Raw genomic sequence first — 72,089 nt, 5'->3', positions numbered from 1 at the left:
GGTTTATTTGTTGGCTGATTTGAATGTTAAGCATCCTCAACCAGCACTGCTATATACTGACAGCGAACCTACTTCAGAAATAGCTTCCAACCTAGTATACCATGAAAGAACAAAACATATACAGCTTGATTGCCATCTAGTTAGAGAGAAATTGCAAGAGGGTTTGATCAAAATAATCCACATTCCTTCCAAGCATCAACTGGAGAATATATTGACCAAACCTCTCGGATGTCTTAATTTTCATCATTTTATCAGCAAGATGGGAATGATAAATATTCATTCTCATCTTGAGGGGGGGTGTTGGAATATCCAAAATCTGATAGATGAATTAGAGTTAAAATCACAAGTAGCCAAACATAATTCATCTAACTAATGTCAGTTAAATTAGTTATGCCAGTTGTCAATACTTAACAGCTTTATTGATCCATTTCAAGTGTATAAATAGACCTCACCTGTACACTTTTATTTCATCTGAATGTAAGGAGAATTTCTGTTTCAATACACGTTTAAGTGTTCCTCTGTTTTCCTTTACAATTCTGCATATCTTCACACCTTTGGTGTGTAATTCCTTATAGAGATGGGCAGTGAAGTTATTGCGGGTGTCTTCTCCTCTAAAGCTTAGGAACACATCATAGCCCCGTTGGAGAGAAGAAGAAGAAGAAAAAGAAAAAGAAGAAGAAGAAGAAGAAATAGCCATTACGAAGCAGTGGAGAGGTGAAGTCTGAGAAACGAGTTGTGAATTCAAAGTTATCCCTTCATGAACAAATGAAACGAATACAGTTGGGAGGTTGCAATTAAAAAACAAAGCTATGAGAAATGTGAGGAAGAGAATGGCGAATAACAGTGACAAGAAAGATGCAAACCGCCTGATATAGGATGGTGTTCCATCGTTGATTTCACCCACAAAGCAAGCCGCGTTACCTCGGTCTAATTATAAATTTACAAATGAAAAAGATGTCTCCACTCAATTGTCTCTCTCCTTTATCTTGTTTAACATTGATTTTCAATAATAATGGTTTATTATTATTATTATTATTATTATTATTATTATTATTATTATTATTATTGAAAGGGATTAAATAATCCTCGTATTTGTGATTTTAATCTCTTCTATATCTTTTCTTAAAGAGTAACCTATTTTTTATAATTTTTAACTATTTCAAGTATTTACATATAAGTTTTAAAAGAAATTATTATTTTTACAAGAAAAAAAATGAGGACATTTTAGTCAAAATGTGGTCAAAAAATGATAGAGGATTAAATTTCTAAAATTGAGTTTTCAAAACCCTTTTAATCAAATAACCCTTTAATTAAAATGGATAATAACACCACCAATTTGTAAATTTAACTCCATTTTTTCAACCTAAAAAAAATGTATTTTTTGCAAAAAAAAAAATACCTTAACTTTTTTCTTATAAAAATAACTTTCTCTTTAAAATTTGTATGTAAATAATCAAAATGTTGAAGGATATTTATATAAAACAATTAATTTCTTTTCAAGTTCAAAAGCAAAAGAGGTTAGTTTTATTTTTTTCATATTTTTTAATAAATTAATTCTTTAAAATTTACATGTAAATAATTAAAATATTGAAGAATATTTATGTAAAAAATATACTACTTCTTTAAGTTCAAAAATGAGAAATGTCAAATTTATAAATTTGAGATCATTTTCTCTTTTAATCAATTTGATAATAATTAATATCCAAATGAAATAGCCTAATGTTTTGGGTGGATAGAGAAAGTAAAATGGATACAATCCATTCAATGATCATATCAAAATGGTTTGATACAGTACACATCTCATTTATTATAGGGATAAAATGATACAACTTGTTTAATAAATGAGTTAAATTGGATTGTATGTTAATTGATATGAATAACTTGTTAATACTCTTCTAGCTAATCCATTAAACCTATTAATGTAGTTATAACATTGTAAACATCAAAAATTTTTAATGAATTAAATTATCACTAAATTGGTCTTTACAATGCTCATACATTAATGCTTCGACTCATAAACTTAAACACATAATACTAATTCAGATATTAACATTAAGATAAACAACAAATGCACATTGAAGTTCTTCTATGGGTGATCCAACAATGTACAATAATAAACATAATTGATGCTTAATTTCTTTTTTATGATTGACAATTATATATACTCTAACATGACATGTTTGCTAGGGATATATTAAACATTTTAAATAAAGTATATTAATTAACCACAATCATATTCACTATTATAAAATTCACTAATCAACCTTTGAGTGATCCTTAAATAATTTTTAATCAATGAACTTCAATATAATCATGACAAAACAAAATATATATGTATTATTATATCATCTCATATATACCATCACATAATCATGAGGAATTGAATTTTATTTAATTTAACATCTATGAAAACTTTCTAATTTGACCATTTGGGTAACTAACAAATCATTCACTCTCTCTCTCTCTCTCTCTCTCTCTCTCTCTCTCTCTATATATATATATATATATATATATATATATATATATATACATCACTAAAAACTTCTTGTATGTGTTATATACCTATCATAGTAAAAATAGCACTACAATAAAATAAAATAAAAACTTTACAAGTAAAACAAAGCTTTATGACAAAAAAAAAAAAAAAAAAAAAAAACCCATTCACATAATATATTGACATATTATATATCAATCAATTCTCTTAAGGATTTTATCGACAAATATGCATAAGGAAACCACAAGGAGGATATGAAACGAACTTCAAAAATGATAAATAATAATATATAAAAAAATCACGCCAACAATAATTATTGAATAGTCAATTATTCGAAAGACAAAACATGCAACCAATTTGTAAAGGTACGCCAACACAATTGTAGTGGAAAATGTTAATAAATTTAATTCTCTTATTAAAAGATTTGATATCATAAGAGAGAAACATAAAATAATATTTAGGAAAAAAAATCACAAGTTTGTAAACCATATGCTTTGATGTCATATGTTAAGGTTTTTTTAATTTATGCAAAACAATCATAACTCTAATTCCCAAATTTTAAAACTTTGTGATTTTTCACAGATAAAATAAACAATAAAAAAAATATACTATGATCTATAAGATTGATCTTGAAGAAAAATTCTTTGCAAAGAAGAATAAATCAGTGAAAACTTGATTTCTCTCTCTTGACTCCTTTAGTTTGATGTACATTTCTTAATGAAAAGAAAATTGTATCAATATTGAGTAGAGAGAGGATGAAATCTAATTAGGCTTTTCTCTCCTCTGCTTGTGCTCCTTCACTAGAGTTGTAGAGCAGCACCTCCACTAGAATAATCCCCCTCATCAATTTGCATTACAGGGATGGAGAGAGATGGAGATCATTCTGACTTCAATTCACAACATATTATACCAGGTCTCCCACTGCAAAAACAACACAAATGGAAACCCCAAGAAGTTAGTATTAAATCAATGTGGAGGCATTAACATATCCAATGAAGATGATCAACCCAGAAAGAGACCTAGGGACTCTGTTTAGTAATTGAGAATGCATAAATACAAATGATTCTAGTGATATGCAACCATGTGTAGATTTGAGCAACTTTGGAGAAGGCGAATGAAATTAACCTATTTTTGAAAATGCAGATTGGAGTGAGGGTTTTTTTTTTTTTTTTCATTATGCATTTGATTGTGTACATCTTCATTATTTCTATTATGCCATGATTGATTTTGATTTTATACATATTTTTAATTACTTTCCTTAATAACATAGAATGAGCAAGACCAATATTTTGAAAGGTACCTAGAACAGCCAGTTAGTTTGGACTTTTTCAACTTGGGTATATATATATATAGTAAGGTTGGTAAAAAATAGTGATAGTAAATATGAGGACATGAGGAATTGAGTTGAACAATATCAAATTTGTTTTCTGAAGGCCATAGATGGTTAAAACAAGGACCCAAGCATTCCCTAACCAACCTTGGGTTAAAGTAGAATTTGTGCTTGTTCCAATTTTTTAGATTTCATACTAGGCTAACCTTAGGCTAGCTCGATCAATTCCAAGGTTTGAGAAAATGCTTCATCATTAAAAAGAAATCCTAAAACAACAAATATATCGTCCACACACAAGTCTTTTGGTAGGTTCCATTCATGAGCAACAATATTAAAGAAAGATAGTTCTAATAATCTTCTAACAAGAGCTTGAAACAACTAAAACAAGATGAGAGGAGGGTGCCCAATAGGTGAGAAGCAACTTCGTGGAGGATTTTTTTTATTTTAAGAATCTTCTAACAAGGGGAGAGGATCTTTTAGGTCAAAAAAACTACTTTTCCTCGTGAAGGATCTTTTGAAATAAGCTACTTCTATTTTAACCGTTTTTTATAGGGTTGAGTGTGGACAACTTACTCACATATGCATCTTCTAGGAAAATACAAGCTACTTAATTTTACTCATGAAAGCATATTTAGAAATAGACTATTTTTCTTAAACGACTTTTATTTTAACCATTTTTTATAAGGTTTGGTGGACAACTTGCTCACATGAATCCTTTAGGAAAATACAAACTACTTTTCCTTTCTTCTCCACTATTGTGAAAACATGCATTTCTTTTAATATGCAACATAATTATGTTTGTTCTAATATGCATAGATATATTTTCCCTTAGAACCACAAACTCATGTAAAGTGCGGTTAATAGTATTTTTATCTGAAGCGCTTTTAGTGAAAATATTTGTCAGAGAATCATATGTCAAGTGCTTTTTTAGGAAGTTCGCAAATGATTTTTCAAGACATGGGAGAACAATGTGACTTTCATTATACTAATAAAACTATGAAGTGGATCTTTTCAATCTTATGAATATTAATATGTGATCATGAATAAACGAATAAAGTAGTACTTAAGTGAATATTATCGTAAATAAAAGAAGCTAATTACACAATAAAACAATATTCAAGTTTTTAACATTGATTAGAACCGTGCAGATGAAATCAAAATAGAGCATGTAAATCAATCCAAGAACATACTATTATATTACAAGAAAATGCCTTTTAATTCAAATGCTTCAGCTCCTTGGCAGGCAGTGGGAGTCAGTCCTTATCTATCACCTCCTATCTTCAAAATCTTCCATTCTTAGGGTTTTTCCCTTTCCTACTTCTGTCTCCTACAATTTCCGCTAGAACGACCTCCCTCACCACTCCATCACCCCAGTTAAGTGGATTGCCAAAGCGGCCAACCTCACAGGAACGAAGATCACTCAACTTCGATTCACAAAATATAGTAACAGGGCTGCCATGGAACACACCCTCACAGGACTGCAAAAACAACACATACAGGAGATTCCAAGAATCTAGTACTAAAATCAATATGGAGGCATTGGCATAGTTGCTGACTACTGAATCGTTCACGTAGTGAAGAACAATAAGGACTTGTTTGGCACGAAGTCTTGCCTTTATCGTAGTGCTCCGTGTTAAACCCAGAAAGCCTGCCCTTATAGGAATTTCAAACCTCGATTTTTACACCCTGATACTTTTGAAAGAAGTTTTCCTTGTCTCTTCAAATCTTCTCCAACTTGGTCAAAAGAAATGGAACGCACTTCCTCCATGCGCCTTTGAAGCCTTTTGTCTGCTCGCGAAGGTACCTGAGGAGTTTCACCTACAAAACGTCTCACGATACCATTATCATTGGGAATAATTGATACTATACGAGCCTCCACTTCACTAGCTAATCGTATCAAATCCCTCACGACAGCATCATCATCAATTGATTTTCTCAAAGGCTCATCCGTGCCTTTTCCAAAATGCTCTGGACAATTTTCTCAATAAGCTTAGCCTCATTCCTGCCATGATTGCAGAACAGAGAATAATAGGCATGATCCGTTGGTTTACATAGTGACTGCTACTATTGCAATTTTCTTTAGTAATTTTTTCTTTTCCTTATTTTTCAGGAAGGAAACAAGTTTAGAAATTTACTAATCACTGTTTAAATAAAACATTTAAAAAAGAGTTTGACTTATGCCAACTCTAAGAGAGTGTTTGTTTTTTTAACTTTTTGCTAAAAATAATTTTCTTTTGAATTTTAAGTTATTTCTTTTTCTATTTTTTTTATAACTTATTATAAACATTTTGTTAAATAAAAAAACCAAAATATTTAATTTTTTTTAAATAGAAAAAGTATTATATTGATTTATCTTTACTTTTTAATATTTAATAAAAATAAAATATTACAAAAATAAATAATCTAATATTTAACATTATTAAGAGTGTATTTGATAGTGATTTTAAGAAATGCTTTTAGCCTTTTTGATACTTGAAAGATAAAAAATTTTAAGTGTTAAAAAAAGTAAAAACACTTCCTAAAATTACTACAAAATGTGCACTCTAAGTATTAAAGTTCTATTTAGAGTTGAGTAAAAAAACAAACACGACCAAAGTATCTAAATCTTTATATTCTATTTTAAATTTTAGATTGGACTTAAAGATAAAAGGTTTCACATAATAGATGTAATTCTACAATTATGAAAGTCTATATTTAAGTCTAAGTGGACAATCATAATACATTCATAATATTTCCTTAACCAATTTTCATTTTAATAATAATGATAATAACAATAATAATAATAATAATAATAATAATAATAGAAACATATTAAAAATACAGGGTTTAAAAACTTACCAATTCCTTGAATCCCAACCAGATAAATTGGTAACTTGTTTTGCCAAGTGTCGCAACCCCAAGAGACCACATGACGTCTTTTAGTTGGCAACTATGGAATCAGATAGTGCTTTTGGAGGAGCCATTGGAGTGGAGACACCTGTTGGAGAATATGCAGAGAGGTTTTTTTTTTTTTGTGTTAAGGGGAGCGTCTCCTGGCAGGGGTGGTGGTGCTTTTTGGGGCTGTTTTGGAAGATATTGGATAAGGCTGCAGGTAGTTAGTAAGGGGAGGAGGATTTTGTTGCTGCACAGGAGGTGTGTGAGAAAGGAGAGGTTTTGTGAGGAGATATTTTGGGGAGAGTTTCCAGGCTGGTGACAAGGAGAAAAACACGGGAGAGAAAAGAGGGAAAGATCAGAAGAAGAGAGAGGGAGGTTCATTGGGGTTTAGGAAGAAAGAAAGACAGGGGGAGAAGCGGATGAGGGATAGAGACATTTTTGAGGGGTTGTCATTTTGAGAGATATTTTGTAGTGAGGTTGTTTTGGGCTGGAGAAGAAGCAAGCTGAAGAAAGACAGAGAAGACAGAGAGCTTGAGGGAGAAGAAAAGAGAGGTATGACTGCCCTGTATCCTTCGATTTTCTTTATCACACTATAGCCTCATTCCCTTTTTCTTGATATTTTCTGTCACGACCCAAATTCCGGGCGACCCAAAATTTGACCCGTGACCCCAGGTCAAAGGTTTGACCCTAAGGGTTCCTCCTATTCCATGTTGGCAGTCAACCAAAACACTCTGGATTTTTTTTTTTTTTTTCATACATCTCACTAGAATTCTCATAAATTACAATATCCCAAAACTACTCAAAACAACAAGATTAAATAAATATTCATTATAGTCCAAAATAAAAGTTCACAATTAACAACTTAATCAAATAAAGCTTCATAGCAAATCCATGAGTCATAATTGCTAAAACAAATCCCCAAAATCCAAAAAGGAACACAATAACAAATAAATGCCACGCTCCACTAGGCCGCTCCAGGAGCATCCTGAAGTCCTCCCTGTCCCACCTGTGGATCCTCAGGAGAGATATCTGCATCTAAAAAGGTGTAACAAGGAAGGGGTGAGCATTTCCACATTGCTCAGTAGGGTGCCTAGCACCCAAGGGGTTAAGGGGATTACTAAGTTTCAAAGAATACGGAAAGGACACTTCAACACAAAAGGAACAATTCAACAATATCAATCAATCACATAGTTTAATATATGATATTATACACAATTTCACAATATTCAACAATTACATGAATGCACATGAACGTGTGACACACAGTCATACAATGCACTATTGTTCTCGGGCTTTCACCGAAGGATACGCGTCCGCACCCAAATACACTCCCCATTCGGAGTCTTCCCGAGGTAACTTTTGGGTCTTTCACCCTAGGGATCTCTCTCCCTTCTTAATTCGCCCCACACGGGCTTCCACTTCTCATCTCTATTTCATTCATTTATTTATTTATTTATTTTCACATAACCGATGCAAATGAATGCCACAATTCCAATGTTCCTCAATAATTCAACAATCTCAACATTTCCCAATAATCCAATAAAATAATTTCACACATTACAATTTTCGATAATATCCCAAATAAATATTCAAAAAAACAATGCATATCAAAATCTTGAGATTTTACCACACTTACAAAATTTTTCAACCATTATAATAATTTCTAATATCCAAAATTAACTAACTATTTACCCTAAAATTTTCGAAAATATTCTAACCAATGCCTAAAAATTCACAAATCATTATATTTGCAATCTAACCCAAATTTTGGAATTTTCCAACCCATCTAATAATTTTTTAACATTTCAAAACAATTAATTATCAATCAAAATCAATTTCCCGAAATTCCAAAAATTCCAAACAAATCCCAAATATTCTAGAAAAATTCATACAACACTTATAATTCCTAATTAACTCAAAATGACAATATCTATAATTTTTCTTTTCAAGGGAAAAACATAAAAATTTAAGTTTTAGGGTTAGGGTCCCCTACCACAGATCTAAGAAGTTAGTCGCTAACAATACGATTGGCCACCGTAGGATTATTCCCCTCGTCGAGTAGAACACCCCCTCCAAATCTGAGCCGAAACGGAGGTCGTTTGACCACCCAAACGGCCGGTCAAAGCTCCGGCGAGGTGAGATTTGCTACAATGCCGCCGCCCCCTTTCTTCCAGATCTACTACTGTTCCCTCTTCTCCACTTAAGCCCATTTCTTTTTATTTTAATCCACTTACCAAACAGCCCACTCAAGCCCATTTCGTTTCCTCTTAAACAGCCCACTTCTTTTCCTTTTAATCAGCCCACTCAAGCCCATCTCTCTTCCTTTTAATCAGCCCACTCAAGCCCAACCCAAGTTCAAAATAAACCCAATAACTAACTACTATTTTTCTTTTAAAACCCTATTTCATCCAAGCCCAAATTACTCCATTTTCATTTCTTTTTCTTTTTTTTTTATAAAACACACAATTTAATATTTTTTTCTCAATTTTATTATTCCTCAATTTAATTTAATTTATTTATTTTTTTTATTATTATTTTAATTCTAATTAATTTTAATTAATTAACTTTTCATTTTTGTTTTCGTTTTTCTTTCCCGGAAATTCCCAATTACTCAAATCCTAAGAAATTTCCACCCTAAGGCTGACATGGCATAAAATTTTCAACTCGTTTAATTGACCGACACAATAAAACGAAATTCGCCAATCCGAAATTGACACGTGTTCTCCAAACGCTTTTCTTTTTGACTTTTCAACCACCACATAAAATAAGACTTTTCAAACTAAAATTGCTAACATGGCATAAAATACCCGGTCATTACATCCTACCCCCCTAAAAGAAATTTCGTCCCGAAATTTAAACTAGCTTACCTTAAAATTCGTAGAAGAGTTGCAGATAGTGTCGTCTCATTTCTTCCTCAGGTTCCCAAGTGGCTTCTTCTATCCCATGGTGTTGCCACCACACTTTGACTGCAGGAATCACCTTGTTCCTGAACCTATGCTCTCCAACTTCCAGAATTCGTAAAGGTTCCTCCACATAAGATGTATCTTCACTAATCTGAACATCTTGCATGTCCACTACCCAAGTTGGATCTGGAGTACACTTCCTTAGCATTGACACATGGAAAACATCATGCACAAGGGACAACTGTTGAGGCAAAATTAACTTGTATGCCACTGGGCCAACTCTCTTATCAATCTGAAATGGTCCCACAAACCTAGGGGTTAACTTCCCCTTCTTCCCAAATCGAAATATGCCTCTTCGAGGGGACACTTTTACAAACACCCAATCCCCTTCCTCAAACTCCAAGGGCCTTCTCCTTTTGTCTGCATAACTTTTCTGTCTATCTTGGGCAGTCTTAAGTTTTTCCTTGATGAGTTGTATCTTCTCTGTAGTCTCTTGGACAATCTCAGGTCCCAACAAATGACTCTCACCCATCTCTATCCAACATAAGGGCGATCTACAAGGTCTCCCATAGAGTGCTTCATAAGGTTCCATGCCAATACTAGATTGGTAACTGTTGTTATAAGCAAACTCTGCCAAAGGTAAGTAATCTGCCCAATTTCCTCCAAAATCCAAAACACAAGCCCTTAACATGTCTTCTAAGATCTGGATCACTCTCTCTGATTGACCATCTGTCTGAGGGTGAAAAGCGGTGCTAAAATTCAGTTGGGTGCCCAAAGCCCTTTGTAAACTCTGCCAAAACTGAGAAGTAAACTTAGGGTCCCTGTCAGACACTATAGACACAGGTATCCCATGCAATCTCACAATCTCCTGTATATACAACTTAGCCAAAGAGTTCATGGAATCAGTAGTTTTCATGGCTAGAAAATGAGCTGACTTAGTAAGACGGTCCACAATCACCCAAACTCCATTTTTCTTGCTTCTAGTTCTTGGCAACCCTATCACAAAGTCCATAGTGATATTATCCCACTTCCACTCATGTATAAGTAAAGGTTGCAACAACCCTGCAGGCCTCTGGTGTTCAGCCTTCACTTGCTGACAAATCTGACAATTAGCTACAAACTGAGCAATATCTCTCTTCATCCCACTCCACCAAAACTGTCTCTTTAAGTCTTGATACATCTTGGTATTCCCAGAGTGGATGGTATACTTCGCCCTATGAGCATCTGCTAGAAGTTCATTTCTCAACTCCATATCTTTTGGCACACACAATCTCCCTTTGAACCTCACACTCCCATCTTCATACATAGACCAATTTTCATCTATTTCACCTGCTACCAACTGGGCTTTAACCTTTTCTAAAAACTCATCATGAACTTGGGCCTCCACTATTCTCTGGATAACCATTGGTCTAGCTGATATACTGTACAAACATGGACCATGCCCTTCCAAACCAAGACATAATTCAAAATCCTCAATAACTGTATCTAAAAAGGTGTAACAAGGAAGGGGTGAGCATTTCCACATTGCTCAGTAGGGTGCCTAGCACCCAAGGGGTTAAGGGGATTACTAAGTTTCAAAGAATACGGAAATGACACTTCAACACAAAAGGAACAATTCAACAATATCAATCAATCACATAGTTTAATATATGATATTATACACAATTTCACAATATTCAACAATTACATGAATGCACATGAACGTGTGACACACAGTCATACAATGCACTATTGTTCTCGGGCTTTCACCGAAGGATACGCGTCCGCACCCAAATACACTCCCCATTCGGAGTCTTCCCGAGGTAACTTTTGGGTCTTTCACCCTAGGGATCTCTCTCCCTTCTTAATTCGCCCCACACGGGCTTCCACTTCTCATCTCTATTTCATTCATTTATTTATTTATTTATTTTCACATAACCATGATGCAAATGAATGCCACAATTCCAATGTTCCTCAATAATTCAACAATCTCAACATTTCCCAATAATCCAATAAAATAATTTCACACATTACAATTTTCGATAATATCCCAAATAAATATTCAAAAAAACAATGCATATCAAAATCTTGAGATTTTACCACACTTACAAAATTTTTCAACCATTATAATAATTTCTAATATCCAAAATTAACTAACTATTTACCCTAAAATTTTCGAAAATATTCTAACCAATGCCTAAAAATTCACAAATCATTATATTTGCAATTTAACCCAAATTTTGGAATTTTCCAACCCATCTAATAATTTTTTAACATTTCAAAACAATTAATTATCAATCAAAATCAATTTCCCGAAATTCCAAAAATTCCAAACAAATCCCAAATATTCTAGAAAAATTCATACAACACTTATAATTCCTAATTAACTCAAAATGACAATATCTATAATTTTTCTTTTCAAGGGAAAAACATAAAAATTTAAGTTTTAGGGTTAGGGTCCCCTACCACAGATCTAAGAATTTAGCCGCTAACAATACGATTGGCCACCGTAGGATTATTCCCCTCGTCGAGTAGAACACCCCCTCCAAATCTGAGCCGAAACGGAGGTCGTTTGACCACCCAAACGGCCGGTCAAAGCTCCGGCGAGGTGAGATTTGCTACAGTGTCGCCGCCCCCTTTCTTCCAGATCTGCTACTGTTCCCTCTTCTCCACTTAAGCCCATTTCTTTTTATTTTAATCCACTTACCAAACAGCCCACTCAAGCCCATTTCGTTTCCTCTTAAACAACCCACTTCTTTTCCTTTTAATCAGCCCACTCAAGCCCATCTCTCTTCCTTTTAATCAGCCCACTCAAGCCCAATCCAAGTTCAAAATAAACCCAATAACTAACTACTATTTTTCTTTTAAAACCCTATTTCATCCAAGCCCAAATTACTCCATTTTCATTTCATTTTTTTTTATTTTTATAAAACACACAATTTAATATTTTTTCTCAATTTTATTATTCCTCAATTTAATTTAATTTATTTTTTATTATTATTATTATTATTTTAATTCTAATTAATTTTAATTAATTAACTTTTCATTTTTGTTTTCGTTTTTCTTTCCCGGAAATTCCCAATTACTCAAATCCTAAGAAATTTCCACCCTAAGGCTGACATGGCATAAAATTTTCAACTCGTTTAATTGACCGACACAATAAAACGAAATTCGCCAATCCGAAATTGACACGTGTTCTCCAAACGCTTTTCTTTTTGACTTTTCAACCATCACATAAAATAAGACTTTTCAAACTAAAATTGCTAACGTGGCATAAAATACCCGGTCATTACATTTTCTATGGATTTGTTCGATTATACGCTCAGTTTTATGATCCCTGTTTGGTCCATGGATTTTTATTGTGGCTATTTCATCTATTTTCCTTGGGGTGATTTGAGAATGATACGACTTTGTTTTAGTTTTCACTATGCATCATATAGGAGTCTTATTTTGTTCTTATCTCCATGGAACGTATTCTAGATCACTCACCTACAGCCAAGCCTGTTGATCTAAACATGAAACATGGCTTTGGTTGTTTTATTGGTTTCATTGGTTTGTGCTCTGTTTTGTTTTGCCATTCCCCTGTTCTCGGTATCCTACCTTGTTGTACATCAGGTTGTATGTCCCTACCTGAGGGATTCAGATAAAGCTATCACAGAACTATGCTTATGAGGGTTGAGGATGAATAAAGCTCCTCCAGATGGTTTGGGTTTGCGCAAAGATCTCGGATAGGAAAGAAGCAGGGTAATGCTTGAGCTGTATCTTGTGGAAATACTACAGCCGTGGTTGATCTGGATCAGTTTGTCACTAAGAATATTATACCGATCAACGAGAAAGAAGCTGTGCTGCCATTAACTCGAGAGTTTCCTAATTTCTACAATAAGGAAGACCTTGCCTTGTCTGGTGAACTAGAGCCATTTTGAAAGAAAGCCTCCTTCATGACTGCCATTGACTATATCGTTTGTGAGAAGAGTGATATTTTCATGCCGTCTCATGGGGGAAACATGGGCCATGCAATTCAGGGACATCGGGCTTATGCAGGTCACAAGAAGTACATAACCCCAAACAAAAGACAGATGATTCCTTACTTTCTGAACTCTCCTCTCCCTGAAGCAGAGTTCAACAGAGTGCTGTCAATGGCAATCTACACCGTTCTGTTGTTGGGTTTCTCATCACTCATTCTGCAACACTTGAAGCACTAAAGAGGTGGAGAATGTAAGTAGCTGTCATGATGTTCTCACTATGTACGAATGTGACTTTGAAGAAGACCCACCTTCAAGCTATGCGCAGATATAGATGATGAGCTGCTGGAATAAACAGTTTTGTCATAATTCTGATTTGTTACCTAGTCGTCACTCTAGGTAACAAAACCTAAGCTATCCCTTGTATATTTCATGACATAAGTTTAAGTAAAGAGGTATATTTAGCAAATGATGATTCTCTTCCCCTTATTTCCATCCTGCTCACTGTCCTAAGAAAAATTTAGCATCTTCAACCTTGTACCGCGTGTGCTTTCGGGTCCTATGGCTTTGTATCTAATCCCCATTTGCAAAACGTTCAGTGTGTGAAGTATTAAAATTGATTATTGTGAAAACTTGCCTTCCTTGTTGAACAAAGAAATATGTAGAGTTTGTTAGGTTGTTACAAGTTAGTGGAATTTTTTTATTTTGTTATTTTTCATTTTCTGGATGAGTTGGACTCTTCTCGATTGTTCCAAGCCTTCCTATATATGTTGCTATTGTACAATCAGTGAAGAGGGGGAATCAATGAATTAGTTTTATTTCTCTCTCAGGCCTTTGTTTGCCTTTCTTGCCATTTACCTTTTGTTTTTCTATTATGGTATCAGAGCATATTCCTTCCGTTTTTCCTTCCTTCTGAGCATGGCTAAGGGCAAACCTCCTCAGCATCCTTTTCAGTCTCCCATGGAAGATCATAGTAGTCCCTATTTTCTTCACAATGGTGATCATCCAAGTCTCTCTCTGGTTTCTCTTTCACTTGCTGGATCTAGTTCAAACTATCATTCTTGGCGCCGATCAATGGTTACAGCTCTAAATGCTAAGAACAAACTTGGGTTTATCGATGGAACCATCTCACGTCCTGCTGCAACAGATCTCCTTGATGGTCCTTGGTCTCGCTGCAACAGCATGGTCATATCTTGGCTCTCTAACTCGGTTTGCAAAGAAATTGCAGAGAGCATCCTCTATCATGAAACAGCCATCGAAATATGGAATGATCTATACGAACGATTTCATTAGGGCAGTGGTCCTCGAATTTTTGAACTCAAGCAAAAAATTCTTGCTCACACTCAAGGATCGGCTGATGTCAATACCTACTATACTCGACTGAAATCCTTGTGGGATGAGCTTCGAGAATTCAAGGCGATACCAGTTCGCAAATGCGGTGGCATGCGTGTTTATATGGAGGATCAACAACAAGAATCTGTGATGCAATTTCTACTAGGTTTAAACGAATCCTTCGCTCCGATTCGAGCTCAGATCCTGTTGATGGAACCGACTCCTCCGCTGAACAAAGTTTTCTCCCTGGTTGTTCAAGAAGAACGACAACGATCTCTTACCACCTCCAACTCTCCGGCATTCACTGCTCCTGTTTCCTCAAGATTTCAAGCAGCATCCAGAGCTTCTTCTCCTACTAATGCCTCTCGATCAAGAAAGGATCGCCCACTCTGTACCCATTGCAACATCTTGGGTCACACAGTTGATCAGTGCTACAAAATACATGGGTATCCACCTGGATTCAGAAATAGGTCCAACTTCAGGCCCAATGGTTCTCGCCCAAATCAGATGCTACCCAATAGTCTTCACACGAATCAGTTGACTCTCACAGATGGCTCCACCGCCTCTGCATCTCCACCGCCTCTCACTCATGACCAGCACAATCAGTTATTGGCTCTCTTGAGTTTGCACAGCTCGAGTGGCTCCTCTGCCTCATTCGGTGACAACAACCCGCTTCAACAATCCATTTCCAACTTCACTGGTATCCTTTCTCTTTCTCCTTCATCATCCACTCTCAACCCTAGCATTTGGATTTTAGATTCAGGGGCAACCCACCATGTTTGCACTAATTCCTCCATGTTTCACTCTATTCATTCATTTTCTTCCAACACTGTCACTTTACCCACTGGTACAAAAATACCAATCACCGGAATAGGCACCATTCATCTGTCACCTCATCTCGTGCTTGAACATGTTCTCTACATTCCAACATTTCAATTTAATCTTATCTCCATTAGTTCCTTAACTCAAACCAATTGTTTTTCCTTTGATTTTACTGCTCGTTTTTGCTTCATTTAGGACCATTCACAAGGGAAGCTGATTGGAATGGGTAGACGTCAAGGCAACCTTTACCTCTTAGATAGCTCAGTCTTTCGTTCTATTTCCTCTGTATTCGTTGTTGATAACAACACTTCTGCTCATGTAAACAAATTGTGGCATTTCAGATTAGGCCACCCATCCAATGTCAAACTCAGTGTATTGAAACCTCATTTACAGTTGCAAAGTAATGGCAATACCAATCTTTCTTGTTCAATCTGCCCTCTGGCAAAACAGAAACGTTTGTCATTTGATTGCCATAATAATTTATCTCTTTCTCTCTTTGATCTCATACACTGTGATATTTGGGGTCCATTTCATATTCCCACACATGATGGATTTCGTTATTTTTTGACAATCGTTGATGATTGTACAAGGAATACATGGGTTCATCTTCTACGTGCTAAATCTGATGTCAATACCATTTTTCCACAATTTTTCTCCATGGTTAAAACCCAGTTTGGTCTCACAATTAAAGCAGTTAGCAGTGACAATGCCCCTGAATTAAACCTGTCCAATCTCTTTACCCAACTTGGTGTGCTCCATTTTTTCTCTTGTGTTGAAACTCCTCAACAAAACTCGGTTGTTGAGCGTAAACACCAACACATCCTAAACGTAGCTCGGGCCTTATATTTCCAATCCAACATACCTATAGGATATTGGGGGGATTGTGTGCTTACTTCGGTTTACCTTATAAATCGAATTCCATCACCATTACTGAACAACAAAACTCCTTTTGAGCTACTTCATCATAGATCACCATCTTACTCCCATCTCAAATCTTTCGGATGTCTTTGTTATAGTTCAACTCTTCCTAGCACCCGTCACAAATTCTCTCCTCGAGCCTTACCTTGTGTCTTTTTAGGATATCCTTTTGGTTACAAAGGTTACAAAATTCTAGACTTAGAGACCAACCGAATATTTGTCTTCCGGAATGTTATCTTCCAAGAATCTGTGTTTCCTTTCAAGTTATCTCAGAATAATAACTCTGTTGCTTCAGATTTCTTTTCTGAAAAGGTGCTGCCTGTTGTACCAGTTTCTACCCCTTCCCCTTCTTTTGATAATTCGACTTCACATCCTAACAGCTCTGACTCTTCCTCCAATGACACTTCACCTCATACCACCTCCCACACAACCACCGGATCTTCTAGAGTATCCCAGCCACCCAAATATCTCTCTGATTATCACTGTTATTTAGCTTCTTCTACTCCTCGTTTCGATATATCCAACTCCACTCCTTACCCCTTATCCGATGTCATCTCCTACAATAAACTTTCCCCTTTTTTTCGTGCATTTTCTATTTCCATTTCCACCATCACAAAACCAACAACATATGCTAAGACAGTCGTTGTACCCGAGTGGCAGCATGCTATGTGAGCTGAACTGCAAGCTTTAGAGTGAATAATACCTAGTCTTTGTGCACTCTACCCCCTAGAAAAATAACAGTTGGTTGCAAATGGCTTTATCGTGTTAAATATCATGCTGATGGTTCTATTGAAAGGTACAAAACACAACTTGTTGCCAAAGGGTTCACACAGTAAGAAGGTGTTGATTTTTTTGATACTTTTTCACCTGTTGCCAAGATGGTTACTGTCAAGGTATTACTCTCTCTTGCTTCTATTTACAATTGGCATTTGACTCATCTTGATGTCAATAATGCATTTTTGCATGGTGATCTATCTGAAGAAGTTTTCATGCATCTTCCTCCTGGTTATCACCGTGAGGGGGAGCCTTTATTACCTTCCAACACAGTTTGTAAGTTACACAAATCCATCTATGGCTTGAGACAAGCATCTAGGCAATGGTTTGCAAAATTCTCTGGTGTTCTAATCTCTGAAGGCTTTCAGCAATCTCATTCAAATTATTCTCTATTTATCAAGACAATAGGAAATGATTTTATTGCTTTGTTAGTGTATGTTGATGACATAATAGTTGCTAGTAACAACAAGATTGTTGCTGATAATTTGAAGAATTCTCTCAACAAAAGCTTCAAATTAAAGGATCTAGGAAATCTCAAGTATTTTCTTAGACTTGAAGCAGCTAGATCAACTAAAGGGATCCTGATAAACCAGAGAAAATATGCTCTGGAACTCCTATCTGAAACAGGCTACTTAGGATGCAAACCTACCAAAACTTCAATGCAACCGAATATGCAACTTTCTCAAGATGATGGAGAGTTGCTAACAGATCCCAGCATGTACAAAAGGCTCATAGGGAAGCTTATATACCTTACTATCACCAGGCCAGACCTAACTTACTCGGTGAACAAGTTGAGCCAATTCCTAAGTCAACCGAGGAGACCACATTTGCAAGCAGTCTACAGGATTCTTCAATATATCAAAGGATCACCAGGCAAAGGTATTTTCTTCTCAGCTTCCTCATCTCTTCAATTAAAGGCCTTCTCAGATTCTGATTGGGCAACATGCCCAGATTCTAGAAAATCAGTCACTGGATTTTGTATATTTCTTGGAGATTCTTTGATATCATGGAAATCAAAAAAGCAAAGGACAATTTCAAGATTCTTAGCTGAAACAGAGTATCGAGCAATGGCTCATGTGACTTGTGAGCTAACATGGTTGATTGTCTTACTCAAGGACTTAGGAGTTCCACACACACAACCTGCTTTGTTGTACTGTGACAACCAAGCTGCTCTACACATTGCTGCAAACCCGGTCTTCCATGAGCGTACTAAACACATAAAGATAGATTGTCATATTGTAAGAGAGAATATTCAAACAGGTATGTTCAAAACTCTGCATGTTGCTTCACAACATCAATTGGTTGATATACTTACCAAATCTCTCTTTCCTAATCAATTCAATTCTCTCATAGACAAGATGGGAATGTATAACATATACATTCCATCTTGAGGGGGAGTATTAAAATTGATTACTGTGAAAACTTGTCTTCCTTGTTGAACAAAGAAATATGCAGAGTTTGTTAGGTTGTTACAAGTTAGTGGAAGTTTTTTATTTTGTTATTTTTCATTTTCTGGATGAGCTGGACTCTTCTCGATTGTTCCAAGCCTTCCTATATATGTTGCTACTGTACAATCAATGAAGAGGGGGAATCAATGAATTAGTTTTATTTCTCTCTCATGCCTTTGTTTGCCTTTCTTGCCATTTACCTTTTGTTTTTCTATTATGAAGCGTAAGGGTCTTAACAAAAAATCATGGTATAAAATGTGAACCAACCAAAAGGCTTTGTCTAATTCTTGTGGCCATGCAAAGCCCTTGTCTTTCTCTGCCCCACTTTCCACCCACACCTCTCACTCCACCCCCTCACCTCCTCTCTCTCTCACCTCCCACTTCTCCATGGCCACCGCCGCTACCACCAAGCTCACGCCCCATCTCCTCTCTCTCTCCTCCCCCCTCCGTCGCCGGAAACCCCTGCTGCACCACCTCCCTCCGCCGCTGCCCCGGAATGACCGTTCTTCTGCCTTAACACTGGGACTCTCTAGGCGGAGAATTACTTGCAAGGCGACGGAAGTGTCGGTGGCGGAGGAGTCGTCGGCTGCGGGCGATGGCGAGAACTGGGTGCCGGTGGTGCCGCTGTCGGCATTGCCCAAGGGGGAGCGGCGCGTGATAATACAGGACACAGAGACGATTCTGTTGTTGTGGTATAAGGATCAGGTCTACGCCATTGAGAATCGGTCTCCGGCTGAAGGGGCTTATTCCGAGGGATTGCTTAATGCGAAGCTCACCCAGGTTTGATTTTCAAATGCCTTTTTATAATTGCTACTATCCATTTGTTATGAATGCAAGGAAGCAATTTCGCTATTTAATGTTATTAAGTGAAGATGCAAATTGGTATTTGAAGATTGAACATTTTCCAACTATGGAATTATTTGATTGATCCTACATCATTGTTGCAATTAATGTTAGGATTGAAAATAATTAGGAATTTGCATATAAGTGTATCCCGCAAATCAGTAATCTCACTTCTCTTCCTGTTGAAGTACTATTGCTGTTGTTGTTGTTGGTTATGGTAGTGCTAGTAAATTTAGAGGAGAAAAGTTGTGTATTGATGTGGGTATCCCGAGAAAAGACTTTGGCATCACTTATTGGAAGGGTTCCGGAATGGGTTGATGGTTAATGGTAGGAAAATCAGAAGACAACTTTTTGAGTTTTGGGTATGATTCAGGAAGTGCTAGCAATGGTTGGAATATTTTGGAATGCATTGAATAATTTGGGCTTTGATGGTTTCATGAAAATTTTATTTGGATTTGAGATTTCTGTTGATGAGTAGAGAATTTAGTTCAATTGATTGGTGTTGATATATGAGTAGAGATTTGAGTTGCAGTAATGATAAAGCACAGTGGATATGGGACTCTTACTGTGGTTGTTGTTATTACTATTTTTGTTGTTTTTATCGTTATTTGTTGTGGGAGTGCTAACAAATTTAGAAGACAAAAGGTTGGGAATTGATTTGGGTTATTATGGGAAAAGAACCCAAGCATTATTTGGTATTCGAGTGATTGCGAAGGGATTAGTGACCGATGCTAGGAAAATGAGGTGTATGTTGTTATTTCTTTAACATTGGGAGTATTTCTTGAATTCAGGAGCAATTAATGATGTTTGGGATATTCGGGAATTTATGAAGTATCATGAATAGCATAGATTTTGTTGCTTTGATGAGAAGTCTTTTAGATTCAAGATGTTTGTTAATGATTTGAAAACGTGGTCAATTGTTTAATGTTAATACATCAGTGGAGATCGGAATTGCGACAATAATAAATCAATGCATGGATATTAGATGGGTAACTAATAACTATCACATAAAAAGGTTTGGTTGATAAAGTAGAAACAAATCTGAAAAAATTTGTTGTAGTTTTTGTTGTTTAATCTTTATGAACTAAGCCTTATAAATTCAAATACTTTTTTCAGTCTAATTAAAACATAATGAAACTGTTGTGCATGACCAAACTGTTGCAGATGTCTTCTCTTCGTCTTTCTCCAAATCGGCGATACCTCCATACTTCTTATCAGTCCTTATTTAAGAATCTAAAATACGTTCTTTTTGCTTTTCTTTTTCTTTTTTTAAATGCTTGTTATTTAAAAAATAACAAAAATTACTCAGATATTAAAGATGAGCTCTAAAGAGACTTCTGTAAAACAATTCATTGTGGATGCTTTATGAGCTCTTTTTAAGATTGTTGCCAAATGGAGTTTTTCAAAGTGAATGCAATGGGTTTTCCTCAAAATTTTGACAAATTAATCAATTCATCAATAGGATTTGTCAATTTAGAAAAATATGCAGGTCCCTAGAGTCCAATTAAAATTAGACGTCAAATTGTTATATAACAATCTTGGGAACATCTACAATGTGGGAGTCACATAACAGAACCTTGCAATGGTGATCAAAGACAGAGACTGAAAAGTTACCAACCAAACAAGGAAGTGAAAAAGTTCAGGGGCTGACATCACAAACTGATGCATCCGTAGAGATGCCAACAATGTTGATCATATCGGACACAATAACAGTGTCTTTATCTTGGAGTGATTTTGAAGGTATTACGTCCTAATAAAATAAAAGATTGTTGGGTTGAAATTATACTACAACTTACATTATGAGTAGTTCTAACTAGAGAGGCACACAGGTTATGTGTAAATTTACTTATTTTGATCCTTGTATCAGATCATGTATTTTGACTAAGCCTGAAATGTGTAAAATTTTTATTTCACCCTTGCTGACAAGATTACTTTTGGAAGCACAGAAAGGGCAGATAAAGAACTCATATATACCGCTTCTTTGTATAGTGGATTAGACTGTGGTTACCCCTCATGATAGAACAGGCCTGAGAGAAGTTTCCATTCAATAGAAATGATCCAGTGAAATGCTACTATTACATGAAGAGAAATCCTAGTTAAGAGGTTCTAAATCAATTTCTAAAGAGATGGAAGAGGAAACTTTCAATTCGATATATGTAGGTTCCTTTTTTTTCCCTTTCTTTATTGATAGAATTGCCCAGACACTCACCAGTTCCAGATTTTCACATACATTGGGTTTTTATGTCAGAGGAATTGAAAATGCAAAACCAATATGGAATTTATATACCTTATTTAACCTCCAAAATCCATACAAGCAACTTGGAATTCAAGTAATAAATTGACAGCATGGTAGGATTATTCTGCAAACCTATGCTCGGTACCAGTTAGTTAGGAACTTACGATACATTTTGGTGCTGCCAAAGTATAGATTTGAAGGACACCATATCCTAACATTCATATATAAAATGCATTGCCTAGTGATATTTTTCGGGAATGATGAAAAGTAAAACCTGATGATGAATTTCTTTTTTCCAGGATGGCTGTATTGTATGCCCAACAACTGATAGCATATTTGATCTTCAGACTGGATAAATCAAGGATTGGTATCCAAAAAACCCTGTGCTCAGAGTTCTCACACCTGCCTTAAGGACGCTCTTCATTTATCCTGTGAAAACTGATGATAAAAATATTTACATCAGAATGAGTGGAGGTGTAAGTTCAGATGCATCAGCAGAGATTGTTTTCAGTGGGAAGGCTCAACCTGGTTTAACTGCAACCGATGTAAATGTGGAGGAGGTAATTTTTTCCTTTTGAAGTTTGCCAAATGATAATTCAAACCCGTCACAAACTAGGGAAAAAAAAGTCAATATTTTCCATCTTCTGGTTTTAACCTGTGGTTTCCAACTTGTGTTCCAGGTTAGAATGATTGTTGATGAGGATCAAGAGGGTTTTGGTTTCACAGGGAAGAATGAATTGATAAATGGAAAGGCAGCTGTGTTGTTATTAGATTTTGAACTCTTGACTGGTAAAGGTATTCTCAAGGGAACAGGCTTCTTGGACTTTCTTTATGCTGTTTCAAATGCATTCAAGTAGGCCTCAGCTTCCTCTTAGGGATGAAAAGAATTTTTCTGATCCACATGGAGGTAATTTCTTTGTGTAGTCGGACAATACTTATATGTTTTATCTTTTGCATTTTTTCTTGTTTTACTGTATAAATTATGTTGGCTCTATAAATCAACTCATGTCAATCATTGTTTATGTTTTGAGAAATATCATTCGTCACACAGTCCAAAGTATTGATGGTTCAAATGTTTGGAACCACCACAGGATGTGTTTAGACATTTTCACAACTTGTATTTTGTACTCTACTCTAAGTTGGATTATTTAACTTGTAACTGAGAATTCCTTACTGGCTGAAATGCTTAATTGTTCCCAGTAATCCTACTTTGTCGATATATTTCTAAGTGCCGATGACCTACATTTCTGGACTGGCAGGTGTCACTTTCTACAATGGCCATGCTGCTCTATTGTAAGCTTATTTCCCCACCATGTTGTGTTGCATTTCTAGCTGCTCCAAAGCATAGAAAAAGGTGGGCTGTGAATCTTGTGATAGGTGGTGATTTTCTAACATACAGTCACACTCCATGTTCATGAATAAAAAGGGTTCATATAAACAACCTCATTAAGTCAGGGTTAAGGCTTTATTATATTTTTGTGCCTGAAAACTTGGTGTGGATAATTTTAGGGGTAATCATTTTAATATGCTCAAAATTGTGCACTCACACAAGTAAATCAAGCTCCAAAGGAAATCTGGTTTTGAGGGTATCTTTATATGTGCTGTTCTCTGTGCACTCCACATCCTGGCGTTGCTCAGGGGTGCTTATAGTATGTATGCAAGAAATAAAATATCAATGCATTGAATACCACCCAGAGTGTTGTTCTATGAGTTTATTCTTTAATACTGCTTCCTTGCTGAAATGCACAGAAGATGTGGACCTCTAGAAATTAGTTGCCACTTTCTTGGTATGATGGAAATTTCTTGATCAGAAATGTGCATTTATGATTTATGCGCTTGTATGTGTGTGTGTTTTTTCCTTTTTCTTCCACTGTTTTATTGATTCAACAGACACTTGATGCTTAGATAAGCTGTTATCTTGATGTGTTATCTAATTCAGAAGCCCTTTGGTATATAGTTATTCTGTGAATCAAAGATGAATATGCAAATATTTGAATAGTCTTCTAGTGAGGCTTCTCTTGTCTACTGTAGAATAAATTTCTCAACTTGGAATAGGTATTTTGCCCTTGACCGCTATACCAGTATTTCAAATTTCCCAATTCCGTTAGATGCCCGTTAGTCTCTGTAGCCAGAATAACTTGGAAGAAGTCTTTTGAGGGAACAGCGATATCCGACGATTCTAAAGTTTCAAAGTTCAGAAGCCAATACACGAGTATTTGAATTCTTGATTCCATTTCTTGTTGTGACCAAATGATTAAGAAGCATAATACTGGGAGGGAAAACGATCTTTGACAAATAGAAGTTTGAATGTTCAGAATTCATCTTCTTGTGGTATGTAGTGTTTTTTCCAACGTTGTCGTTAGGAGACTAGACCTGCACCTGATGGTTGGCTCTCATTGTTGCGGTCAAAGAGCATGTGTCTGTTAACTCAAATCTTGTTTCTCTGCATCCCAGCAACCTTTGTACACCTTAAAGATGTTTTGAACATATATGTTCATGTCTCTTTCAACAGTCCTAAAGTCATGTTCTGCGACTAGTCATCCCAAGAGTCCCACTCTCCATGCATAAGCCATGGATATGAGAAAACCCATCAAGCCTCTCTACTGATGAGCTTTGAGTGCAAGCTCTGTAGTTTATGAAGACCTTGTATATAACACTGAGTGGATTTCTCAGGCTTAGGTTGATGTCTTCATTGTTGGGCACTCATTAAAGAACTTCATCACCAATTTTTTTGGGTGAGTCTCTAGTGAAAAATGGTTCATGGTTCATCAGTTGCCATCATACTATCCTGGTCTTTGTTAATATGTCATTTTTCCTTACTTGTACTAGTGTTGAAAGGAAAAGTATGGTGGTTGCATTACTTTTTTCATGATTTACAAGGCATTCTAAGACTTAGCAAATGGAAACTTTTGAGGTCATGGGAATTAGTAACCAACCTTTTTAGGTTGATTTGAAATCTTTTACTTTCAAAGGTGTTTGGGAGACCACCTTAATTGTTGAAAAGTAGGAAAAGTAGCTGTTGATTGTCAAATCTAACTTTTCATTTATGTTTGTTTCGTAAAAGACCACAAAAAAAAAATTAAAAAAAAAGAAAATAATTTTCTTCATGTTATGAAAAAATGTGAGAAATTGAAATACTAATAAAAATAAAGATTTTAATAATTAAAATTAATTAAAAATGTATATATTTTAAAATTATTTGATCTTTAGGAAAAAAAAAAGTGAAATAAGGTTGAAGAAATGTAAAATATATATATATATATATACTATTGACATTAAATTTATTTTTTCTTCTTTTTTTTCCTATTTTTTCCCTCTCATTTTCTCCCAATTTTAAATATAGCGTAAAATATTTTCCTAGAAAGAAAAATAAATATTATGACCATGTTTGGATTTTAGAAAGTTTGAAAGGGAAAAAAATAGTGAGAAGAAAAACATAAAGAAGATTTATAAAATATTTTCTTTTATTTGGATGTTAAAAGGAAAAGTTGAGGGAAAAAAATATTAGAATTATTAAAGAATACAATTTTTGGGTGAGTATTTAATTTTGTGCTAAAAAATTATTATAATTTGTATTTATTAATAACTACATTGTATTGTTTCCTAGTCAGGCATACTTCAAAAAAATGATATTTACATCGTAAGATAAGATACCAATATATGGGAATTTAAATTATTTGCAAAAATAGTATAAAAAGTTGAAACAAATATGCAAAAAAAATGTAAAATAAATTAAAAATGATTGATATTAATGTACTAAAATGTAAATTAAATCTTCATTACTTTAATTTAAAAAAGAACACATATTTCTTATACATCTAAATATTTTCATATTACAAAAATATTTATTAAATGATATATACATAGTTTTTCAAGTCAAATACATAAACATATATCCTTTGATATTGGTTTGTTAATAGTCAATCCATGATTTTTGAAATGAATATATATATATATATATATATATTTGGTAAATCTAGACCCGTATTTTCACATGCGTTTTCATTTAATAATGAGACTTAGGTGGTGTTTGTTTTTTTACTTAATTCTAAATAGAACCTTAATGTTTAATAGTATTAAATATTAAGTTGTTTGTTTTTATAGTATTTTATTTCTATTAAGTATTAAAAAGTAAAAAATAAAACTAATATGTTATTTTTTCTATTTAGAAAAAGTTACATATTTTGGCTTTTTCTATTTAGTAAAAAGTTTATAATAAGTCATGAAAAAGTAGAAAAACAAACAACCTAAATTCTAAAACTAAATTGTTTTCAGTAAAAAGCAAAAAAAAAAAAAACAAACATCATCTTAGTCTTAATAAATGAACCAATTTTAAGGGTAATAATGAAATAAAATAAATAAAATCTCGATCATATAGATGCTTATTTAAATTTAATAATAGGCTTGAACTCAAAAAATACTATTATTAAGCTTTATTGGGTTGACTAATATTTTTTTAAAATTAGAAAAAAATGGAAACCCCTCAAAAAAAAAAAACTCAGATTTGGATCATACATATTCAACATTGGTATAAAAAATAATAATTAAAAGATTGGAAAAATTTAGGATTTAAGAGAAGCATCCCCAAACCCATATCATTTTTCAACTGGTGAATTGAGTATGACCAAGATTGAGAAGCTCAACTCGTAAATTGTCAACGTGGTCCATGCATGCATGCGCCTCGTGATTCCATTTTTCCAAACTGTTTCATGGTCAAAACTCCTTTTGTATTTTTGGTAATTTCTGAAGATCATACATAGTCAAAATGTTTTTGTGCCACCAGTTTTACAAGTGGGGGGAGAAAAAAAATCTCTGACATTATTTTTATTTTTTATTTTTTCATCAGTGGATTATTGGGTTGGATTCAATGTATATTTCTTTCGCTCCCACCCACAAGTTACCTTTATATTGCTTAAAAATAAATAAATAAATAAACAAAACTAGAGGTTGAAATGCCCATTATAACCTTTGTGAGTGTTTCCTTTTTTTTTCTTTTTTTTTTGAAAAAAAAAAATTAGACAAAAAGTTATTCCCTGTGTGATGAGGATATTATTTATTTTTTTATTTTTTATTTTTTTTAAGAGAATTTCCATTGTGATTCATGACATCATGCATGACCTAATTTAGATATTTCTAATGTAAAGTTAAATTTGACCCATTACAAGATAATACAAATATATAAATTTTAGGTAAAAAAAAAAAGGTTTAAAGAATAAAAATATAAAGTTTAGGTGATAATAATAATAATAATAATAATAATAATAATAATAATAATAATAATAATTGTATTATCATTTTCAAAGATTCTTGTAGTTATAAATCAATTCTTTGTCACAATATATGTATATTTTCATAAACCAAATATGTACACAAAAATTTCAAGACAAATTCTCATATGGATCATCAGTAAGTGTGTCCAAAGAAGAAAATTGAAAAAAGGAAAAAACAAACGACAAAATTGAACTTTTTTTTTTAATGGTTGATTAGTATTTTCCAATTACAAGCATTCCAGTTTCACTATCAAACTTTTTAAGTAACCAATAAAAATAAACTAGCTTTAGGGCCACAAGCAAGCCTTCCCACGTCATCATCAATTGGTCAATTTAGAGTATAAAAAAAAGATTGAGTCCACTAAAGAAAAGGGAACAAAACTTTAAGTTTCAAGTGCAATCAATATGGTCACAATGCAACTATTGTATGGTCAACTTAGTCCATAGACCAAGTTTTATATTTTTGTTTTTTTAATATATGATAATTACAACAAAAATTGACAAGCATGTTTTTGTATGGGTTGGTTTTATTGTGGGAATGTACACCCACTTACAATTTATTATGATGCTGAAATGATTTGGAAAAGCATTTTGTTTTTCAAAAATGCTTTTTTTGGTGATGGTAGAGTTCAATGCTTTTTTAATATTAAGGAAAAAGAGAAAAAAGAAAAATAATATTAATTGTTTACATTTTTTTTAATCATTTTTCATGTCCCTCAAATGGGAAAAGATAAGAGAATAAAATGACAAAAAAAGAGGTGAAAATAAAACAAAGTCGGTATTGAGGAGAACAAAAAGAAAAAGTATATATATATATATATTTTCCTAATAAGATTATTTTGATGGATTTTATTAAAAAGAATTAATTTTACAAATTAAAATATTATTTTATCCATTTTAATCAAATAATTCTTTATGAAGTCTCAATAATAAGTACTAATAATGCTACTAATAATTAATAATTTACCTTTTATTGCACATTTTATACATCACTTATGTCTCAGTAATAAGTTCGCGAGTTTTTATCACGTTTTAAGGAAACTTCCTAATAAGTAGTTTTAAAAAATTCTCAAAACTCTTTTTTTAATTATTTGAAATTTGAAAAAAAAAAAAAAAAAAAAATCCGCGGACGCTGTTACATGTTTTTTTTTTTTCCCTTTCTTTTCCATTTCTCCGATTAATTTCGCAGCTGCAAGGAAACGAGTAAAAGTCCTTTCCGGGTAAAACGTCAAACTTGGCAGCCTGGCGTATATGTGCCACCATTGGCTTCGCATCCCTCTCTAGGTTCCGGATCGCTGACACAGAGAAAGGGAGAAATGGGCGTAGCAGTAGGCATGGATGCGCTGAGTGAGAGAGCGGCGATGATGAGAGAGTCAGTGCAGAAGAGCCAGACCATCAGCGACAGCATCGTCTCCATTCTCGGCTCCTTCGACCACCGTCTCTCTGCCCTCGAAACTGCCATGCGTCCCACTCAGGTAGGTAGCTCCCACTCTGTTTCACCAGAGGAATGCTCATGCTCATGCTCTTTCTGTTTCTCTTTCTCTCTTTCCGATGTACCAAAGCACTCTCGATCAAGTAAATTACTTGTGTTAGGCTTAAGATTCAAATTTTTGTCTCCTTTCCTTTTCCTACATTTTCTCGGCGACCAAACGGAACTTGATTTGGCTTTTCCCCCTTATCTCGTGGGATCTCTGAGTGCCAATGGGTTGGCTTTTCCTTTTCTTACGGTTGCTAAATCTGGATTTTACAGATTAGAACGCATTCTATTCGAAGAGCTCATGAGAATATTGACAAGACTTTGAAGGCTGCCGAGGTTATATTGGCTCAATTCGACCTTTATCGTCAGGTTGGATTTTCAGTAGGCACTTAATTGGTTCAATTTACCGAGATTATTATTATCTGGTGGATTCCCTGCATGAACTTCATAGTTTATTCAATGTTGTTGTAGATTTTGGTTGCATTTAGATTTTATTCTTGATTATCCAATGGGTTAGTTTTTTGGGCCCTCTGTTGAGTCTTTTCCCTATTTCAATCTTATGATTCAATTTGAAGAAAATCTGATTGAGTATATTGGTGAGAATGTCCGGAAATAGTCATGGTTGTCAGATCAAATCTGATTTGGAATGTTGTTACTCACTTACTATTTTGACTAATATTACTTGCATTGTGCTTTTGAGGTTTTGAGCTGTGCTATGGTAGACTTGTGTGTTTGCTCGGTTATTAAACTTAAATGTGAGCTTCCTTATTTCTTTTTAAGAAGGAAAAAAACTATACATTTTTAATCTCTTATGTTAATTTTTTTGTGATTTAATCACCCATCTATTTTCTCCATTGTAATGCTACTAGAAGGCCTTGGGAAATGCCCTATGGAATGATGGGGAGTGGGGTAAACCACCAAACATGTTAAACCTTCTTGAAAGAATGAATAATCCCTGTAGATTGAATTCTGAAACTGGTAGAGTACATACAAATAAATATAAGGTTGATTATGCTACAAATACTTTGACTAAATTAGAAAACCTAATTACTAGGCAGATTTCTTGGAAAGAAACAAACCAAATGACTATTCAAAATCAATCGCAATATTTATAAACAAATTATAGTTAATCAGGTTTGGACATAATTTGTCAAATCTTCAAACACTTCCCTTCAAGTAGATGCACATTGTGTCTTGGATTCCTTAACTTGTCTAAGATTGATAAAAGACCATGTTTGGTAAATCGTTAGTCAAGTTGTTTGTGAGGTGCTTAATTAAGAAGAAATATGGTGTACAAATCTGCTAGTGATCTACTTTCTTTTTGATGAAATATGGATTAAATACTACATGTTTGGCATGATCATGGTGGATTAGGCTATGAGCTATATCTATGACTCCCCCCCCTTTTTTTTATGGATAAAAAATAATATATATCGAAAAGAGGCACCAAAAGAGCGACTTAAGGTACAAAACCTATACTCCCACCGCCAAAAAGTCTCAAAACAGTAGATTGATCTACAAAACAGGAAGGGCTCCAAGAGCCTCAATAAGAGCCTAACAATCAAAGAAACTAACTAGAGTCTGAGGACAACCATCTATAGACAACTTAGCCTTCGATCATAGAAAGCAAACAAAAGCACTTTTTAGCCTTTGGATGGAAAGCATGTCAGTATTGAAGGCAATTCTGTTTCTTGCCCTCCACATTGCCCAAAAGATGCATAAGGGGCCTGCTCTCCAACTGTTTTGTGCTTTTTATCAACAAAAGACCCATGCCAACCCAGTAGAGTCTCTCTAACCGATGAGGGAAGCACCCAAGACACCCTAAAAAGAGCAAAGAGCAACTCTCATAAGACCCTTGTCTTTAAGTGTGATTTTTAAACAGATTCAACATCTTTTTTTTTTTAGTTTTTATGGATCACTTCTACTAAGAAAACCAATCTCTTGGGATTCTTCCACAATGGTGCTCTAATGTGCTTTTCTAGTTTTCATCCTTGATTTTGCCCTCTTCCATCGATTCCCTTATTCCCACATTAGGGCTTGCCGCGAAGTATCCCACTGCAATAGTCATGCCAAAGCTTGTCTTTGTTCTTAGACTTCCTTCCTTATCCCTTGAAACTTGTTGGCTAGGAATTAGGCTTAATGACTGCTGAGTTAAAACTTTCTGGGGTCTGATTGTTGAATTTACCCAATGTTACTCCTTGATGGATTTCTTCTCCTTGTGTATAGGCAAAAACCTCTCTTAAGTATGGTAAAGGTTCTTTATCTAGCACTTGAACTTTGACTTGATCAAGCTTAGGATGAAGATCAACTAGAAATTTGAAGATCCTCTCTCATTCCATCATCTCCATCAACTTCTTTGTTTCAATTATAGATTACATCTTGACTTGTAGCCACAACCCTTTTAGAGTGTTATAATACTCCATGAAAGTAGATAATCCTTGCTTGGTGGAGTTTCTTTGGTGCTCTAACTTCAATTTTTGGATTGCTAGACCTATTATTAAATAGGTTTGAGTGTCCACCTTGTAGATCTCTCTTGAAGAAGTCAATAAGATACAAGTCTTATTGATCTTTGGTTGCATAGAGTTTAACCAAGACATGACCTTGATTTTTTTTTATTTTTTATTTTTTTGCATCCTAAGCCTCAAACTTAGGAACAATTGCTTTTGAGATGGGGGTAGTTCCTAATAACATATATGATTTTTCACTTACCCTTTAAAAGTAGTTCGACTGAGAAACTTTTGACTATTTGATTTTGAGATATTGATATGAAGGGTAGGATTTCCATTATGGACGGAAATGGGATTAGGCAAAATGTTTAGATGTTGTGGGCAACTAATGAAATAGTTTAGGAGATTTTTGACATAAGGAGGAATTTCTAGGGTTTGAGAAAAAGATATGGTAGATTTAAATTAGACAGTGAAGGTCAAGCATGATAATTGGCAAAGAAGGCCAAAAGAGAAGCTGGCAATGAAGGCTTAGAAGAAGGTTAAGATGTAATACCATTTGTTAGGATCAAGGCATTAGCCATCTCATTTGAAAACCAATTGACTAACACTGTGTAGCTCCAACGGGTTGGTCTAACCTAGAGAGTTTGTTTGTTTTTACTTTGTAGCTTCTTGTTTTCGTATTCTTGTTGTTTAGTTTTTCTTTGGTGGGAGGATTCCTCATCCTTCTCTTGTACTTCTTATTTTTATCAATATATCTCTTTGTCGTTTCCTATCAAAAAACCAATTGACTATCAGTGAGTTCAAACTAAATCTCTTTATATGGTTCAACATCAGATTCATTTTAGGGCTTAACCGCCTCAAGGCTCATTATGAGGCTTAACCATCTCATAACCATCTCACAACACATTTATTTTCAGGTTTTTTTTCCTCCTCTTGAGGCTTGTACAAGCACCTATCCTAGGGTTTTTTTCCATCCTAAGGATTATAACAAGGTCTAACCATCCTAGGGCCTACAGACCCATCCTGGGGTTTTTAGGGTCTTTTCTTGAGTCGCCATTTTTGGGGAAGGACATACTTGATTGACTAAAAACCTCTCGCTAACATTCGTGACTCGAACCCATGACATGACTTTGATACAATGAAGAAGTGAATAATTTATCTTTGTATTAAATTCCAAATGTGTAGAATACTGATAAATATACACAAAGATTGACGAGGATACAAGTAATTTTGACCTAGATCATGAAACCTAATTATTAGGCTGATTTATGGGGAAGAGATATACAAAAAATAAAATAAAAAAAATGATAGCAATATTCATAGAAAAATTATAATTAATTGAATCTGGACATAATTTTTCAATTCTTTCAACACATCTAGTGCCTATTTTATGGAGGAAACCTAGCATTAATGGTGGGCTTGGTTAGCCTTTCAGAAGAATACAATAACTATTGTTGATTCTCAGAAAAAAATGCATTTTTTTTTCCATTCACTTAGTCTCATAATTACCTGGTAAAATAGAACTTTTGGGGATATTTGAAGACAAATCAACCCAATCTTTGTTGCTGAGTTTTCATTTTTTTTCCCTCCAAAACAAATGATGGAGTTTACTCAGTGGTTGTTTTGGCTTATTTTCTTCTCTCTGCTGTGTTTTTATGCTCCTTTATTTTTGTTTTGCCCCCTCTTTTTGTATCTCTGTGGCATAGGATTTTTTTCCCCTTTGAGTTGTTACTTATTTTATTTAATTTTTATTTCTTCTCAATATTTATTTTGTTGATTTTTTCTTTTTCTTCAAAAATTTATCGTCACAACTTGGATCCTGGAGATCTAAAGACTTGATGACTGAGCTGCTTAAAGGGTTCTAGGGTCAAAATGCAAGGTTAAAAGTGAGATTTACAGTGTAATTTTAGTGAAAAAGATTAGTTTTAAAAAGGTTTTGAACTTCGTGTGAATTGGATGCAAAGGGGATTAAAAGGAAGGGGAAAAGAGTTGGAGGACCTATATGGTTGATCCTCAAAAGGATGATTCCAGATGGCCCTGGTAGCCATCCCAGGATTCCCAGCCTAGTTATTGAAAGTATTTTTGGGCCTTTTACCTAGGAATATGCACAAAAACTGCAACTATGTCCCTGATTTTCAATCTTTGTGAGGACAAAATCTCTTCCTCCTTTTACAACTCCACCAGAAGATTGGTGTTCTCATAACACAGGTTGACCAACAATGGTGCAAATATTCTCATGCCTAATCCTGCATTTTATTGACACATAACTCAGCTAACTCCCGCAATTTATCAACACATAACGCAGCTTATATTCTCATTATTCACCATAAGTGTCATTGTTAACAATGAGACATATATTGACAGCATGAATATGTAGGCAATTCATCTACCAATTTAGTCATACTATCTTCATATCAATGTTCTATCAATATTTAGAGTCCAACATAATCTCATCCAAACAATCAGTATTACCCAATATTACTTTCTACATCATTTGAACAACTGCATCCATCCATGCAATTATTATAATGTAATGAATCATCAGTTGCGTGAAATTTTAACTTCTAAACACTATCATAGTAATTACACAAGCTATACGTATCTCCCTACATTCCACGATCAGTAGTCAGAGTTCTCCATTCTTTCCTGGATTTGTCAATCTAAACTAAAATGCGTTAGTAAGAATCATCCCAGATTTAACTTGTAGAAAAAATGAGATACATGGAATGTAAAAACAAACCTGAAAGTGAATGGGTTTAAAAATGATTTGGTGACTAAGGTAGAGATGCACTTTAGGCATGGACTTATCTCTATCACAATGCTAAATGACTGGCAAACTTACCCAAGCAGTCATCAGAAAATTGCAGTAGACTTGCTGGAAACCTCCTCATTCGTGACATTTTCACCTCAAGCTTCTGAAACCCAATACAAAATGAGGCCTCTGGTTTTCCATATACTTTATGTGTCAAGCACAGAAGTGTTTCCAAAAATACTCTCCACTTGATTTAGTCTACAGATTCAGACTAACAACTGTTGTTTAACTTCGTTTTAGTAATATTTTTTGCAGCTCCAACAAACACTAGGTACAAGCCAGTGGAGACAATTCACCACTGAATTTATTTACTGTTAATTTCTCCCTTGAATTCCATGAAACATTAATTGGCTCTTGTAAAAAATTTTGGACTTCAAATGTATTTTTTATTTAGTTAATGAATGATTTTTTATTTTATTTTTTATTTAATTTTTTTTATATAGTTTTCATTTCTTTAATTTATTTGGAAGATACGATTCCATCATGAGTAGAAAGTTCATACTCTGATGTATAATTATGATGAATGGGCTGAGAGTCAGCCTTATTGACTTCCAGATTCTTTTCCTATTAAGCTTTCATGGTATGGAGGTCTTTAACTTCTGGCACAGAATGTTCCTTTTGATGCAGATTTCTTTTTTATTGTTGTTGAAAATATTATTATTTCAACTTGTAGGCAGAGGGTAAAGTACTCAGAGGGCCACAGGAGGACCTAGAAAGTTACTTGGAATCTATTGATCAGCTAAGAAGCAATATTCGTTTTTTTAGCAGCAACAAAAGCTTCAAGAGTAATGATGGGGTGGTCAACCATGCAAATAATTTACTTGCCAAGGCAATTTCTAAGCTAGAAGAGGAGTTTAAGCAACTCTTATCATCTTACAGGTTTCTGTCATGCATAGCAGTGCTTTTTATTTGTGTATCTGGCAAGCATTTTTTTTTAAACTTTAATTAAAAATCTGGGTTAACTTGTTATACTTCTATACTTCCATTCTACAATGCTATCTCACATTTAAAGCCTCAATGTTCATTTTCTTTTAATTGAATTCGCTATAAGTTTTTCAGGGAGCTGAAATCAAGGACATTATTGCTTGTTTCTGCTTCCTTGTCTTGTAAAATGTGTTGGGCTTCTTTTCCTGTAGTGTAAATAATTGTGAAAAGCCTTGGTTTTGATAAGTAAGGCTAGCCTATAGCTGTTTGAGTCTTTGTCCCAAGACATTCAAGTGCCTTTGAGTTTGATCAAAAAGACTAAACTCATAAGAAGTTCTGTAGAGTAAGCGTCCACACTACACAGTATCCATATATTGGTTGCTTTCTTACGCCAATCCTGGCACTCACTGTGGACCTCCCTGCCATGTGGCTTCTCTTTGGAAACCTGGGAAGCTTGGGAATAGGACGTATTGTCAGGAATCATAGGATTGAGACAATTCTTGCCTATTTGTTTTAGGATGCTATATAGGAAGAAGATTAGAATGAATTTGGAAGGTTCAACAAAATATCTTTCCTTTATATTATTAATCTACTAACATAGAGGGAGTCTTCCATAAGGTTTCTTGGGTAAAGGAAAAGAGAGTGGATGTTGGAGTAATGCTCATCTCTTGGAAGAGGTGTTTGCTAGATTAGCTGGTGTTGAGAAAGAAAATTAACAAATTCATGTATAGGCAAAGTGAGGAACTGATTTCTTGCCCAGAAGAGAGGTGTTTACTGGTCTCAATTTTTGGTGATGCTACTCTCTTGATTTCTATTTTCCTTTCTCTTTTATTTAGAAAATTCTTGTTTCTTGATGAAAAGATTTTCCATTTTTGTGTTATTTATGCAAAGTTTTTATTTGTCATTAAATTAATTCAAAATCAAGGTCAGTATTTAAAAGCAATTTGGAGTTCATATTGTATAGCTTTTAAGTTACTGACTCTAAATGTTGGGTTGAATTCTTCTTGCATCCTCCTGTTTTGGGTATAACAAAGTTTTAAATTGCTTCCTTCCTTAATACTCTCTGAATATTGAGAGGGAAAATTTTGAGCTATGCTTTATCATTTGTATGATTTCTAATGATTTATTTCTTTTTAAATTGGCTCCTTCCTCAACACTCTTTGCATTTTACGAGGGAAAATTGAGTTTTGATCTATCATTTGTATGATTTAGAACGATTTATTTGTTTTGAAAGTTCATAACTCTTTCATTTGTGTTCTAAACTAGTTTTTTTGCCTCTAGTGGGCTCCATGAAGTTAATATCTATGATGTTCCTCGAGTAACCTAAGACAACTTGGGATTGGAGGTATTGGATAACTAATTTTTCTGAAGTTTAAGTTTCTAGGATTTGGACCCACAATGTATATCATTCTCTTCAAGACCCTCTTTCACATATGACCTCATACCTACATATAGTGAGATACACATGCCCAAAGGTAAACAAACTAGGATAACCTCCTTTGGGAATACATAACTCCCCACCAAACAAGCTTTAATGCCATATTGGACAACTAATTTTCCAAAAAGCTTAAGTTTGTAGGATTTGGGCCCATAGTGTGTGTTATGCTATCCAACAGGAGAAATGTTTAGAGATCATTGTGGTATAGTGTTGAGAGGTTTTTCTAGACTAGAGAGCTTGTTCGTAGTTTTCACTTTGTAGCGTCTTGTTCTTTTATTGTTATTGTTTAGTTTTTTCTTTGGTGGGAGGATTCCTCATCCTTTTTTTGTACTTCTTTTTTCTATCAATATATCTATTTATTGTTTCCTATCAAAAATAAAATAAAAAATATAACTCTTTTAGAAGGTTTGTTGCAAACTAAAGTTCTGTGTCTTTCTAACTTATAGGCTGAGAGTGACTTTACTACTGTCATTTCATGGATATCCAAGAAGGAAATATGTCCATCAAATCATTGATATTGCTAGTGACTTCGATTTTCTTTCAATCGGATTCTGCATGTACTAACCAATTAGAGGATCATTTAGCCAAGAAAGGGGTATCTTTTGTAAGAGACTTTTTACCCTCTGGATTTGTGCAATGTGGTTTTGGACTGTATTTAGCTTTGTTATGTTAGGGTGCAATAATGTCACTCATAAGTTTGGGAATGGGTCACTCAAATGATGACTTTTAGAAAAGGACTGTAGGCTATAAAGTTTTGATTTTATCTTTGACACCAATAATTTGTTTTCAGATCAGATGGTCAAAGTTTGATCCAATAATTAGTATCAAATCTAAGGTCATAGGTTCAAGTAACAGGAGCATCATATTCATGGAAGGATTGTTGGGGAGTAAGCTACTCTTAAACTTGGACGAGCCATCCAAATGATGACTCTTACAATAGGCTCACAAAGTATAATGTTGAGTGTCATAAAAGTTTTGACCTAATCTCATTAGAGACCAATTACTTTTAGATGCAATAGTCAAATCCCGATTCAACAATTTCCTTTATAAGATTTGCAACTTGTTTTGCTTTCTTGGAAGTGGTTTAGTCATACTTTTCCTTTTAGATCCATATTTTGTAAATCTTGGAAGGACTTTGCATCATTTTTTTGTGCTTATTGTAATCAACTCTCCTGATTAGTTTGTTTATAATATTGAAACTCTGCCCATGATCTTCACATGGGATGTTGGTTTGTGCAATGATGCAATTGGTCTAGCCACACAAGCTGCAATTATTAACTTATTTTGTTCTATTTTTGTTGTGGATATCAGCAAACCTGTGGAGCCTGACCGTCTCTTTGATGGTCTCCCCAACTCACTGCGACCCTCCTCAGGATCTCCAGGAAACCAGGCTGACTCTAGCATTAAGGCTCTGTCCAACAATCATTCTGAGCACCAGAACAGTAACTTAGAAACTGCTGTTTATACACCTCCAACTCTTATACCACCTAGGGTTCTGCCATTGCTGCATGATTTAGCCCAACAAATGGTTCAAGCGGGGCACCAACAGCAGTTACTGAAGATTTACAGGTATAGCGATCCATTCTGCTGCAGAGTAATATGATATTGGCTTACTTCGTGTAATCTACATGCCATTTGTGGGAGCAGATCAATCATTTTAAGTTTTGATATGGTACTGAGGTTGCATAAAGTTGTAAGTAGCTTATGGTTTGTTGGCTAAAATAAGACATTCCTGAGGAAATTTTAAACTATGCACAAAGATCTCAAAACAAAAGTGATAACAAAATCCAAAGCTCTGATGTGGGCTCTCCTGTTTTTCAATACTTTGATGTGGTGGGCAATTGTTCACAATTACCCTTGTCCCAGTTGTTAAAGAACATCAACATACAAGCTGATCAAAGGCCTTGGGCCATATAATATGCTGCCCATGTATCTGCAGCAGTTTGAACACAGATAATAGTTTGCCTGTAGATTATCTAAGCTTTGATTTGAACAATGCATAAATTATGCATGTTAATGGGATATATTATGAAGTTATTACCCGTTTCAATTTTTTCTTAACTAGTGTTTATCAGGCTGTGATGCCCATTGAACATGTTAGGGTTGTTATAGGATGCCCAATGTATATTAGTTGGCTTATAAACTACAACTTTTATGGTTGTTCCACAGATATGAACACATGCAAGCAAGCATGCAAGTAAGCATTTTTATGTACAACGTGCAGACAGAAGCATAGGTTTCACTTTTGAACAGAAAATCCATAAATATCTATAGATCATAGATCAGAAGCCATAAAACTTTAGCTTGATAATGGAAGTTAACAGAATGCCATTCTTCAAATATTCTTGAAAAATGATGTCTAAAAATCTTAAAAATTGGAAATGATGCAGAAAGTTACTTTTCTCTAGAAATTATAGATACAGTCTACTTCCATCCCACTCTTTTACCAACAGAGTGAATGCAGGGCTGCAGTAACCTTTCCCTCATATGTCCAGCACCATGTTGTTGAACTTTGTGCAGAAGAATATAAAGATTTTATGTTTTTTAAGTGAGCATGCTGAAGTTATTACTATTGTTTTTCTCTTTTAATTTTTTTATAATTTGGAAATTGATGCCTGATAAACATGTTGGATTGGATAACTATGCAATGGCTAATGCAGTTTTATTTGCCTAACTGGAGAACTTCTAATGCTTGTACCACACATCTGCATGTGTAGTTGTGATCCTTTATCTAGATTTGGGATTTATCATCTTTGATACTTTTTCTCCGGCCTTTTTTTGTTGGAGCAGAAACCCATGTTTTCTGTAGCCTACTCCAATGTGGAACTAACAGGTGTCAAACATGAGTAATCTCCAAAATCTAGAGAAAGGGACAGAATTATGTGCATGTATGCCTGCACATGGATATGTGATGTACTATATTTAAACATATGTGTGTATTTGAGTGCATGTTTGTGTTTTGTGTGTGGTTGGGAGAGGGAGGTTGTGGGGGAACTGATACAAGAGGTTACACTTGAAAGGTTGGGTAAAGAATAAAGTGGCCATTACATAGCCAATCTAACAGGTTATTTTACCTCATTTATCTCCTCTTATATCAAAAAATTTGCAAAAATTATGTTGCTCTTTTATTGTATTTAGGGACACCCGTTCTTCAGTTTTTGAAGAAAGCCTCCGCAAATTGGGTGTGGAAAAGCTTAGCAAAGATGATGTTCAGAAGATGCAATGGGAGGTTTTGGAGGCTAAGATTGGGAATTGGATTCATTTCATGCGGATTGCTGTAAGAATATATGTCAAATTTGCGGGAATTTAGGTGTATTAAATTTGCATGCATTTATGTATATCTGCTCTTCCAATTCTGTTATTTTACATAAACAGGTTAAACTATTGTTTGCTGGGGAACGAAAAGTTTGTGATCAAATATTTCAAGGCTTTGATTCACTCAGTGATCAGTGTTTTGCTGAAGTTACTGCAAGTAGTGTTTCGGTGCTACTTAGTTTTGGTGAGGCTATTGCTAGAAGCAAGAGATCCCCAGAAAAATTATTTGTGCTTCTAGACATGTATGAGATAATGCGGGAACTTCACTCAGAGGTATGATTAATGCCACATATCCATAAACCATGCACTGGGTTCATGACTGGTTGGCATAACATTAATGGGACCTAGGGAGAAGAGCCAGGCACAAACATCTTTATCCTGTTTAATTTTATTTTGCATGAATTTTTAAGATGTTTAAAAGGATTTTTCTGGGCCAAAATGAACAAGCTCATTGATGCCACTTAGGTGAGGCTGAAACTACATATTTGTCAATCTGTTTTAGGCAAAATGTATTAAAATATTAGAACTCATAAAGATTTTTATAAATTTCATAATATGAGCATCAAAATGAAAACCTTATATATCCTGACAATTTGGGATTGGTTTCTTCTAAATCATCAAAGAGGGGAAAAAATTTGCCAAACTGATGGGCTTTGTTTCCTTGACTTGCTGTACATTATGACTGAGATGTGATCCAGATGGCTTTTGGTCATGGTGCATCTATATCTCATCTATTAGATCCAACTTTGTTGCTATTATTCAAATCATATGGATTGGATATTACATCAAATAACTATGAGAAGGAAGGAAAGAAGTATTAGGATTTTTTAGCTGTAGGAAATAGAGATAGGTAGGAAGAGATATGGTTAGTGATGCACATCCATAAATCACACACTTGGTTCACTAATTGGCACAATGGGACCCAGGTAGATGGAAAAACTAGGTGAAACCATTTTATCAAGTTTCATTTTGTTTGTTTTGGATAACTTTCTAAAATATTAAAGGATTTTTCTGGGCTGAAACAAACAAACCAAGGATCATATGCCCTCAGATTGGGCAGTAAGGGTTAGTCTACAGAATCCACCATTTAAATTTCTAATGTCTTTTCTTGGAGTTAGAGGAAATGCATTTAGGTGCACTGACATGCAGGTCTGAGAATATTAATTTTGGATCCCTAAGGCAATGTTTTAAATGGCTATCCTCAAGGTGAGTCTATGCAAATTAGCCTTGAGGCTGTAGCCTCAATATAGGGTAATCGAAGCTTAAGTCTCACCTTGTTAAGGCTTATAGCCTCCAGCCCATTGAGGCTTAAGGCTCAAATAATCTAAATGTTTTAATGGGTTTAGGGCCTTCATGACATTTTGTATACATTTTACAAAAAGATTTAAGCTTCAATGTTTTTAATGAGTTGTATTTCACAGGAATTTGATATAGATTTATAAGTTTTATCTTATGTCCAAAATGGGGGTTAAACTTTTGTAAAAAAGGGCTTTGTTGATCACAAATTAATCCTTTAAATGAAAAAGAAACAAAGATATTGAAAAGGAGAATAAAAGAATTATTAGCTTATCATTGAGCTTATTATTGCAATTAATGGATGAAAAAGAAGAATGTTTTGACATTAACACTGATGGAGAGGATAGAGGATAATAAGGCCATTGGAAATAATTATAATTCATTGGATGACTCTACTAGTGATAGTCATTATAATGTCATAAGACAACTGGATTTTAGAAGAGAGAAAGAGGAACTAAATTGGAAACTATTGATAATGACATAATTAATTTGGTTATTATGAATTGTATGATTTTATGATTTTTTGATCTTTTCTTTTCTTTTTATTATTTATTATTATTTTTATTTGTTTAAATTGAGGCTTACACCTTGTTTTGCCTTAGGGTTTACACTTGACCTCATTTAGGCAAAGTGCCTCAAGACAGTCCTTAGCCTTTTAAAACATTGCCCTAAGGACAAATAATTGATTATACATTAAAGCAATTTATGCAAATGGCTCCCTTGAAACAAATTATTTTATACACACACAAACACAAACATGCATACATATGTCTGTGTGTGTGTGTTTAAATCAGTTATAATATAAACAGCAACAATAACAAAGCCTAAAGTCCAACTATGGAGTTTTGGTTATGTGAATTTTGTCAAATAAATAATTAAAACAACGAGCATCTGTTTTCAATGAATTGATGAACATTATGATTGGCATGTAAGCTAGATGGCTTTTGGTCATAGTATCATGTGTCTATATCCGTTCTATTAGATCCATTCTCCCTCCTGTTCTCCAATCATACAGATTGGATGTTAACAGCTAACAACTTCAAGAAAGAAAGAAAGAAATAGTAGGATTTTTAAGCTATTGGAAATGTAGGAGTGGGTCATGAATAACCAACCTATTTGCTTAAATTCTATTTATTTATTTTTTGTGCTTTAACAAACCTGGCTCAAGTGGTAAAGGGTTGGGTGGGTTTAAGGGAGGTTCTAGGTTCAAGTTCCTCAATTGCCAAATTTTAACTTGGAGCACCATTTTATATATTTAACTTTTAAGTTATCTTTTTCTATCTTAGTAATCCATATTGCTGCTTTTTTTTTTGATCTTGTTCATCTACCGCTTAAACATTTTATTTTTCACAATGAGATCTGTTTTCCTTCTAAAAACAATATAAAAATTAGTTAACGCTGAAGAAGCCTTTCTAAGGACATTCTGATCATAAGTTTTTGTGACATTTCTTCATTTTGTGGTTTCTAATTGTTATCTTTTTAGTTGTAAATTGCTTCTGATTAATTTTTTAAATAGTTCCTGGTCATATAGGCACTTAAGCCATTTGTTTTTAAATTTGTTGCGTGGGGTGGGTAAGGGATTAGATTACTGATGTATTCAATTCATCAATCTCTTTTTGGGCTTTTCTTTGCATTTAATTCATCCTGCTCAATTAACATGGCCACAATGTCCTGCCTATTTGACTAGGTTCGAAACTTTGAATTGTGCTTCAGATTCATGTATTATCTGGAAATTATTATTATTTTTTTTTATTGGCAGATAGAAACAATTTTCAAGGGCAAAGCTTGCACTGAAATTAGAGAATCTGCATTGGGTTTGACAAAGCGGCTGGCCCAGACTGCTCAAGAAACCTTTGGTGATTTTGAAGAAGCAGTTGAAAAAGATGCAACAAAAACTGCTGTGTCTGATGGAACTGTTCATCCTTTGACAAGCTATGTGATCAACTATGTGAAGTTTCTTTTTGAGTAAGCCCCTCTGACTGTGTTGCTATCTTCTAGCTCCATTCTTTTGGGCAAGACAGATAACAGTTTCATCCATGCTAATTGGTGGTATTTCTATTAGGGTGAAAAAAGGGTAAAATAGATCTAACATGATATGATGTGATCCAAAGTACCCTTACAAACATGGTGGTCTACCATAGCACTGAATACTAGGGGTTTGTGAAACAAATTTTAATTTTCTAGGAAAGAGGTAAATATATTGCATAAAGCAATGCAATAATTTTCTTAATTGAACAGACGAAACTCATCTTTCCTTGAGGATTGAATATGTCACAAACTATACCTCAGAAAAATAAAAACTAGAAAACATACCTTGCATCTCTAAGCATCTGTAAGCTCAAATAGAAAGACACAAAAAATAAATAAGTGAATGAAGAAAAAGGGAAAAATTCTCCAAATGTAATGAGAGAGAATTCTCTCTGAGTTTTGAACTCAAAAAATGGGAAAAGAAATGTTAAGGTGATTTGAATTCCTACAGTCACTTACATTTTACATTTAAGATGATACACATCTGTTTCACTGACGTCTCATTACACTCTGATGCGCCTGTGTCATGTTTTGGGATATATTGAACTGGTACTGGATTGTGGTTATTCGATTAGTATCTGAAGCATGGTAGCGATATCTATAAGAAGCAGTTTTGTCTTGAACCTACATGTTAGATGTATCCTGATGTTTTCTAGGCCCCATGCATGAACAAATATTTCTCTTGCTGCTTTTTGCTTCCCCTTTTTTCCTGATATTATATTAAAATAAAATTGCATATATTTACAGCTATCAATCAACACTGAAGCAACTCTTTCAAGAATTCGAAAACGAAAAAGAAACGACTTCTCAGTTAGCATCAGTAACAATGCGAATAATGCATGCTCTTCAAACCAATTTGGATGGGAAATCTAAGCAGTATAAAGATCCTGCTTTGACTCACTTATTTCTTATGAACAATATTCACTACATGGTCCGATCTGTGCGTAGGTTTGTTTCTAGACTTCTGTACTTCCAAACTTCCTTTTGAAATGTTATAAGTTTGTCTTCCATGCAGATCACTGATAGTGCTTTTGATGTGTTGTTTTCAGGTCTGAAGCCAAAGATTTATTAGGGGATGATTGGGTGCAAAGACATCGAAGGATTGTGCAGCAGCATGCAAATCAGTACAAGAGGAATGCCTGGGCAAAGGTATTCTCTGACCCAATTGAATGAAATCAGTAGAGGAGTGCTCTAAGGAATTGTATTTTTTATTTTTATTTTATTTTTTATGAGAAACAAAAAAGGTATTAATTACTATAAAGAAATCACAAGAAGGATGAGAAATCCTCCCCATAAAATACAAACTTGATCAAAAGACCTAAAACAAACCTCCACTTTACAAGGGGATTTGTACAAAACAAACATGCAAGTATTACATCACCAAAAACTCATCTAGGCTCCTCGCAAAGTAGGCTCAACCCTAAGGTGTATATACGGAAAGTTAAATAAGCTTAATGACATTCAAGGGGATGACTTTAGAAACGTTAGTACAAGAGGCTAAAAAAGAAATAAAGAAATGAAGTAATCTTCCAAAGGGTTTTGCCTCTAGTAGAGTTCCTATAGCACATAAAAAAAATAATCTTCATATCACAAACACTCCTTGGTTGAACCCACACCATCCCAACATTTGAGAATAGCCTGTGCCATAACCCCAAAGTAATCAAATAATGTAGGAAGAGATGATCAATTGTCTCGCTACCTCCCTACATAGGATGGACCAATCAAGACTAAGAGCTTTGAAAGGTCTTTTTAATTATAGCATATCATTGGTATTTACCTTCATATGTGCCTCTGACTAAGCAACGACCTTGACCTTAGATGAGACTCTTTATTTCCACTAAAATTCAGTTTGATGGAAAGAAATTGAACTTGATAAATTGGACAAGGTTTAGAAAAAAGATTTTACTGAGAATACTCTTCAAAAAAGAAGGTACCCAAGCTTTCACATTTGGAACTGATGGGGTCAAATGTACACAGGAACAAGAAGTCATTAGTCTTTTAAGATCCTCAATCTCTAAATCAGTTAGGTTTCAATGGAAAATAAGATTCCAAGAAAAAGAGGCAGCATTATCAATGATAGTTGAAATGGAGAGGTTTCTAACTGTGGCAACTCTGAAAAGTCTTGGAAATTGTAAACACAAAGGTTGATCCCCCCACCACACATCTTCCTAAAAACAAATTTTGGTTCCTTTACTCACCACAAAGCGAGTGTGTGTAGAAAAAAACTCAGAAAATAAATGCAATGGCCTTCCAAGGCAACAATGTGATCATCTGACCATGTTATTGACATGTCACCCATTAGGATGTGCCTTGTAGATACTTAAAATAACTTGATGCCAAAGGATGAAACTTTCCTTAGGGTACCTCCAAAGCCACTTCCTTAATAAAACCAGATTCCTTAGAGCAATTTTCCTTAACCCTAAACCACCGAACTCCTTATGCTTACACATGAGATCTCAATTGACAAGATGATCCCATTTACCCTCCACAAAACCCAAGCATAAAATTAAGATAAATGGGGTGAGGCTTACAGAGGAACAAGAAGTGAGGGAAGGAATAGTAAATGCTTACCAGCAGCTCCTCTCGGAAAGCTCGGGTTGGAAGGCGGATATAGGGGGTCTTTTGCTGAAGCAGATCAGCCTTTCAGAAGCGGAAGCCCTTGAGTCTCCTTTTTCTGAGGCTGAGATCTATGCAGCATTAATGGGGACAAAGCCCCGGGTCCGGATGGTTTCACTGTAGCCTTTTGGCAAAGTTGTTGGGAGATTGTCAAGGAGGATGTCTTGGATATGTTCAAGGAGTTCCATGAACAGAATTCCTTCATTAGGAGTCTAAATCATACCTTTTTGGTCTTGCTTCCGAAGAAAGGGGGGGCGGAGGACTTGGGTGACTACAGGCCAATCGGTTTGCTTGGGGGTTTGTATAAATTATTGGCTAAGGTGCTGGCCAACAGGCTTAAAAAAATTATAGGTAAGGTGATTTCTCCTGATCAGAATGCTTTCATCAAAGGGAGACAGATTCTTGACGGCTCCCTAATCGCAAATGAAGTAATAGACTCTTGGCAAAAAAGGGGAGAGAAAGGTCTAATTTGTAAATTGGACATTGAGAAGGCGTATGATAGCATCAATTGACAATTTTTATTAAAGGTTATGCAAAAGATGGGCTTCGGATCAAAATGGATAGGTTGGATGTGGAGCTGTATCTCCACTGTCAAATATTCAGTGCTGGTGAATGGGGTTCCAGCTGGGTTCTTCTCAAGTTCAAAAGGGCTTAGGCAAGGGGACCCCTTTCCCCCTACTTATTTGTCATGGGAATGGAAGTTCTAAGTGCGCTAATCACGAGGGCCGTTGAAGGGGGGTTCATCTATGGCTGTAGGATATGGAAAGGTAGAGGGCATGCCGTCAATATATCTCATCTTCTGTTTGCGGATGATACAATTGTATTTTGCGAGGCAAAAAAAGAGTCCTTGTTGTATTTGAGCTGGATTCTCTTTTGGTTTGAAGCCGTTTCAGGTTTAAAGATTAATTTGGACAAAAGCATGGTCATTCCGGTAGGGGATGTGGAAGGGGTGCTTGAAATGGCTGCTGAAATTGGGTGTAGGGTGGGACAGCTGCCCACTGTTTACTTGGGGCTGCCCCTTGGGGCGCCTAACAGGGCCTCCTCCGTTTGGGATGGGGTGGAGGAGAAAATGAGGAGGAGGCTTGCTCTTTGGAAGCGTCAATTTCTGTCCAAAGGAGGGAGAATTACTCTTATAAAGAGCATGCTGGCCAGCATTCCTTTGTATCAAATGTCATTATTCCGTATGCCTAAATCAGTGGCAAGAAGGCTTGAAAAGCTTCAAAGAAACTTTTTGTGGGGAGGATCCAATGGGAGGAACAAGCCTCACCTTGTCAAGTGGGAGGTGGTGTGTGCGGATAAAGAAAAGGGAGGGTTGGGGTTAAGGAAGTTAGTTTGGTTGAACAAAGCTCTTCTAGGCAAATGGATTTGGAGGTTTGCGCGTGCTAAGGAGGAGCTTTGGAAAAAAGTGCTTGAGGCTAAGTATGGGCAAGAGGAGTTTGGGTGGAGGACAAGGAAGGCAAATGGGGTGTTTGGTGTTGGAGTTTGGAAGGAAATCTTGAAGGAGTCCACTTGGTGTTGGGAAAACATGGTGTTCAAGGTGGGAAAGGCAATAAAATAAGGTTTTGGATTGACCCTTGGTGTGGAAACAATGTGCTGTCCCAAGGCTTCCCGGAACTATTTTCCATGGCTGCCCAAAGGAACGTCACAGTGGAGGACTATTGGGATCAGAATCTGGGTCAAGGAGGGTGGAATTTAAGGCTGTTAAGAGACTTCAATGATTGGGAGTTGGGGTTGGTGGGCAATCTTCTAGTTGAGTTGAGGAATTATAGAGTAACTGTGGAGGAAGACTCGGTTCTTTGGAAGGAAGGAGCGGACGGGCTGTTTAAAGTCAAGAAAGCGTATAGGGTGTTGGCTAATGCTGAAGGAGCGGACTTCCCTCATAGCAATGTTTGGGTGGACAAAGTTCCAACAAAAATTGCTTTTTTTGCTTGGGAAGCTACTTGGGGGAAGGTTCTTACTTTGGATAGGCTGCAGAGAAGAGAGTGGCAATTCCCTAACCAGTGTTTCTTGTGTGGATGTGAAGAGGAAACGATCAATCATATCTTAATTCATCGTTCGGTGGCAAAAGGATTGTGGGATATCATTCTTGCGTTGTGTGGTGTACAGTGGGTTTTTCTAAATTCTGTAAAGGAGGTTCTTAGTAGTTGGAAAGACTCTTTTTTGGGGAGAAAAAGGAAAAAAGTGTGGAAATCCATCCCGCTTTTCATTTTTTGGACAATATGGAAGGAGAGGAATAAGCTAGCTTTTAAAGGGGGTGTGTTAGTTTTTCAGAAGTTAAAAACTTCGTTTGTGTATAATTTTTGGGGTTGGGCTAAAGTGTACATTGATATGGAGTCGAATTCCTTAATAGGTTTCTTGGAGTGGCTAGCCTCCAAGTAGGGGTTGGGTTGTTTCGTTTTTTGTTTAAGGGGTTTGTAGCCTCGTATACTTCCTGTATGCTTTGCGGCTTTTTGCCTTCTTTAATATATTCGCTTGCTTATCAAAAAAAAAAAACCCAAGCATAAAAAGTCTCTTTGCAGTTTTTCAATACTTGAACTATCGATGTTGGAATCTTGAAAAGGGATAAGAGTAGTTTGGTACGTGAGACAAACAAGACTGAATTAGAATAATTCTACCTCCTAGGGACAAAAAAGTTTTTTTTTCCACCCATCCAACCTCTTAGAGACTCTCTCTCAATCACTAGATCTTAAAATGAGTTTGATTTCAAATTCCTCCCTAAAGGAAGACCCAGATACGTTATAGGCCAATTAGAGACTGAACAATCAAGCATCCAAGCCATCCTCGAGATTTGATCTTGACTAATGTTGATACTAGAAAGGGTGCTCTTATTTAGATTGATTCTAAGCCCTGGTAGATACCTAAAAACCAACAAAATTAGCTTAAGAGTTGGCAGCTTTTCCTAGGAAGGTTTAGAAAAAAAGATGGTGTCATCAACAAATTGTAAATGAGACACTCTAGTCTTATTGCTGTCCACTAGTAACCCCTTGTATAAGTCTCTCTCCTCCACTCTCAACATCAATCTACTTAAAATATCAACCATAATGATAAAAAGAAAAGGGGAAAGAGGATTTCCTTGTCTTAAGTCTCTAGATGCCTTAACCCAACCTTTGACATTTCTTTTTGCTAAGACTGCAAAACTTGTTGAAGACAAACATCCACTCATCCAAGACCTCCATTTTGAACTAAACCCTTTTCTTTCAAGTACATGGTTGAAAAACCCCAATCTACATGGTTATAAGTCTTTTCAAAATCAATCTTGAAGACTATCCCTTCCTCTCCTGATCTCCTTTTCTCATCCACCAACTCATTTGTAATCAAGATAACATCCAAAATTTGCCTCTCAACAAAAGCTCCTTGGGACATGAAAATGGTATCCTAGAGGACTTTACACAATTGTCCTGATAGTACCTTAGATATGATCTTGTACAAATTAGTAACTGGATTGATAGGTCTAAAATTTGAGATTCTTCTAGTTTGACTCATTTTTCATGGAATTGCCTTTTTCCCCTCTACTTTTAAGGTTGTGGCTTTTGTTTCATTATTTTCAACTTCCTTTTTCCCCCTTTATCTTATTAATTAGCAGAGAATACTTCAATTTCTGTGTGGGTGGTCTAGGGGTCACTTTGACACATCATAAAAGATGTAACTTATTTTTTCCTTGAAGTTTGGTGTCAAGATGTTTCTGCAAGACATTTGCGGGTGATTTCCACGATTTTTCTGCTTTGTAATATTTGTATTTAGCCATAGCTGGTGGCCAATTAGTATCTATCAATCAGTCCAAATATTTTGGTACTACTGGTGGTACCCTGATGTGATTTTATGATTGGTTGAGTTTCATTTTTCTTCACTTTTCTTTTTAGTTTCAATATTGGGAGTAGCTGACTTTCACAAACTTAAAGATAGATATTGGTTATATTTATTATATGTTAGATGAATGATTTACCAAGTGTATCGCATTTTATATATGTGTTTCAATTATATTTTCAAGACTTTTGAGATTATAATTTCAATTCATAATTAGAAATTACAATATAGCACAATATCGCCTATTATTAATGTTCCACTCAATAATATAAATATATCAATGAAAAGAGATTGTGGTGTAATTAGAAATTACATATAATTGATCAGGGCAACATTTGATTTTTTGGATACATGAAAAGAGACTTTGGTTTAAGTACTTATTTCAATAATGTGGTTATTTTTAGGATGTATTTGGAACTTGGATCCTCTGTAATTTAAGAAACAGCTAAAAATTAATAGAATACATATTATTAAAACTAATTTATGATTGAAATATCTAATTAACTGGTCAAACACAGCTTGAAAGAATCCTTTGCATTTTTTCAATCTTTGTTGCCACAAAGGATGAAATCTTGTACAATGAAAGGAAATAACTAGGGATGTGAGGTAAACAATACTAAATCAAAGTTATTCTTCTGCCTAAGGACAAAGGACTTTTTTTTTTTCCCACCCATCTAGTCTCCTTGAAATTCTAATCTATGATGGAGTCCTAAAAGGCATTTGCTGTAGGATTTCCCTCTTGTGAAAGACCCACATAGGTTAAAGGCCAATTGGAAACTTCACATTCTAACATTGAAGTCAATCTAACCATTTGATCCCAACTCATATTAATTTGTGACAATGTGCTCTTGTCAAGATTGATCTAAGTCCTAAAATGTGCCTTTTAATCAATGGGATAAACTTAAGATTTTGCAACTCTTCTGCTCTAGCATTGATGAAAAATGATAGTGCATTTGCAAACTGCAAACTAGTCTTCCTAGTTCTGCTTCTTCCCATTGGGAAACCTTCAAGCATGCCTCTTTCCTCTGCTCTTAACATTCTGCTTAAAACTTCTGTTGCAATGGTAGAAAGGAAAAGGTAAAGATGATCTCCTTGCCTTAATCCTCCGGTTGCTTTAAACCAACCCTTAGAGTTTTCATTCACTAAGACCACAAAACTTGTTGAGGAAAAACATCCCCTCATCCATGATCTCCAAATATTACTAAACCCTTTTCTATCAAAACCATGGTCCAGAAATCCCTGATCCACATGGTCATAGGCCTTTTCATGATCAATTTTAGAAACCACTCCTTACCTTGATCTCCTTTTCTCATCCACCACTTCATTGGCTATTAGTATTATGTTTAGGCTTTGTTTCCCCTCCACAAAAGTGCCCTGGGAAATATGTATTGTTTCATGAATGACTCTCCGAATGCGACTTGAAATAACTTTATCTATGATCTTATACAAGCTTGTGACCAGGCAAATGGACCAAAAGTTAGAAATTATGATGGTTTGAGTCCTTTTCGACACTAGAGCCATTAGTCCTCTGGTTGATTATCTTGCTATTATGAAACTCCATGAACACTTTTTTTCCTTTACCATGTCCCAACATTCCTAAAACATTGCTATGGAGAAACCATAGATCTCGAGGCCTCTTCCTTGTCAAATTGTAAAATAGTTATAAGAATTTCCTCTTCAAAAAAAGGTCGGTCCAGCCATATTGCTCTCATCTGAAATGGGAGACCAGTCTAGTTCTTCTAGCGTCCATGAATCTCTAAGGGCTTAGCATATAATTTTTTGAAAAATGCCACTAGCTCCTTGGGACACTTTCCAAATTGTCTAAAGTAGCCCTTTCTTCATTCTCCAAAAACTTGGTGATCTTCTTGTTCCTCCTTCCATTAGTCATCCTAAGGAAAAATTTAGAATTGCAATCCCCTTCTTTTATCCATCTTATCAAATCCTTTCGTCTCTAATGAACCTCTTTGCTTAACAACAATTCTTCCATCTCTCCTTTCCTTGAAGCCTTGAGAGCTAGAAGCTTTGGAGATAGATCTCCTTCTTGTTCACTAGCATCAATGTTGATTACATCTCTAATAGTATTCTTTTTCCTCTCCTTTAACTGTTCGAACACAACCTTATCCATTCTTTTTAATTTTGATTTGACATATTGTAGCCTTTTCATGAATCTATGGCATTCCCACCCTTCAACCTGAAACTCTTTCCACCATGAGCTAAAACTAGCCTAAAATTCCAGCTGAAGCAACCACATGTTTTCAAACCTAAATGGAGCTGGTCCCCATTTTAATTATTTTTTTTTTTGATAGGTAAATAAGAATTGTATTAAAAGAAAGAAATTATACATCGTATACGAAGAGGAAGAGTTAACATTTCCAAACTGCAGCTATACAGAATCTCACACAACCTTCCTTGGCCCCGTCGTCACCTCAGCATAAGAAGCCGGAACTTTATCTCCCATAGACTCAGCACTCTTAGAGTGAGGAGCCTCTCCTGATGATTCCTTGACCACACTGTGAGGACTCATTACTCCGCAACTTCTCAGTTTCTGCCCCAAGACTAACCAACCTCCTAGTAAACCTCTACCTTTGGGAAAGATCAAAACGAACCTTCTCTCTTTTGCAGTAAAAACTGAGCACAAGCGAAATCTTCCCGCTTCATTACTACATAGCTGAAGTTTGAAGCTTCTCTCTCCTTCGACCCAAGAATTGCTAAAAACTTTCCGGTCCCCTTTTTGAATACCGAACTCCACCCCTTGTAGAAGGAGGGAGAGACCTCTTTCTCCAAACCTAATCCAGGTTGAGAATCTCCACCCCCTCTCAGTGATAGCCCCAGAGACTTTTCCTTTGAAGAAGCCAACTGAAATCCCAAAGGATTTCAAGTCAACCCCAAACCAGGCTCTTCCCCCCTTCATGGAAGCTTTTTTTTCCATGCTGCCATTAAATGAGATTAGGGGTTTCAAGCTGAGAGAACAAGATAAGACTAAGAAACAAGAAAGAGGGCTAATGACAATTTCCTGCTTCACAGGCTCTAAGTTCTAATAACAACAAAATCACCTGTTGAGCCACCCATTTTTAACTGTTGCAAAGTAGCTAGGTTGAAATCATGGATTTAGCTTTGCCTTCTGCTTTTGAATAAATCCAATAGATAACTTTAGTCTTTTTTTGAGAGTGGAAATGTTGGCATCATGCACTGAGGCAAGCCAAAAATCTCCTTCTCCAATTGAAACTAGCTTAGCTGAAACTGAGATGGATCCTAGCACCAAGTCTAAACAGGTATATTTGCTTGAGTCCCATATTATCAAACCCCCTCTCGATGACCCAGAAGCTGGTAAAGTGGCCTACTCCTTGTTTGTGGTTCTCCACACACTGGCTACAAATCTCCTATCACACACATTTCTCTTTGTTTCCTAAAACATCACAATGTATGGAGATTCATGGAAGAGAAAATCCTTCACTGATTTCCTTTTCTTTCTAGACCCCAAGCCTTTGATGTTGCAACTTATGATTCTCATACTACCACTGAAAATCCCAATAATCATGGTGCCAACCCTTGTTAAACATCTTTTGCGGAGATTGCAGGCTTGTACTTTCTCCTGAAATATACTTTGTCCTTTGACTTTAAACTATCCACTGGAAGATTATTCTTACGATACTTGACTAGCTTGACATTCATGGTTGCCAAAACAGGTAGGACTCTTACCATTTTTCTGGGGTTAAGACCTATGTGAAAACTTTCTAATGATGAGCCTGGGTCTATCGTCTGGAATTTTTATTTATTTTTTGGTTTTTTGCAGGGGATTGAGTCCCCTTGGAGATGCTGGGCAGTATTCTAGGGAAAGTAGCTCTCATGTGCACTTGGCCATATTGAAAATACAACACCTTGTTTCATCACTATGGGGACTGCTGACATTTGAGTCAGGTACTGCATTTGGAAAAATAGGATTAACGACTAATAGAGGATCTGAATGGGTTGTCAAATATGGCGGAGCAGTGACTGGAACTAAAGGGTTTAAAGGAATCAAAGAGAGGTTGGAAGGGGTGGGACAAATTGCACTTGGGTTTTGTGGAGCTGGTAACATTGGGACTTCTCTCTGCTTTTTGGGAGGCAAATTGCAAGTGTGTCAAAAGTTTTGGCCCCTTGCAAAGGATTCTGGCCTGACATGTTACACCGTAGATTTTAGACCTACTAATTAATATTCAAATACGAAATTAGTGCTCCCAAAAACCTGGACCAAAAGTAAATGTTGAGCTTCAAGTAAATTTTTATCCGAAATGAGGATGTGGAAACCTATTCTAAAGAAGTATGTGCCCTGTGATAAACCTTTGGAACCATTAATTAACAAAATATAATTCATTTTACATAAAGAAAATCTATACAATATTCCTTGTACATACCAAAACCCCAAGGTTTACTAAGGGTAGCCCATACTTCAAGTGTACAAAAAACAAACATAAATTACATAATTTCTTCAAAATGATTTAGTCTTCGTATGATACGAAGACAAAAGCCTCAAAACACTCTCAACATGAGCAAAATGAGCAAAACTCAAACATTAACCTCAACAAGTGTCTCCTAACCTGCATTTAGAAGTGGAAGGGATAGAGTGAGTTCACAACTTAGTAGGAAAGTTTATAATCATCCTATACCTATCCTTAAAAACCGTGAATTAAACATATAGCACCATGCATGATAATCATTTTATAACCATTAACAAATATGCAATAATGTCAAATATGCATACATGTTGTTGATGGTTTCATCTCTGCTTTGCCTCATCCATTCTCTCACACATGATAAATTGCTAATCCCCACCAATGTAAATGTCAACTATTAATGCTCCAAAAGATGTTTGGCCATAAATATTGACTATTTTGGGACTACCACCTAAGGACAAGTCATATTCTGTGTCTTTTGGGACTCATATCCAAGGATAGGACCAACCTCGTGTCTTTTGGGACTACAACCTAAAGGTAGGACGAACCCCATGCCTTTAGGGACTAAAACTCAGGGGTAGGATCAACCCCTACACCCATATTGAGGGTGTAGGGATTTTTACCTAAGGACCCATAGTCCCACATAAATAATAGATCTGAATATAATAATGCACTTCTCATAAATACTTTCCGTTGTCAATCTATTCTTTGTATATTATCTGTCATTGGTCCATACCATTCTTGCAATGTAACCACACCATCAACCATGTCCACAATACTTAAGCCGTGATTTCTTGTACATTTATATATCCACACATCATTACAACATTTTAAACAATGATGCAAATACACTATGAGCACCATGGCACATTGAAATACTTTTTAAAATCATATTAAATATAAGGATTTTTAATAAATACTTTCGGGAAAAAAAAAAAAAACAAAGATACGCAATAGAATGATATAAAATTCTTTACCTTACACTAACTTCTCCTTTGCAATTCTTCTATGTAGACAACCCTTAGCTATTACAAAGAATTGAAATAAAACAATACAATTTAGGTTTCCTAGTTGTAAAAATTACACAATTAAGGTTTATGACATTTTTTCCCTTATTGCTAATTTTAACAATTTACTGTTGAAAATTTTAATTTCCACATTCACTAATCTACATGCTTGCAAGTTTTGAAGTCAAATTTAAAGTGAATTAAATAATCTACATACAACCCATGGAATTCTGTTCCACAGTACTCATTAAATGTAGAGGAGCCTCTCTGATTGGACAGTTCCAAACTGTTGACTTCAGGCTATTGTTTAGTTGTGAAGAACTTTTCACATTTATCACAAACTGTAACAAAGTTCTTCAAGGTTCCCTTTACTCCTTGCATTGGAGGCCTTAACTTTCAAAGTACTATGGGACATCTCAATTTCTTCCCCTTTATGGTAGGATTCCCAGAAAAGTCAAAGTGCTATTCCTGGTTCATTCTAACTTACCTTTGCCACATGTTGAAAAAAAAACTGGAAAAAACAGATATAGTAGGAAATAAGACAAAATGAAATGGAAATATGAAGAATGACAGATTGGGGGATGGAAAATCCAGTCCATGTAATGGTAAAACTGCCTTATATGGTCTCCTCTCAACATGCTCTCATGCTTTTTATTATGTTATTGCTACTGTACAGTCTCATCAGAATGTGTCTTTGTTATGTTATTGCTAATTTGCTTTCTCTACTCTTGAAATTTGATTTTGCATGCTGCCATGTGGTTGGAAGCCAGAACAACTGGTTTATGGACCCTGGGCTTTTTACCTGTTGTGTGTCTATATATGCACATAGATCAAAACCTAACTATTCATTGATATAAATTTTAGACACAAGTGAAGGATGAGAAATCTCTTCCTAAACACAAAGGGTGATGTAGAAACTGAGAATATTTCTAATATTAATTCAAAATTGTTGTTGTTTATATAATCGGGTCCCTATTTAATATATACACAGAGAGCAAAAAAATGGAAAAAAATAAAAATCACACAAATTACCCACAATTGGGGCCTCAATCTTTCCCTCAATATTCTACAAATCACCATTCAAATTATACCGGATTTCCACACTACCCCTCAAGTTGGATCATAGACATTAATCATGTCCAACTTGCAAAGAAAATCTTCAAAACTTGATTTCTGTAACCCCTTGGTGAAAATATCCGCCAATTGTTCCCTTGTAGGGATATAAGTCATGCAAATAATCCCTTTCTCAATTTTCTCCTTTATAAAGTGTCTGTCCACTTCTATATGTTTGGTCTTGTCATGTTGAACAGGATTATAAAAAATACTAATGGCAGCTTTGTTGTCACAATAGAGTTCAATGGGGAGTTCCATTGTAATGTGTAGTTCTTTCAACAATTTCTGCAACCATAGTCCTTCACACATACCTTGTGCAACTGCTTTGAATTCAGTCTCGACACTACTTCTGGCTACTACACTCTGCTTCTTACTTCGCCATGTTACTAAATTCCCCCAGACATAGGTGCAGTAGCTTATAGTAGACCTTCTATCATCTGCTGATCCCACCCAATCTGCATCTGTATAGATCTCTACTTTTTTACTGTCACTCTTCTTAAAGAATAGTCCTCTCCCTGGAGAACTCTTTAGGTATCTGAGGATCTTATACACTGCTTACAGATGACTTTCCTTTGATGAATGCGTGTACTGGCTAACCACCCTTACGGCGAAAGCAATGTTTGGTCTAGTGTGAGAAAGATAGATCAGTTTACCTACTAGTCGCTGATATCTCTCTCTATTCACGGGTTTTTTGTCGCTTTCCATCATTTTTCTTGCTTTGATAGGGCTATCGCTTGGCTAGCATCCCAACATGCCAGTCTCAGTCAACAAGTCAAGTACATACTTTCTTTGGGAAATACTAATTCCCTTCCTTGATCTGACGACCTCCATTCCTAGGAAATATCGCATTTGACCCCGATCTTTTACCTCGAATTCTATGGCTAAGATCTTCTTCAACCTTTCCACTTCTCCTGTGTCATCTCCAATGAGAATGGTGTCATCGACATACATGATTAGGATGATCATCCTTCCATTGTTAGACTGTTTGAAGAACATAGTATGATCCGATTGTCCCTATTGGTATCCTTGGTTCTTAATCACCTTTGCAAATCTATCAAACCATGCCCTCGGTGATTGCTTGAGACCATAGAGAGATTTCTTCAATTTGCATACCCTGGTTTCTTCTTCTTCCTTATAGAACCCTGGTGGTAGCATCATAAACACTTCTTCTTCCAGCTCACCATTCAGAAAGACATTCTTGATATCAAATTGATGGAGTGGCCAGTCGAGGTTTGCTGCCAAGGATAAAAGAACTCGTATAGTGTTCAGCTTTGCTATTGGTGCAAATGTTTCGGTATAGTCAATGTCGTAGGTCTGAGTGAACCCCTTTGCAACCAGGTGGGCTTTGTATCGTTCTACTGTTCCATCCGCCTTATATTTCACTGTGAATACCCATTTACAGCCCACTGGTTTCTTCCCTCTTGGCAAATTCATCACTTTCGAAGTCCCATTCTTTTTCCATTGCCCTTATTTCTTCCATCACTACCTCTTTCATTATGGAATCTCCAAGGCTTCATGAATGTTTTTAGGAATCTGGATTTTATCAAGGTTAGTTGTAAAAGCACAACACTTTGCAAAAAGAGCATTATAAGACACAAATTTCGAGATAGGATGGAGAGTACATGAACGAGGTTGTTTCCTAAGAGCAATGGGTAAGTCATCTGTTACCTGATCAGGATTGGAACCAGACTCCCGAGGGGTTGGAACTATCACCGGTTCTGACTCTTTTAGTGCTTCGGAGATGAGTGTCTCATTGAACTTCGATTTTGGCCTCCTTGAGTAAACGAGTGTTTCCCTATTTGTCTGTAATTCCGTATCTCCCCCCGAGTTTAAGTGTCCTTCTATATTAGGCAAAGGGGTAGATATAAGGCACAGAGGGGATTCGAACACAACAACATCGAGGTAGTCAAAGGTTAAGGGTGGTCTAGTTTCACTCACGGACTCCCCCTGAAGTGAGTAGTAGGAAGTATGCTTAAAAAAATGTGACATGTAGGCTAACATATAGCTTTTGTGATATTGGGTCATAGCATTTGTAGCCCTTTTGTGTGGAAGAGTAGCCAAGAAAGACACATTTAAGCGCTCTGGGATCAAATTTGTTCCACTTAGGTCCGTGAGTGTGGACAAACACAGTGGACCCAAAGACACAAAGTGAAAGATGTGCATCGAGTCTAGAATGAAGAAAAAACTCTTGGAATTTTTGGAGGGGTGTCACAAAAGATAGGACCCGACTAGGCATTTGATTAATAAGGTATGTGGTTGTCAAAATGGAGTCACCCCAAAATTGTGAGGGCATGTGAGAGGTAAATACTAAAGCACGAGCAACTTGAAGAATATGTCTATTTTTCCGTTCAGCAACCCAGTTTTCCTGAGGGGTGCCAATGCAAGAACTTTGATGTATAATACCATTTTCTTGTAGATAAGTGCTCAAGGAGTGATTAAAATACTCAGTACCATTATCAGTACGAAGAATTTGAATTTTGGTGTGAAACTGAGTTTGTATCATAGAGTGAAAGTTCATGAAGACTGATCGAACCTTAGTTTTATCAGTCAACAAATATACCCAACACAGGCGAGTGTGATCATCAATAAAAGTAATAAACCATTTTTTATGTGTCCTATTAGGGGTACGTGAGGGTCCCCATAGATCACTATGAATTAGAGTAAATGGTATAGATGGTTTATACTTAGATTTAGGAAAAGACGCCCGATGATGTTTGGCAAGTTCACACACTTCACACTGAAAATCCCATGAAGTTTTATTTGAATATAGTGAAGGAAATAAATATTTTAAGTACTGAAAACTAGGATGACCCATCCTTTTGTGCCATAACAAAAGTTCAATGTCCTTAGGACGAGATGCAAAATTACAAACATTAGGAGGACACTGTCCATGCACATTAGTTTCGTCGAAGTAATATAGACCCTCACGTTCCTTAGCACTGCCATTCGTCTTCCCCGATGATAGGTCTTGAAAAACACAATGAGATGGTAGGAATTTAGCTAAGCAATTAGACTTTTTGGTTAACTGGCTAATAGACAACAAATTGCAAGATAAATTAGGTATATCTAGGACTGGGTTGAGAGTAATAGAATCAGAAATACGAATACTCCCTTTGCCAGCAACTAGGGATAACGTACCATCTGCAATTTTTATTTTTAAATTACCGGCACATGGCGAGTATGTAGAAAATAAATGATGAGCATATCAGTCATATGATTAGATGCACCAGAGTCAATAATCCAGGGAGTAATATGAGACATGGGGCTAAGCGCTATCAGAAAGGTACCTTTTTGGGCCAAAGAACCAGAGGACAAAGTAGTAGAAAATTGACCAGAGGCTTGGAAATTAGAAAAAAACTCATATAATTTCGCAAGTTGGTTGGAATTAAACCCCACACTAGAAGTTAACTGACGAATTTCTGTGGGAGTTTTGTCTGCCTGGGTTTCGGTGGAGGCTTGATGACTATGGGCTTTATTAGGCTGTCTAGGCTTCCAATCAGTGGGCTTGCCATGTAAAGTCCAACAAGTGTCTTTAGCGTGGCCCAATTTCTTACAATGCTCACAATAAGTCCTCTTGGACTGTCTTAGGCTTGGCCCACTAACATGAGGCCCACTAGATCCAGCATGAGGCCCACGACTTAAAAGGGCTGAAGCCTTAGGCCCAAATGGGAGATCCAACATCACTCTCCTTCTGCTTTCCTCTAGTCGGACCTCAGAGAAGACCTCTCGGATGGAGGGCAATGACCGGCGATTGAGAACCCTGCTCCTGACGTCGTCAAGCTCACAGTTTAGCCCCGCTAGGAACTCGAAGACCTTCTCATTCTCCATCTTCTTCTTGAAGCTCACACTGTCACCCGTGCACTCCCACTCCTCTTCGCCGTTGAGATCGAGATCTTGCCATAAACCCAGCATCTCGGTGTAGTATTCCGTGACTTCCCGATCTCCTTGCTTCATCTACCGGAGCCGCATCTTGAGTTCAAAGGCTTGGGAAGCATTCTCGACATCGGAATATGTTTGCCATATCGCATCCCACACATCCTTTGTTGTCGGGAGGAACATATAGGTTTTGCCAATAGTTGGCTTCATAGAGTTAATCAAGCATGAGGTGATGAAGGAGTTTTTGGACCGCCATTTTTGGGTTGCTGCTACATCGGTCGGAGGTGGTCGCCGAGTCTCGCCAGTAAGAAGCCCTAACTTTCCATAACAAGCTTGATTGCTTGCGCCCACTTTCTGTAATTCTTACTGTTCAATTTTTCAATGGTAAGATGGAGTGGGGAGTTGTCGAATGCACCGATGGGGCCCATTGAGGAGTGTATCTCCGACACTCTTTCATGGGTTTTCGATTGACTGGACTCATGGTTGTCTCCTCTTTGGGCAGCCATGGATTGATTAGGGTTTTAGAGCAAACACCGCTCTAATACCATGTGGAAACTGAGAATATTTCTAATATTCATTCAAAATTGTTGTTGTTTACATAATCGGGTCCCTATTTAACATATACATAGAGAGCAAAAAATGGAAAAAATACAAATATGGAAAAAAAAAATCACACAAATTACCCACAATTGGGGCCTCAATCTTTCCCTCAATATTCTACAAATCATCGTTCAAATTATACCGGATTTCCACAGGTGATCAAAGAGAAACCTGACAACAGTAGCAAATTAACTATATGAACAAGTATGAGGCCAGAATGTGTGTAAAAATATACAACAATCTATAACTCAAAAGGGGTTAAAAATCCTGTACAAATGAATCCATCTGCTTGGCTCTGCATTTAATTAAATGATCAGTCATCTTTTTAGCTGAACTAGGGGACCAAGAAAAAGAAACAGTTCAAGCTGCTAGCCAGATCTTGGGTTTGACGGAGCAACTTCTCATTTTGTGTATTCAAAACAAATTTTCTTATACAATGGAATGATCTGAGAAGAAACTGCTGGTCAAGTTGTTAAATTGTTTGTCTTTTTCCTCTTTAGATTCTGCAGTGTCTCACCATTCAAGCGCTGACCTCCTCTGGTGGGGGTAGTACAGTCGGTACTGATGGTGGAAATAGTAGTGGAGTTTCAAGGGCAATGGTTAAAGACAGGTTATGATTAAGTTGCATCCTTCTTATAGATTGCTTTCCTTCTTTTCTTTAAATAATATGTAATCTTCTTATAAATATTTTAACCTGGCTGGAGAAGTGCCTTTTGTTCTCAGGTTCAAGACATTTAATATGCAGTTTGAGGAGCTGCATCAGAAACAATCTCAGTGGACAGTTCCTGACACTGAGCTGCGAGAGTCTCTGAGGCTTGCAGTTGCTGAAGTGTTGTTACCAGCGTACAGAAATTTCATTAAACGTTTTGGGTTTGTTTTCTCATAATTCACAACCTTTTTATTTATTTTTTTATTTTGGAAGGGATGTGAGATTTAGAATGTTTTCTTTTGGCTCTGTAGCATTTGAAAGCATAGATCCTTCTTTTATAATGCTGTTCCTTACAAAACAGAAGAGAAGTTACTGCCAAAAGTTGGATTTATCATAAAAGAATGATAATAAAAGTATCAATGATGTCATTTTATTAAATTGTAAGAATGATCCTGTACAAACAACTAAATAGATTCCTTTCACAAGTGGATAAACTGACCCTGACAACTATGTAAACTACATATGGAGTAATTTCATTCCCATTGAATGTCCATAGGGCCCCTTGTTTACCTAGTTAGACCTCATGATTCTAAAGCTGCATTTGTTTCCTGTTTTGTTCAATGGCAGGCCACTGGTTGAGAGTGGGAAGAATCCCCAGAAGTACATTCGATTCACAGCAGAGGATCTGGAACGGATGCTGGGTGAATTTTTTGAGGGTAGAACCTTGAATGAAGCCAAGCGATAAACTTGTAAACAATGCGTGGAGTGATGAGGGTGGTGAATTAGTTAGGTACATGAACAAAACTATGTTGTGGCGGTGCCTTTTCTAAACTGTTTCTTATGAGCAACAGTATCTTCATTTGTTTGTATCCAGTATCCGGTATCCGGGGAGCTCTAGTAGCTTCTATTCCCATTTCCCATGAAGGTGATGCCACCTTCAATCAGTGCCATGGGCTGTATGTAGTGTAGTGTTAACGGAGAGGGAAGAATAATGAAAGAAAGCAGGTGGCTGTAAATGTGAATGATGAATGAGCGACTCTTAGTTGTGTATTATTAGTGTGAGGTGGTGGTGATGGTGGGCGATTTGTGTTTTATTGGATGTAAAACTGGATGAATATTCTGTCCTAGTTGTTGCTTGATTACCAAATTTTCAGTTGTTGATGTAAAAGTTGGTGAGCAACAGAACGAGGAAATATGATGGAACTCTCGAGATCAGAGTAGTAGTCAGGACTCAGCTTGGTTATCATTCCAACTTAACAATGATAGGTCCAAAAACGGAATTAGCATCGGTTAGATGTGAACATAAGAAAAAATGTATGAATAAAACCAAGTTCCATGAAGGCAAATATGCAGGAACTGGCTGTCAAAATCTTTTCTAATTTTAGCTGCTCGAGAATAGCTCAGCATGGGATTCATTGTTTCTAATCAAAACACTACATTTTCTAATGCCATCACTTCGTTTTAAAGTAAATAAGAATGTAATAACATTAAAAATAAAAATAACAATTTAATGTCTGGTCGATACACTTTTCCATTTTGGTCCTTGAAATTAGAAATTTCTATATAAAACATCCTGTAATTACTATATATATATATAGAGAGAGGGAGAGAGAGAGGGATGATAATAATATAACATACAAAGTGTTGAAAATGTTATACCTCCCTCCCTCTTGGAAGTAGTGGCTCGACCTAATGATTAATTAGAGATTAGAATGGGAGGGACGATAATAATATAACATTTTCAACACTTTGTTTCTAAAAATCTAACTAGTTCTAATCTCTAATTAATCATTAGGTCGAGCCACTACTTCCAGGAGTAATATAACATTTTCAACACTTTGTTTCTAAAAGTCTAACTAGTTCTAATTTCTAATTAATCATTAGGTCGAGCCACTACTTGAGGGAGGGAGGGAAGGAGAGAGTGATGATAATAATATAACATTTTCAACACTTTGTTTCTAAAAGTCTAACTAGTTCTAATCTCTAATTAATCATTAGGTCGAGCCACTACTTCCATTTTATTGTTTCTATCCAATAACTTAGATCCCAATCTTTAATGAAGTAGTTATATTTGTTAAGATTAGGATACCCTCACTAGGTATACAAGCACACAAGTACCAAACCAATCCATCAATGATGGAAGACATTGTTACTTTATTAGAAGAAAAATGTGGAAAGACATCAATTATAATGGTAGTTTACGAATAGAAGAGCTTACAACTTAAAGGTTTGATCTCGACCTTTAAAGGTAGAAGCCTCAATACTATGAATCGTGCTTGATTACACTAAACAACCTAATGTAGAGAAACTTGCCCCAAATTGGGAAGGGTCATATGAAGTGATAAAAATCACTCCATCTAGAGTGTGAGATCAAACAAGAACTATTGAGACCTATAAAAAAAAATAATGGTTCCATTATAATCAAATTTTAAGCTGACTCAACATTCTATTAAAAACGGTCAACTGCATCCAATAGCCTATGAAAATTAAATAAAAATAAAAATAATTAATTCTTGTAGTCCGTAACTTACTATTTTGCATTAAAGTTTCCCGCAAACTGATATTCATAATCTAACAATGTAGTAACTTTCTAGAATTTCCTTTTGAATCCTTGAGTCTCATATCCACCTATATCAGGATCAATTGACTTACTCTTATCCACAAAGGACGTAAGTCAAATTTCACTCAACAAATTAATTTCAGAATAACTTTCATGATAATAAATGCTCAGGATACCTAAAACATGGATTTTTAAATAATTTAGATAAATATTGAAAGTAAGATAGAAAACAATTGATATCATATTATGACACTGCTTTTAAGGGTTTTATCCTTACAAAATTAGACAAAAATAAGCAAAAGATCCTACCTAGGTGATAAGAATAAAACCAACCTAACATCACCAACCTAGTTAAACCTTGGATTATATCATGAGCAATGAGATAATATCAAATAAAAGAGGATTATTCTCCACCTTCGTAACCAAATTTGAAGCCAACTTTGGCTTATCGACTAGAAGATTCATGTCAATTTCCAAATGAATTTCCTAATCCTTTGAGAGCTCAATCAGATCATTAATAGGTAGTATTAGAAGATCCACATCACCATCATCGAAGGCTTTACCCTCTTCATCAACTACCTTCTGTGTAATCTTGACCATTGTTTCAAAACGAACTATCACACCATCCTTTGAAATGTCTGACTGCTAATGTGGACTCAAAATTTTCATGTGCATCTCTACTCAATAGATACTCTTTTTATTTGAAAATATAGTTTATTTAAAAAAAAAATAGAGTCACTACTTATTTTATTTGAAAAGGGAAAAATAAACTAAGAAAATTAAAACCTTTAGTGACTCTTAGAAATGGAAAATAATGCAATGATTCCAAAACCTAGACAAAGTTTGAAAGTAAGTTACTCATCAAGAAGGCATGACGATACCCTCTTTAATCCTAAGTTCAAGTTGGTATGATTTTCAACTAATTGGTCTATGGACATCATTGTGTAAAATAACATATAACACATATATTCTAATTAGAACATGGTGGATTGCATTGCACAATTGAATAACTAATATGAATTATTCACTTAGCACAATTTCCATGGATGATGTATGATTGATTGCATGATTTTTCTTTGGATTATCCATGATTAGAATTAGCCTAGTTCTCCTAAAGGATCATAATTTGATCACTCCATCTACAGTCTATTTCCAAGAACAATGTACTTTTGTTTTCATCCTTTTAAGTATTACAAGCTAATAATAAGTTCTTTGAATTTTCACATTTATCTTCTATAGCATTAGCTTGTAAATTCCTCTCATTTTATTTTCTAACCCTATACTTTAACTTGTAATGATCATTTTTTTTTTTTTTTTGTAGTTATAACATTGGATATGAGATTTATTATTTCTTTGAGTTGAAGTATTACCTCTACATCCTTCTTGGCCTAATTTGGAATTTTCTAGCCATCTATTATGCCAATTCTAACCTTACTTGATTTGTAATTATTTTGAGACTCATCTTTTTCTTTTATATGACTTACTTGGCTTTGTAGTGCTTCTTTCACCTTTATTTAGGACCTTTCATCTAAGCATTGTTCAATGGGCTTGCAAGGAACTCATCAATTCATCTAACATTATGGTACTAAGATCCTTCGATTCTTAAATGATTGTTATCTTGTACTAGAATTACATGGTTAAGGTTTAAAGAATTTTATCCATAACTTAGAGATGTGAAATGTTTTTACCATTGGATTTCATCTTATTGATAAGAGTCAATGTTCACGAAAATAGTCGAAGTTAAAGAAGTTTGAATTATTTTCTCAAGGTCTATAATCATACCTTTTACACCTTCTCTACCCTTTTGTAAGTGTTCATAAGAATGTCCCATGTACCTTTTTCCATGGTTACATTTGCATTCTTCCAAACCTATAATCATTGTCTATCCACCTAATCATTCGCATTGTCATTTTTATTTTTATCATTGCCATAATCTTCCTTGTCTCCTTGATTATCATCTACCCCAGGCCTTAAGCTTAAGATCTTTGCTTAATTTGTTTCTCTTCTTTTTCCAAAAAGCTAAAGAAATCCTCAAACTAATACCTTACCTCTAGCTTTAAAATCTTTGAATTCATTTTTCAACTCACCCAATTCTGTGTTGAGCTTTTACACAGCCTAATTTATCATCCCACCTTTGGCATAGCTATAAGTTTAGTGACCATTCTTTTTGTCTTTGTTTTTTCCTCTTTTCCAACACTACTTGTGCATTGGATCAAGGCATTTCCTATTCCATTCCATTGGTTGATTTCTACTAGTGGGTTTGATTAGTCCTCTTGATTTGGGCCTTTTAGATTAATATTTCATCAATACTAGGAGGTAGCTAAGCTATTGCTTTTTGGTTTTGACAACTTACCACCTCCCTCCCATAGAGCTTTACTAAGCCTACCTTCCATTTTCCACCTTAAACCTTCCAAAGCAACTCTCTTCTACTTGTCTACATCCATTTTTGAAGTATTCTTCAATCTTTGGAAAGAAAACATCTAAACACTCTATCTTTCATTTATGATCAACTGAGATGTGCTTCTTATACAATAGGAATGTAGCAAGGAAACTTAGTCATTTTTAGCTTTATTTGCTTTCTTTTGGCTAGCTCCTCATGTACATTATTTTCATTAACTTTAAAAAGTTCTCTCTAATCAAGGCAAGTATGTTTAGAAACTCTCATCTTTCTAACAATTTTTCATGAGACAATTTCAAAGAAAAAAAGAATTGATTTTTAGAAAAAGAGAGTTTTCACATATTCATGTAAAAATAATTACAAAATAGGAATCAACTAAAACTTATTCAAGTTTCATGCATTCATCGATCAAAGGTAGTACCTATATCATTAAAAGTAGTACTTAAATAGTCAAAGGTAGTACATTGGACCAAAACGTATATGTAATGCTAATTATTTTTAGATAGTTACTTGAAATTTATATTTTATATACTCGAGTTCCAATTTTGTGGTTTTTTTTCATATGAGTGTATGGAAACACACTTTTCCCTTGATTTTTCATCAATAATTATATTTATAAAGAATTATAAATTAAGTATCATTGCATTTTATTAAATTATATTTATAAGGAAAAGTGTGAAAATCATATCTTATATTTATGAAAAAAGTAATCACTTCAAGAGACTACTTCAATGCAAAAATTGCATCTTGCAAGATAACTTCAGTGTAAAATGAGTATCATGATTTTAATTATACTTATAACAATACAAAATTGCATCTTACCTATTTTCTATGTAACAAAAATAAAATTTTCAATAAGTTGTTACTTCAAAAGGTTATGTAAATAATTTGTATATTTACCAAAATTTTCAATTAAAATTAATTTCTATATAATTTTTTTTTATATTTATTATTAAAGTTATAATTTGAATTCATTTCAATAGATAATTTCTTATGCATACACAAAAAAATTGAATTTACACCAAAATTATCAATGTACTTAAAAACTTATCTTAAAGAAAAATTTAGAGTCAAATTAAAATTTTATTAATTTAAAAAATGAGACAATATTTATCATGCCCTCTAATTCTTTATTCGGTAATTATTAATTGAGGATTTAAAGACGATTGATATCCAAAACACAGTGCATTAAAAATTTGATATTAGAAGATTTTAATTTGAATTTATTCCCTAACTACTACTCATCATATTATTCATCTTCTCCTATAACGTAAAAGAGTTTCAATCATACAATTCATGGGGTGCCAATTCATTATAACATAAGAATTTTACCAAATATGGATGTGCCAATTCATCCCTAAACCTAATAAAAAACACACTCAATCCTCCACAAACTCGGGTTTCCAAATCCTCCATAAACCACTTATCTCAGAATTGTATGTAATTTTGATTACTATTGACTGCTCCAAAAGGAGAACCCATAATACATAGAATTATATATATATATATATATATATATATATATATATATATATATATATATATATATAATTCTATGTATTATGGGTTCTCCTTTTGGAGCAGACAATAGTAATCAAAATTATAAACCACCAAGTAATTAAACAACCAAAATCCACCAGTTACATATGATTGGAGCATTGCCTTAAAGAAGGTAGGATATTAGGTTCTAGACTATCTTGCAATTCTTCAGCTCTCTTCATGGCACATGTTATGGCTTCATCTGAAGCATAAACTCAGTTTGACAAATCCCTTCCCTTAGAACAAATCATATATAAAACACAAAATACCAATCAAGTAATTGATACAACACATAATAATTTCCCCTAAATGAAACATTTACCACAACAACATGCTTTTATTTTCAAGCCCAATTGGGTTCAAAACACAATTCTCCCTACAAAAAAACAATATATATATATATATATATATATATATATATATATATATATATATATATATATATATATATGAGAAAGATAGAGAGATCCCAAGCTTAATGCTCGTAAGATGCATACACAATTTGAAACTATAACACACCCAATAATCTAAAGCAAATACCCAAAAAGAGAATAGAAGAAAAAACAAGGGAAAACCAACCTGAATAGCTGTGATAATTTAATTTTGTGGTTTACAAAAAAAAAAAAAAACCCCATGAATAGAATGCATAGGAAAAACTCATGGATGGAAAAAAAAAAAAAACTACTAGAATCATATAAAAAAGGGGTTTTTTGAAAAGGGTATTAAGAGACTTACAATGGGGAACTTGTCATTTGTCTAACAAATTAGATGCCAATCAACTAATTGACACAACACATAATAATTTTCCCTCAATGAAACATTGACGACAACAACATGCTTTTCTGGGCTGTGCAATCCCAACGTAATCCAAATAATTTTCATTTTTAAATTCTTGAAACCCATTGCCCATATCATCCAAAAATAAAATAAAATAAAATTGCATCATATATTAATTTCTTAAACAAATTCCCCTCATATTACCTCCACTTAATAGTGAAAAAGAACAAATACGAAATGTTCAAACCATTTTCAGATGCCATTTCTTCAACCCTTCCACCATCCTACGAATCCTTGAAATCCAAAATCAAAACAAAGCCCAACCCAAAGATAACAACATATGAATCATGAAAAAGAAAGTGAGATTCTGAAAGAAGTGAAAAAGACAACCCAACCTATTTTGAATACTGCCAGTTAACAAACTATTCTAGAAGAACTTTGAGATTTTCTTCTATTTAATCACATAAAAAAATTAGGCTAAACATAACAACATATGAATCATAAAGAAGAAAGTAAGATTTTGAAGAAAGTCAAGAAGACGACTGTAGACCCCTTAAAAAACGAATAGTTTTTTTTCTTTTGTTTTGGGACCACTCAGGAGAGTGAGATTTTTTTCCATTTTCTTGAAGTGGGGACCTCTTTCTGGAGAAAAACCAGTTGCATGGACATGTGGCAAAAAACATGGTTGGCCATGGCGGTGGTTGAGGATGACATTTTCCCTGAGTGATGAACAGGATAGAGGGTAGTGGTTTGCGGAGGAAGAAAAAAACAGGGAGGAGATGTTTGGTAAGGGTATTCATTTAGTTGAGAGGGTGAGTTTTAAAGGAAAGAGTGCAGACTATGGATTTTTGGGGAGCTCAAAGGGAAAACGAGAGGACTTACTGGTAAGAGTAGGAGGGGATATCATTTTTTTTTGGAGGTAGCAGAGTGAGGAGAAACGAGTTGGAAGGTGAGCATCCCGGGAGTTAAAACTTGGAGCTCTGCTAGTCTTGTTGGAAAAGGACTTTTTCAGGTATGATTACTATAGACTCATTGATTGTTTTTGGCTGTTTGACACTCTTCTACGTCTCTTGTTGATATTTGAATACTGTTTGATTTGCTTGGGGTGGATAATGAAGGCCACTTGTTGCTTGTTGAGATATAATCTTGAACTCATGTTTGACATTGTTAATCTTAGCATGTTTTGTCTTTGTTGTGAAATACCAAAGGATTATACCCGTGGTTGCACTTGATGTGGTTTTTTCCCCCCCACCTAATCAGAGAGCTCACTAATGATCCATGAAGTGAAGCCTTTGAAAGTTTTTTTTTTACTTGTTTTCTTTTGTGCTTTGTTTTTTCCATCTTCTTCTGTTTCTAGTACCTGTTCATGGAGTGCATTATTTTCTCTCACTTAACTTCAACTCCTCATCCTGCCATTCATAACCTTTGTCTTCATACCCATTTTTCAAACCTACCAAAAATATTCAGCCACACGCCCATTTTTCATACTATCCATATCCATCCTTCATACTACCATCACCATATCAATATTTTCCTTACACTCCATACTTTATCCCACTACCCATCCAACTAATCCCCTCTCATATCTTCATACCCATTGAAACACTCTCCTCACTACCCAACAAGCCAAACTATTCCACCCTCCATCATCTACCAAACTTATCATACCCCCACATACCATTTTGCTCACGACCCAAGCTTCATTCTTCCCAAACCCACTGCCCATAGTCGATACCTATCTCACCATATTCCTTTCATTTTTCCAAATCCATTAAACGCATTCCTGATACCCTCCCTGGTCCATTCATCACACCCAATATTGAGTTTCCAATATTCCAATTCTCGCATTTATTCCGTTACTTATTTATTATTATCATTATTATTATCATTTTATTCATTTATTTCTAAAAATTCTGCCTTCGAATGATTTCCAAGATTTCCAATTTTTATAATTCAATTTTCATAGTTTTTACTTCTCAAATAATTTTTAATTCTGATTTTTTTCAAAATTTAATTTTCAAAGTCCTAATTTTCATAATTTAATTTTCTTAAAATTCCAAACTCTCAAATAATTTTCAAATTTCCAATTTCTTTCAAATTTAATTTCTAAAATTCTCATTCTTACATTTAATTTCTAAAAATCCAATTTTCAAATAATCTCTAAGACTCCAATTTTCAAATAAATTTCAAAAATCCAGTTTTCCCTTGAACAGTTTTAATTTCTATTTGGTGATACATGTGATATGTTTTGTGTTCTTTATTGTACATTGGCCCCATTTTTACGATAGCGCATTGCTCGTTCATGGCGCAAGTACACATCCACTCCCATTCTGGTCATTCTCTATGCATGTTTTGATTCTCATATGTGCATGATCGATTTGAGTATCCATTGATTTTCCTATTGATTGTCACGTTAGCTTCATTTTATTAGTAGAGACCCAACTTTAGGGACTTAGAGGGGTGCTACGGTCTTTACTATACCTTCCCGATAAGTAACCTGACCCCCGAGCTCGATCCGATTTTTCACAGACCACCTTTTCCAAAATAAGGAGTCACACTTAGGGTTTTCTTTCTTATTTTGTTTACCCTTTTAAAAATAAAACAAAAATAAGTGACGACTCCAAGTCATTTTCTAATAAATAAAATCATTTTCAAATAACAATCGAGCTCGCCATCAAGTGGAAAAGCATGAGCCAAAATGCGAGGTCCACAAAATGGCGACTCCGCTGGGGATACATAAGATGGTCAAACTCTAACATAAGATGAAGGAAATGTGGTGTTTGATGAGTCGATCAGTGGGTACTCGTCTCTTGATTGCACATTGAGAGTTCCTGAGTTTTCACTTTGGACATTGACATGTTGATCGTGTTGGTTGATCATCTTGATTGAGGATTTTGATATAGTGTTTCTTTTTGTGCTTCATTGATATATTTGTTTGAGATTTTTGACATGTTGATTGTGATGATCGATTTGTCTTGATTGAGGATTCCGAGATAGCTATTTCTTTCGTACTTCATTGTTATATTTGTTTAGGATATTGACATGCTTATTACATCGATTGCTTATCTTGCTTTGCTTAGCATAGTGATTCTGATTTTTGCCATGATTGTTTTGATCACCTTGCATGTATGGATTCATTATTATATACCGTTTGATTTGACATATTGATTCACTTGCTTGTATATTATCTTGATCATCTTCGAGCATGATGTCTGTATCACTTTTCATCTGATTGTCATAGTTTGTATGTGGACTTGAGTAATATATCTTGTACTCTGCTTGATTGCATGTTGCATGGCTGTTATCCTTCTGCATGATTGCATGTCGCTTGTCCATGTGGGCCGCACATCTATCCCCTTACCTCCAACTCTCTTGGTCTTGGTCATTCTCTTCATTTTGGTTCTCACTATTGCAAGTGTGAGGTCTTGTGTGTGTTTGTTACTCTGATCGAGCCAGAGATTAGGAGTAGGGTCTAGCGATGGGCTACACCAACGTTTGGGAGCATTCTAGAGGTGACTGACACTTTGATGTCGATTGGAATCTGATCATTGAAGACCTGTATAGCCCTGAGCTAGGTTTCATGGATATTTGTGTGGCCAGTGTGTTTCCTTTTTTGTTTTAGCTTCCTAGGGTTTTCAGATGCACCCACACCGTTCACTGTGCACTCCAGTTGACCATTGAGCGTTGAGAGTTTGAGAGGTTTCACCATAGGAAACCTCCTGGGATGTCGAGGTAGTACATGTGTGGAGGTGATGACCACCTTGCATGGAAGCGCCCCGTCTCTTCGGAGGTGTG

The 72,089-nt window shown here is 35.3% G+C and overlaps 1 protein-coding gene and 1 pseudogene across 1 annotated transcript; both read left to right on the top strand.

Moving 5' to 3' along the window:
• The first annotated feature begins 19,075 nt into the window (after nt 1-19,075).
• LOC100263519 (uncharacterized) lies at nt 19,076-23,118 on the top strand (annotated as a pseudogene).
• A 5,239-nt stretch (nt 23,119-28,357) lies between these two features.
• On the top strand, nt 28,358-62,188 carry LOC100253247 (exocyst complex component EXO70A1). Its single transcript, XM_002268074.5, has 12 exons — nt 28,358-28,660; nt 28,936-29,031; nt 34,595-34,800; nt 37,595-37,852; nt 39,422-39,560; nt 39,659-39,871; nt 42,654-42,859; nt 43,670-43,870; nt 43,972-44,071; nt 60,872-60,981; nt 61,095-61,241; nt 61,648-62,188. The coding sequence occupies exons 1-12, from the start codon at nt 28,502-28,504 to the stop codon at nt 61,763-61,765; spliced, it is 1,953 nt and encodes a 650-aa protein (XP_002268110.1). The 5' UTR covers nt 28,358-28,501; the 3' UTR covers nt 61,766-62,188.
• The last annotated feature ends 9,901 nt before the right edge of the window (nt 62,189-72,089 follow it).

This window comes from Vitis vinifera, chromosome 13 (genome assembly GCF_030704535.1).
Source record: "Vitis vinifera cultivar Pinot Noir 40024 chromosome 13, ASM3070453v1".
In the NCBI taxonomy this organism is placed as follows: domain Eukaryota; kingdom Viridiplantae; phylum Streptophyta; class Magnoliopsida; order Vitales; family Vitaceae; genus Vitis; species Vitis vinifera.
This window is presented reverse-complemented; position numbering and strand designations above follow the sequence as displayed.

Bases quoted from the DNA above. Each gene is read 5' to 3' on its own strand.
- LOC100253247 (XM_002268074.5), top strand. From the start codon at position 28,502: ATGGGCGTAGCAGTAGGCATGGATGCGCTGAGTGAGAGAGCGGCGATG. The intron at 39,872-42,653 runs GTATGATTAATG...TTTTATTGGCAG, and splicing joins TGCGGGAACTTCACTCAGAG to ATAGAAACAATTTTCAAGGG. The intron at 42,860-43,669 runs GTAAGCCCCTCT...ATATATTTACAG, and splicing joins TATGTGAAGTTTCTTTTTGA to CTATCAATCAACACTGAAGC.